The sequence below is a fragment of the Aquarana catesbeiana genome, unplaced genomic scaffold, assembly GCF_042186555.1.
Source record: "Aquarana catesbeiana isolate 2022-GZ unplaced genomic scaffold, ASM4218655v1 unanchor225, whole genome shotgun sequence".
NCBI lineage: Eukaryota > Metazoa > Chordata > Amphibia > Anura > Ranidae > Aquarana > Aquarana catesbeiana.
In genome coordinates, this window is record NW_027362652.1 from 2064513 (window position 1) to 2136601 (window position 72089).

Consider the following 72089-nt stretch of genomic DNA (forward strand, 5'->3'; position numbering starts at 1 on the left):
CACGATGACCGCCGGCCACAAGCGATCGTGGGCACGAGAGGCAGAATAGGGACGTGTGTGTGTAAACACACAAATCCCTGTTCTGTTAGGAGAGAGAGATCGTGATTTCCTAATAGCTAGGAATCACGATCAGTCACTTCCTCTAGTCTGTCCCCTCCCCCTACAGTTAGAACACAGTCAGGGGACACAGTTAACCCCTTGATTGCCCCCTAGTGTTAACCCCTTCCCTGCCAGTGACATTTATACAGTAATCAGTGCATTTATAGCACTGATCACTGTATAAATGACAATGGTCACAAAAATGTGTCAAAAATGTCCAATGTGTCCGCCATAACGTCGCAGTCCCGATAAAAATCGCAGATCGCCGCCATTACTAGTACTAAAATAATAATAAAAATGCCATAAATCCATCCCCTATTTTGTAGACGCTATAACTTTTGCGCAAACCAATCAATATACGCTTATTGCGTTTTTTTATTACCAAAAATATGTAGAAGAATACATATCGACCTAAACTGAGAAAAAATGTGCTTTTTTAAAAAAAAAAAAAATGGGGATAATTATTATAGCAAAAAGTACAAAATATTGTGGTTTTTTTTTTCAAAATTGTCGCTCTTTTTTTGTTTATAGCGCAAAAAAAAACAAAAAAAAAAACGCAGAGATGATCAAATACCACCAAAAATGTGTCAAAAGTGTCCAATATCGCAGTCCCGATAAAAAAAATCGCAGATCGCTGCCATTACTAGTAAAAATAAAAATAATAATAAAAATGGCATAAGTCTATCCCCTATTTTGCAGACGCTATAACTTTTGCACTCTTATTGAGATTTTTTTTTACCAAAAATATGTAAAGAATATATTGGCCTAAACTGAGTTTTTTTGGAAAAAATGTGGGATATTTATTATAGCAAAAAGTAAAAGATATTGTGTTTTTTTCAAAATTGTCTCTCTTCTTTTGTTTATAGTGCAAAAATAAAAATTGCAGAGGTGATCAAATACCACCAAAAGAAAGGTCTATTTGTGGGGAAAAAAAGGACGTCAATTTTGTTTGGGTACAACGTCGCACGACCGCGCAATTGTCAGTTAAATCTCAAAAAAAATGGCCTGGTCATTGAGCAGCCAAATCTTCCGGGGCTGAAGTGGTTAAAGGAATTGGATTTTGTTTAATGTTTCACTTAAGCATTAAAAACATTTTTTACTGCTCCTGGCCGTATGGAATTCTTTAAAAAGGAGAAATCCAGCCTTGAGTTCCCACCTCATCCCTTTAAACCCAAACACATATGAATTACACAGGTTCTGAGGCTAATTTAATGCAGACAAGGCAACAAGTGAGTTTAATTACCACCTTAATCAGCCACAGAACCTGTGTAATTATTATGTGTTTGGGTTTAAAGGGATGAGGTGTCAACCCTAGTCCAGCCTGAGCTTTTTAGGCTGGGCTTCTCCTCTGGGTCACAGGAGTGCAATTCGTTTTAAACTCCTGTGACCCGTTTTCAGCGGACAGCGGTCTGAAGTCCCATCAGTCCAGGCAGCGCCCCATCCCGACCTCCCAAGTCTGGATCCTCCAGCTGCCTTGATTGGTGGCAGTCTCAGCGAGCCGCTCCTCGCCCCTCCACAGCTCATCGCTCCGGTGAGCTTGGAGGAGGAGAGCAGGAGAGATGGTGACTGACAGTCAGCATCGCTCTGCTCGGGGAGGAGTGAGAACCAAGGCATCGGCGATGTTCGGTGGCTCGGTTCTCAGTGCAGAGACAGCGGGGGCACAGCTGCAGTATCGGTCTGATGCTCCATCCACCGAGGTAAGTATGAATCTAAAATAAAAAAAACATACTTCTCTTTTTAAAAATCTTTTTGCGTTGGTACATGATCCCCAGGGCAGTGCTCCCCTCCTCCCCCTGCTATGTTTTGACACCCCCTCGCCTATTAGCACAGTCCATGGGCATTTTAACTTAACAGATTTGGCTCCCATTGATTTCGATAGGGTTTGGGGTTGCCATCTGTACTTCTTTGAAGTTCACTGAACAACACTGGAACTGAACCCAGGAATGTTCATCTCATCTCCACTGAGAAGGTGACACATCTCTAACATAAAGAGAATGTTCCGGCCCTGTAAGTGGGGAAATGTTCTGCCCTTGAAGGGGTTAATCTAGGTTTCCCAACTATATATGTGTGTATCATCATCTGCTGGAGATAAAAGACATCACAGTGACTATGGAGGAAGAGGACGGACATGACAGGGGGGGGGGTTACTGGGTGTAAATAGAAAATAAGATCTTATTACCTCCTCTGCTGCCACTTCCAGCAATGTCTCCTCTCTACTTCCTCCCAACTCACCTCTCACCCAGAACTTCCTGTCTGTACCTGACATCACTTCCTGTCTGTATTCCATAGAGGCTTCCTTTCTGGGTAGAAGTGACATCACCACCTTGTGGAGCTCAGCAGAACTGCAGCCTCAAGAAACGTCTCATAGTGTTGTGATAATCAGAGGGGTAAACAGACTCCTGGCAATAAAACAGAAAATTTATATCAAATACCTACCGTAATTTTCCTTTCCTGATAGGCTCCATGGCAGCATACGTGTGGGTAGGCCCCGCCTCCATAACTACCCAATAGGACCCCTCTCCCATAAATCTTTGCTCTAGGCTGCTATCCATGTTCCGTAACTAGCCTACTCCAGACATTTGGGAGGGACTCCTGCTGCCATGGAGCCTATCAGGAAAGGAAAATTTCGGTAAGTATTTGATATAAATTTTCCATTTTCCTGACAGGCTCCATGGCAGCATACGTGTGGGAAATAACTCGCCAAACACACCCGGGTGGGCAAAAATGTTTGAGCAAAGAAACCAAATTTTATTTAACATTGTCAACCAACAATACTTGTAAACCAAAATTAATGGATGACAGAGCAGCAGGCTCAACACAGTAGCGAGAGACAAATGTGTTAATAGAAGACCAAGAAGCCGCTCTACAAATGATTTCAGGTGCGACATGCCGAGAAGCTGCCCAAGTGGTCGAGATACTGCAGGTCAAATGAGCCGTCACTGCCTCTGGAGGAGCCAAGCCCTTTGCCTTGTATGCCCTCTGAATGGTCTGCACAATCCAAGAAGAAATTGATCTGACTGAAGCTCGCATTCCCTTGTTTTTATCATGGAGAAGGACGAAAATAAATTCTGTTTGTCTGAACGGAGCCGTGACCTCCAGGTATTGTTTTAGAGTGTGGCCTACGTCAAGTGAATGAACATCCTGATTATCCGTTGTTTTAAAAGTAGGAAGTACAATCTCTTGGTTTTCATGAAAGACTGAGGTCACTTTAGGGTTTGACCCTAACATGGGAATCAACACTGCTCTGTCTGGAAAAAAGGTCAGAAAAGGCTCTTCTGAACCTAAATTTCAAATTTCTGACACTCTTTTGGCCGAAGTCACAGCTACTAAGAAAGTGGTCTTGAGCGTGAGGTCTCTCGTAGAAAGAGGTTTGTCAGGATCTGATCCGAGATTGGAGAGAAAATCCAAGACAATAGGGAGGTCCCATTTGGGGAACCTAGGTCTTTGAGGGCTAAGCCTGATAGCTCCTTTAAAGAACTGACGAACCAATGCATGACTTGCCCATGAGACTCCTGTGAAGGCCGAGATGGCTGAAACTTGAACTCTTAGTGAGCTGACTGCTAAGGACAGGTCAAGTCCTGATTGAAGAAAACTCAGTATGTCTTGTACTGCTGGAGAGTTACAAGGATTCGACCTGGAAGACATACGATCAGTGAATCTAGACCATATACGCTCATATACCCTATTAGTACATCCCTTTCTGGCACTGAGAAGAGTTGGAATAGCTTCTTCAGGACAACCTAGAGCTTTGAGCCTTCCCCCCTCAAGAACCACACCCTGAGGTGTAGGCAGGATGGACACGCGTGTAACGTCGTGCCTTGAGACTGTAGATCCGGCCTGAGAGGTAGGGGAACTGGGACTTGATAGCTGAGGATGTTGGGCCAGAAAGGAATCACTGCAATGATTTCCACCTTCTCTGTTCTGAGCCTCCGGAGAAATTGAAGAATCACCGGTATCGGAGGGAAGGCATAAGCCTTCTGAAACCTCCACTGATCTGAGCATCTATTCCATATGCCTGAGGGTCTCTGAATCTCGAATAATATCTGGGCATTTTGTGATTGCATGGGGAAGCAAACAGATTGACCTCTGGAAGTACTCCAGGGTCAGAAGCAACTCGAACACCTCTCTGTGGAGAGACCAGTCGTTGTTGTCCATTTGAACCCGCGAGAGGAAGTCCGCCTGTACATTCTGAATCCCCGGAATGTAAACTGCAGAGATGTTGGACAAATTCTTCTGAGCCCAGCACATTATTGGCTCTACTTCCTGTATCAGAGACCAGCTGCGAGTTCCACCTTGCTTCTTTATGTAAGCCACCACGGTTGTATTGTCCAACCTTATCATTACAGATGAATTCACTATTAAATGGCGAAATGACAGGAGTGCCTGAAAGGCGGCCCTCAGCTCCAGTATGTTGGAGACAATCCCCGGAGAAGGGGAATTCCATCTGCCCTGAGCCACTTCTGAAAGGCAGTGAGCGCCCCATCCCCAATTGCTGGCATCCAATGTTATTGTGACCCATGAGATGGGAATGATTGCGCAGATTTGAATGGAATGATTGCGCAGATTTTTCCTTTGAAGCCACCAAAGGAGAGACGTTCTCATGGTTGGAGTAAGGTTTATTCGCTGGATTTGGCTGGAAGGATCCCATTGTTGAAGGAACCCTTTTTGGAAGGGCCGTGTATGCCATTGGGCCCACTTCACTATAGGAATGGTGGCTGTCATTGTGCCAATTACTTTCAGGCATTGGAGAGCGGAGAGGTGAGATGACGCAAGGGCTGCGTGTATTCTGTCTCAAATCACTCCAATCTTCTCCTCTGGAAGGGAGATGGTGCCTTCCATTGTGTTGAAGTGAGCCTCTAGAAACACAAGGGATTGTGTTGGCTCTAGATGGCTCTTCTCTACATTCAGAAGCCACCCAAATTCTTGCAGGGTGGAAATGACTAAGCTCTTGTGCTTTAAAAGTTGATCTTTGTTTTGAGCTAGGAGAAGTAGGTCGTCTAGATAGTGGTGGAGACAAACCCCTTTGATGCGAAGCAGAGCTACAACAGATAATAGGACCTTGGAGAAGACCCGAGGTGACGTCATTAGACCGAAAGGTAGACACGTGAACTGCAGATGCTGATTGCCTACCGCAAAGCGGAGCAATTGTTGGAAATCAGTTGCCACCGGCACGTGAAAGTAAGCATCCTTTAGATCGATTGAAATCATCCAGTCTCCCAGATGTACTGACTGTTGAAGTGTGGGTAAGGATTCCATTTTGAACTTTTCCTTCCGGATAAAGGAATTGAGATGGGTTAAGTCTATTACTGGCCTCCATGTACCATTTTCCTTCTGTATCATAAACAGAGGTGAATACATGCCTTTGCCTCTTTCGTTTTCTTGAACAGAGATGGCTGCGCCTTGAACCAATAAACAGTTCACGTAGGTTAACAGGACCTGCTTTTTTTTCTTCTGAACCTGGAAGAGTTGTAGGAACAAATCTGAGTCTTGGGGCGTTGTTTTAGACCCACTTGTGACCGGAGGAGACCGTCTTGATGGTCCAGTAATCCCGGATTGAGGCCGCCCAGACATGCCTGAAGTGGCGAAGACGAGCCCCCACCTGGCATGCCTGAGCGGGTCCAATCTCAAAAGGACTTAGTGGAGTCCTGGTTGCCAGAGGAACCACCTTCTGTGGGTTTTCTGAAAGAGGACTGCCTAGATTTCCAGGACCTTGAAAACTCCCGACCCGGCCCTATAGCTGCGTGCTTCCCTAGCGCAATCAGAATTTTGTCTTCTAGGAAAAGAGCGTTTCTGATTTTGTAGGCGCCGATCTTGAGGGAGGAAACCAGACTTACTGCCCGTGGCCCGGGTTATGGCACTATCCAGCTTGTTGCCAAACAGTGAAGTTCCTTCAAAAGGAATTCGGCACCAAGCTTGCTTGGAAGCCGGATCCGCCAACCACGGATGGAGCCATAAGGCACGACGTGCTGAAACAGCCGCCAACATAACCAGACGGATGACATCAATAGAGGCCTCCCCAAGAAAGGCTGATGCCAGCCTGATCTCCTGGATAGGAGAATCTTTAGCTGTTTCAATAGAGATATCTCTTAGTAACTCATCCACATTATCAAGATTCTAAAGCTTTGGATACTGCAGCTATCGCAAGTACTGGCTTGCATGCCATTCCTGACGTCAGGTAAATCCTTTTTAGATCTGAATCAATTCGTCTTTCCAGAGGATCTTTAAAAGATACAGTATCTTCTAAGGCAAGAGTTACATATCTCACTAGTCTCATCAGTGCTGCATCCACCAAAGGAGCTGACTCAAGGTGTTTTACTTCCTCTTCATTAAAAAGGATACAGTTTCAAGACCTTTGATTGCATAGAACTCTTTTTGTCCATCTTGCTCCATTCATCAGGTATGATGTCGCCCAGTTCAGAGAGAAAAGGAAAATATTGTCGCTCCTTATTGAGCTGCTTAAAAAATGTCCTCTGTTTTGGGGGGGGGGAGTAACAGGGTCTTCCCACTTCAAAGCCGCTCTTACAGCTTTCACCAAAGAAGGGACCAAAGCGTATTCAAACCCCACACCAGGATCTTCCAGATCCAATTCGTTGTCTGAAATAGGAGCAGAATGGCGACTTGGTTGGGAAGACTCCCATGTCTCATGTACTGAACCTTCTACCACTGGAGGGCATAATGGGTCTGATGGGGAATCACGGGGCTGTTGGGCCTCTCTTTCCTGTAGTGATTCTTTCACAACCCGTCTCACCATAGATTCTAAACGCTGGTCTGCACCATCCCTCTCATCTGCAGCTTTAGAGAAGCAGTGATCACAGAGAGATTTGTCTACTGGAACAGGCATCCTGCACCCCCAGCATGATTTTTCTGATCTCTTGCTAGAGTGAGATGAAGGGGGTTGAGAAGGATTTTTACTGCGCTGTTCAGATCTGGAAGGAGATTTATGATGGCTAGACCTGGAGGAAGATTGGTGGTGTGATTTTGATGATCCACTTCCTTTATGGGAACTACGGTGTGGATCAGACCTAGAAGGGCTGTAAGGAAAGAAGCACAGAAAAGATAGAGACAGGAATCAGCTAGTGTCCTAGAATCCTACTCTCAATCCTTGTACAGGTAGAAAAGCATAACTGCAAACATACCTGCTACAAGCGGGCTGGCCACTAGGGGGCAGTGAGGAGTCCATGGTGTCAACACAATAGGAAACTGCAGAGACAGATTCACACATCAGCTGGCTGACAAAAGACCTCAACCCCCAGACAATAGAGCTTGTCTTACCTTGAACCGCCAAGATATTTGCCCCGGGAAGTCGCCGTATCCCCCACGAACATTCCCGGGGCTCTGTTAGCTTTCCACAGCTTTTAAAAGTTGCGCCCGTGACGTCATCGATGGCGTCAGACGTGAGACGCTCGCGCGAACCAAGCCTCGACTTCGTATCGGGTCCGCGCATGCGCAGAGCGCACGCCGATACCTGGAAGTAATATAGCGAGCGGCTGCTGGAATGCAGGAAGCGCCAGCACCAACTAGGACACCAGTGATGAGGGAGAAACCCAGGAAAAGGTACAAACAACACAAAAACACTGCTGCCATGTGTATACAAATGTAAAAACTTACCCCTCCACCTACGATCTTCTGGGCCAAGAAACCGCCATACACACACACACCGGATTTGGTAGCAGATAACGGTCGCCTGGAACATTAGGCAAACAGACCGTGCGCACATAAATGAACCAATTCCAAACTTCAGCGCTACTCTGCTATACACTCCATACCCTGCTTAACAGTCAGGGCCTAGCGGAGGAATACATTTGGCACACGGCTGATTCGATCGTAGGGAGGTTACCTTCAGGTAGGAGAATCAACACCTGGTCCTACGGAGGACAAAAAAGGAACATGGATAGCAGCCTAGAGCAAAGATTTATGGGAGAGGGGTCCTATTGGGTAGTTATGGAGGCGGGGTCTACCCACACGTATGCTGCCATGGAGCCTGTCAGGAAATCTAAATTTTGATTTATTTATCAGCAAACAGAAAAGTGACAGGCTTTGTCTTCAGATTCAGCTTAAACAAACCAGGTAAATCGTTATAACACAGTCTTATATGAATAACTTTCAGCATTCCAGCCACAGCGCACACAATATTTCACAGCAGTGTTAATTTAGTCAACGAAAACGTTTTTGGCAAAGTTTTCGTCAGCAGCATTTTTAGAGTGATGAAAACTAAATGAACAAGTACAGCACATTTTCGTCCACTGACGTAAACTATGATGCAAATCAAATCCGTTTTTTTATGGAGCTCCTTCTGCAATCCTCTCCCAGCAAGCAAGCGAGTTCAACTGTGTCCACCGTCCGTGACGACTGCCAGAGACCAGATAGAGCAGCACTGTGCATTACAGGACAGCCAGGCCTCCCGAATCCAGATGAGACTAGGTCTGTCCCTGTGTCCCACTCCCGATTCTGCCAGGTGCCCACGAGACAACCACCAGGCGCCCAGAGCAGAGCAGACTGAGTGTGTAGTACATTACAATTACAGCAGGCCTGAGGCCCCCCTCAGACCACCGTCTGTCCAGAGCACTGTGTGTGAATTGCAGGCCTCCTCTGGCAGTGGCAGTGGTATCCAGGGCACTGTGGATTACAGGCCATCCCTCAGACCACCATGCAGCACTGTTCAGCATTACAGGCCTCCTCTGACCACTGGCAGTGGCATCCAGGGCACTGTAAAATTACAATCCATCCCTCAGACCTGAGACTACATCCAGTACTGTGCAGCATTACAGGCCTCCTCTGACCACTGGCAGTGGCATCCAGGGCAATGTAATTCATTCCACCATCCAGAGCACTCTGCAGGATTACTGTTCTCCTCAGACCACCATCCAGAGCACTCTGCAGCATTAATAAATCACCAGGACCAGATGGCTTGCATCCGAGGGTACTTAGGGAACTAATTGCCAGAGCATTGTTCCTAATTTTTACTGATTGTCTACTGACTGGAATGGTACCAGGTGATTGGAGAAAAGCCAATGTAGCACCAATTTTTAAAAAGGGCCCAGACCAGTTAGCCTAACATCAATAGTATGCAAGCTCTTGGAGGGGATGATATAAGGGACTATATACAAGATTTTAGTAACGAGAACGGTATCATTAGCAGTAATCAGCTTGGATTCATGAAGAATCGTTCTTTCCAAACCAAACTATTAACCTTCTATGAGTAGGTGAGTTGCCATCTAGATAAAGGAAGGCCCGTAGATGTGGTGTATCTGGATTTTGCAAAAGCATTTGACACAGTTCCCCATAAAATTTTACTGTACAAAATAAGGTCAGTTGGCATGGACCATAGGGTGAGTACATGGATTGAAAACTGGCTACAAGGGCGAGTTCAGAGGGTGGTGATAAATGGGGAGTACTTAGAATGGTGAGAGGCAGGTTGTGGGGTCCCCTAGGGTTCTGTGCTGGGACCAATCCTATCCAATCCAGGGCTGGCTAGCAGTCTCCACTCTAATTCATCCCAAAGGTGTTCTATTAGGTTGAGGTCAGTCAAGTTCCCCCACCCCAAACTTGCTCATCCATGTCTTTATGGACCTTGCTTTGTGCACTGGTCCAAATCATTTGGTGGAGGGGGCATAATGGTGTGGGGTTGTTTTTCAGGGGTTGGGCTTGGTCTCTTAGTTCCAGTGAAGGGAACTCGTAGCCTCCCTGGCGGTTTTCCCGAGTGTGGCTCGGGGTTAAAATTCAGTACCATTAGTGGTAACCCCGAGCCACACTCGGGATCGCATTGCAGGATCCTGGGGCGGCGTTACTTACCTTGTCCCCGGGATCCTGCGATGTCACCCGCAGTGTCCGAGGGCTCTGTCCTCCTCCGAAGCCTCTCCGTGCCAGGCTCCGTTCCCTGCGAGCGGCGCGACGCACGGGGGCGGAGCCTGGCGGCAAATTTAAAAAAATTTCAAAAGCATAACACATACAGTACTGTAATCTTACAGATTACAGTACTGTATGAAATGATTTCACATCCCTTTTGTCCCCAGTGCTTTGTCCCATGATACATGATATACACTGTTCTTTCTGCCTGGAAACTGGAGATTTTCCATAGCAACCAAAAAGTGTCCCTTTACGTCAAAAGTGGCTTTAGACCAGCTAGAAAACAGCGATAGTAAATTAGAACACTTGCAGAATTGAGCGATAGTGAATTGTGGGGAAATTTATTTTATTACTATTTTTTTTTTTTTTTTTAATTATTTATTATATTATAATTTATGTTTTTGTGTTTCAAACTTTATCATACAAGGGATATCTACTAGACTCTGGTTTGGACAGATTTAAGTGTGTTATTGTTAAGATTTACAGACCTACAATATAAAACGCCAAATTTCCATGCAAAATAATGGTACCGCTTTCAGCACCTAAAATCCGAAATAATCATACCGCCAGGGAGGTTAAGGCATCAGCATACCAAGACATTTTGGACAATTTCATGCTCCCAACTTTGTGGGAACAGTTTGGGGATGGTCCCTTCCTGCTCCGAAACGACTGCGCACCAGTGCACAAAGCAAGGCTCATAAAGACATGGATGAGCGAGTTTGGAGTGCAGGAACTTGACTGGCCTGACCTCAACCTGATAGGACACATTTGGGATGAATTTGAGCAGAGACTGCGAGCCAGGCCTTCTTGTCCAACATCAGTGCCTGACCTCACAAATGAGCTTCTGGAAGAATGGTCAAACATTCCCATAGACACACTCCTAAACCTTTGTGGACATCCTTCCCAGAAGAGTTGAAGCTTTTATAGCTGCAAAGGGTGGGCCGATTAAATATTGAACCCTACGGACTAAGACTGTGATGCCATTAAAGTTCATGTATACTAATATTCCGCGCTTAGGACAGACACCAATACGAACTGCAGCCCCCCCAAAAAAAGGAAAACACCTAAGTGAAGTCCAAGTGCTATAAACTATGAAAGGGGGATTGGCGCTGTTCACTATTCAAATCATGATACCTTATCTCACTACAAAGTAATGTGTGTGTAACAAATCTGGGTGAAAAAAATTATATATATAGTGAAAAGAAGCTAAAAAATTAATTGCGTGTAATCACATAAACATTAAATATCAGATATCCAAATCACCCCAAAAAAATATATATAAAAAATGATGAAAATTACCATAAGTATGGCTGAAAACACTAGTAGACATAAGGACTATTCATAATAAAAATAAAAAATAAAAATGATTGCAGATGAAAAATGTATTAAAAGCACCCTAAAAAAACAGTAAATAGTAAACAATCCAAATTGTGTTATACAAATTTGTGTATATAAGATTTAAATCGTGATCGTACAAAAAGTGAAACACTGGTGAAAAAATATAAAATTCTGATAAAAAATGGTTTAAAAAATATGTGATGGTTATCCGTGCAAACAAAAACTACAAAAGTTAATACATATATCCAGAAATTGTCCTAAGTGTAAAAAAATCCTTGTGCAAAAAATCTGATGTGTATCCAAGCGATTCCGGATAGGTCTGCTGTGGTTGGTGTAAACCGTCTTATGTGGAACCCCCTCTTGTGCCCCCACTCACCGGAGCGCCCAACCCCTGCAGGTGTAATGGGCATATAAATGTAAATCCGGTGGCCAGAATTCCAAACGATCGTTGTCCCCCTCACCGACTCCTTCCCACTTGTGTCACCGCTGTATTCTTAATGGCATCCATCGGGAAATATCATATATATGGAGAAGAGAAGAGCCTCATAGCGTAAATCCAAAGAGTTTTTTATTTTGTTAATCCAGCTTACAATAAAAAGTTTTAATCAATAAAAACTGACACCGTTCTGCCGGCTAGCTCCACGCCAGAAGCCGCAGACAGTGATGTGGTAGCGGCGTGCGTTCTATGGCCCGTCTACCAAAAACCGGAAATCATCAGCATAGACTGAAGCTAGAGCGATGTATGCGTACCAAGTGACCACGCCTTACGCGTTTCGTCATCAAGACGTCATCTGAGGCGCGGCCATCTTGGTACACCATACGTCCTATATACTACAGGGAGGCGCCATGAAGTCCAATCAGAAAGCGCTCTGGAAACAAGCACGTCCACCCAGCAGGAAGTGAATGGATATGACTGCCAAAGTAAAATAACAAAAGCAGAAACAGAAAATGGAGGTCTGACACCCCCTAGTGGAAGTTTATAAAAATATAAAAAAATTTTATCAGTTAGTTTTAAGGCGCCTCCGTGTGTTAGAAATGGCAAACAATACAAGCATTAGTAGGTGTCTCCGCAGACAGGCAGCTTTATGCATATAAACTCTATGACAAAAAGGGAGGAAATAAAAACCAAAATAGAATAGAATACAAAAATACAATATTACTTAAAAAATTAAAATGGCATAAGCATTATAAATAAACACTAGACCAAATGCCGGAAAATGAAAAATAAAAATTAAAATTAAAAATTAAAATTACAGGCACCAATATCATGGATCAATGTAGATTCAATATAGAGGCCAAAAACCCAAACCTGACAATATAATGAGATCAATACCCACATATTAGCCATACCAAGGGATGATGAGATTGAGCCCCTAAACTGAGGTCTTATGATGTGAGAGAAAATGCATCCATACCACGTAGTGGTATACTGGATCAGAGAAAAACATGTATAATAAAGAAAAAAGTGTGTATAATAAAACAAGGTCTCCTAAAAATAAATAAAAAGTTTTTAAAATTCTAAAAACCAACCTAGAAATTGGAGGCCTGAGAGAGCTTAGGAGAACTGAAAGGAAAGAAAGTGTATGTCCTAGGACCACTATCATAATACTACATCATTCTGTTTGACTCTAAATGCAATGAGTCATACTCCCAAAAGGTAAAATGGATGGTAAAAAATTCATAATTTTCATAAGAATTCTCCTAGTACCCACTAAGAGAATGAAGGCATGGGTATATGTATCAACTGAAAAGAATATATATATGTATATGGGCTAGAGATATGTATGCTAAAAGTTGGATAAGAAGCAATTCAAATCAATATCCACGTTGAGTCCTCTGGGAATATCTAGACGATATATCCATCTGGTTTCGTTCTGGGATATCAGTATTTTCTTACTACCCCCCCTCCAATTATCCTTGACCGTATCTATACCATAGAAAACCAAACAAGATGGATCTCGATGATGAAATTCATCGAAGTGTCTTGAGAGATTATGCTTAGGAAACCCCTTTTTTATATTATTGATGTGCTCTCTAATGCGCACACGTAGGGGTCTAGTGGTCCTACCCACATATTGCATTCGGCATGGACATTCGATGACGTATGTCACATGGGTAGTGTTGCAGGTGATTAATTCTCGGATGTCAAACTCTATACCTCTCCTGGAATGGAAGGAGGATCTCTTCTTCGGTTGTTTTTTACTGACCCGGCACGCCAAACATTTTTGGCATCTGTAAAAACCTTTCATGCCTGAAAACAATTTAATATTTCTTGGGGGGTCGATTACGTTATGGACCAAGTGGTTTCTGAGGGTAGGTGCCCTCCTGTAAATAAAGCGCGGCTTTTTGGTAAGAATACTCCCCAAAGTTCTATCAGACTTTAGTATGGGCCAATACTTCCTCACTATGTGCTCTATACTCCTATATTGATTATTAAAACCAGTGATAAATGTTATATCCCCTGGAGACTTCTTATAGGTGTTGTTACTCTTTGTTGCTGATAAGGAATCCCGATCCAGATTTTGTATCTAATTTTCAGTTTCAGTAGAGTTTCGGTGCGATAATCTTTATCCACAAATTTATTAATCAGCATATCAGACTGTTCAAGGTAATCCTCAATATTCCGACAATTCCTCCTAATTCTCAACAACTGCCCTTTTGGGATGTTTTCTTTCCACTTAGGGTGGTGGCAGCTGGAGATGGGTATGTACCCGTTACGATCTGTGGTTTTGAAATATGTTTTCGTAAACAATTCATCACCCTCTTTAAAGATCTGCAGATCCAAATAATCTATCATATTATGATCCGATTTTCCAGTAAACGAGATACCATATATATACTGGTTCAATTCATCAAGGAATTTTTGGAATGAGTCAGAGTCACCTTCCCATAATATGATGACATCATCGATGTATCGACAGTAAAACTTAATTTCCGGTCTTCTAGTCCCATATGTGTAGCATTCTTCCATCATGTCCATAAATAAGTTCGCCACGCTTGGGGCGTACTTGGCCCCCATTGCTACGCCTTTCTTCTGAACATAGAATTCTTTCTTATATCCAAAATAATTGCTCTCCATTGCCAACTCCAGTCCTTCCAGGATAAATTTAATTTGTTCATGCCTTAGTTTGGATCTCTCATGTAGGGCCTTTTTAACTCCTTTTAATCCGTCCTTCTGGGAAATGCTCGTATACAAAGAGTTGACATCTATAGTGGCTAGTAGCCACTGACCACTCCCTGAAATAGTTCTAAGATAGTGCTGTCCCTAAGATAGGATTTCCCTTCCACCACTAGGGGTTTCAAAAATTGGTCGATATATTCCCCTAGTCTAGAGAATAGGGAGTCTACTCCACTTATAATAGGCCTCCCCGGCGGTTTGTTCAATCTTTAGGAACTAGATATTGTGCTTCTTTCTTATTAAGAATACCTGCTTCTACCCCTTTCTTTACAAATTTCTTCAGTCTCTTCTTATATTGTAACTTGGGGTTATGTTTCAGTTTATTGTAGGTGTTCTCAACTTTCAATAAGTTCTCCATCTCTTCCTCGTATACCTCCTTCTTCAAAATGACTAGCCCACCCCCTTTATCGGCGGGTCGTATCACCACTTGCTTCTTATTTGCAATTTCTTTAATAGTTTTCCAAACATATGTATTTTTTGATTTCTTTGTCTTCATTTTGTCCAAATCATTGTCTACCATACTATTAAAAGGCCATTTCCCTGCCTGAACCCGAATTTTATAGCCATACCAATTTTAAAAACAATTCCATTTTTAATCCTAAAGTTCCAGGGGATCAGTGCATAGGGGCGTTTAAACGTATGGTAGAGAATGATTTGGACAAAATGAAGACAAAGAAATCAAAAAATACATATGTTTGGAAAACTATTAAAGAAATTGGAAATAAGAAGCAAGTGGTGATACGACCCGCCGATAAAGGGGGTGGGCTAGTCATTTTGAAGAAGGAGGAATACGAGGAAGAGATGGAAAACTTATTGAAAGTTGAGAACACCTACAATAAACTGAAACATAACCCCAAGTTACAATATAAGAAGAGACTGAAGAAATTTGTAAAGAAAGGGGTAGAAGCAGGTATTCTTAATAAGAAAGAAGCACAATATCTAGTTCGTGAATCCACCAAAACCCCGGTCATATATCATCTGCCTAAGATACATAAAGGATTGAACAAACCGCCGGGGAGGCCTATTATAAGTGGAGTAGACTCCCTATTCTCTAGACTAGGGGAATATATCGACCAATTTTTGAAACCCCTAGTGGTGGAGGGGAAATCCTATCTTAGGGACAGCACTCAGTTGATTAACGAGTTGAGAACTATTTCAGGGAGTGGTCAGTGGCTACTAGCCACTATAGACGTCAACTCTTTGTATACGAGCATTTCCCAGAAGGACGGATTAAAAGGAGTTAAAAAGGCCCTACATGAGAGATCCAAACTAAGGCATGAACAAATTAAATTTATCCTGGAAGGACTGGAGTTGGCAATGGAGAGCAATTATTTCTGGTATAAGAAAGAATTCTATGTTCAGAAGAAAGGCGTAGCAATGGGGGCCAAGTACGCTACAAGTGTGGCGAACTTATTTATGGACATGATGGAAGAACGCTACACATATGGGACTAGAAGACCGGAAATTAAGTTTTACCGTCGATACATCGATGATGTCATCATATTATGGGAAGGTGACTCTGACTCATTCCAAAAATTCCTTGATGAATTAAACCAGAACATATATGGTATCTCGTTTACTGGAAAATCGGATCATAATATGATAGATTATTTGGATCTGCAGATCTTTAAAGAGGGTGATGAATTGTTTACGAAAACATATTTCAAAACCACAGATCATAACGGGTACATACAAATCTCCAGCTGCCAGCACCCTAAGTGCAAAGAAAACATCCCAAAAGGGCAGTTGTTGAGAATTAGGAGGAATTGTCGGAATATTGAGGATTACCTTGAACAGTCTGATATGCTGATTAATAAATTTGTGGATAAAGGTAGGTGATAGAACTTTGGGGAGTATTCTTACCAAAAAGCCACGCTTTATTTACAGGAGGGCACCTACCCTCAGAAACCACTTGGTCCATAACGTAATTGACCCCCCAAGAAATATTAAATTGTTTTCAGGCATGAAAGGTTTTTACAGATGCCAAAAATGTTTGGCGTGCCGGGTCAGTAAAAAACAACCGAAGAAGAGATCCTCCTTCCATTCCAGGAGAGGTATAGAGTTTGACATCCGAGAATTAATCACCTGCAACACTACCCATGTGACATACGTCATCGAATGTCCATGCCGAATGCAATATGTGGGTAGGACCACTAGACCCCTACGTGTGCGCATTAGAGAGCACATCAATAATATAAAAAAGGGGTTTCCTAAGCATAATCTCTCAAGACACTTCGATGAATTTCATCATCGAGATCCATCTTGTTTGGTTTTCTATGGTATAGATACGGTCAAGGATAATTGGAGGGGGGTAGTAAGAAAATACTGATATCCCAGAACGAAACCAGATGGATATACCGTCTAGATAGTCTGGTTCCCAGAGGACTCAACGTGGATATTGATTTGAATTGCTACTTATCCAACTTTCAGCATACATATCTCTAGTCCATATACATATATATATTCTTTTCAGTTGATACATATACCCATGCCTTCATTCTCTTAGTGGGTACTAGGAGAATTCTTATGAAAATTATGAATTTTTTACCATCCATTTTACCTTTTGGGAGTATGACTCATTGCATTTAGAGTCAAACAGAATGATGTAGTATTATGATAGTGGTCCTAGGACATACACTTTCTTTCCTTTCAGTTACATATAGCTACATAGTTACATAGTAGGTGAGGTTGAAAAAAGACACAAGTCCATCAAGTCCAACCTATGTGTGTGATTATGTGTCAGTATTTCATTACATATCCCTGTATGTTGGGGTCATTCGGGTGATTATCTAATAGTTTCTTGAAGCTATCAATGCTCCCCGCTGAGACCACCGCCTGTGGAAGGGAATTCCACATCCTTGCCGCTCTTACAGTAAAGAACCCTCTACGTAGTTTAAGGTTAAACCTCTTTTCTTCTAATTGTAATGAGTGGCCACGAGTCTTATTAAACTCTCTTCTGCGAAAAAGTTTTATCCCTATTGTGGGGTTACCAGTACAGTATTTGTAAATTGAAATCATATCCCCTCTCAAGCGTCTCTTCTCCAGAGAGAATAAGTTCAGTGCTCGCAACCTTTCCTCATAACTAAGATCCTCCAGACCCTTTATTAGCTTTGTTGCCCTTCTTTGTACTCGCTCCATTTCCAGTACATCCCTCTTGAGGACTGGTGCCCAGAACTGGACAGCATACTCCAGGTGCGGCCGGACCAGAGTCTTGTAGAGCGGGAGAATTATCGTTTTATCTCCGGAGTTGATCCCCCTTTTAATGCATGCCAATATTCTGTTTGCTTTATTAGCAGCAGCTTGGCATTGCATGCCATTGCTGAGCCTATCATCTACTAGGACCCCCAGGTCCTTTTCTATCCTAGATTCCCCCAGAGGTTCTCCCCCCCCCCAGTGTATAGATTGCATTCATATTTTTGCCACCCAAATGCATTATTTTACATTTTTCTACATTGAACCTCATTTGCCATGTAGTCGCCCACCCCATTAATTTGTTCAGGTCTTTTTGCAAGGTTTCCACATCCTGCGGAGAAGTTATTGCCCTGCTTAGCTTAGTATCGTCTGCAAATACAGAGATTGAACTGTTTATCCCATCCTCCAGGTCGTTTATAAACAAATTAAATAGGATTGGTCCCAGCACAGAACCCTGGGGAACCCCACTACCCACCCCTGACCATTCTGAGTACTCCCCATTTATCACCACCCTCTGAACACGCCCTTGTAGCCAGTTTTCAATCCATGTACTCACCCTATGGTCCATGCCAACGGACCTTATTTTGTACAGTAAACGTTTATGGGGAACTGTGTCAAATGCTTTTGCAAAATCCAGATACACCACGTCTACGGGCCTTCCTTTATCTAGATGGCAACTCACCTCCCCATAGAAGGTTAATAGATTGGTTTGGCAAGAACGATTCTTCATGAATCCATGCTGATTACTGCTAATGATATCGTTCTTATTACTAAAATCTTGTATATAGTCCCTTATCATCCCCTCCAAGAGTTTACATACTATTGATGTTAGGCTAACTGGTCTGTAATTCCCAGGGATGTTTTTTGGGCACTTTTTAAATATTCGTGCTACATTGGCTTTTCTCCAATCAGCTGGTACCATTCCAGTCAATAGACTGTCTGTAAAAATTAGGAACAACGGTCTGGCAATCACCTGACTGAGTTCCCTAAGTACCCTCGGATGCAAGCCATCTGGTCCCGGTGATTTATTAATGTTAAGTTTCTCAAGTCTAATTTTAATTCCGTCCTCTGTTAACCATGTAGGTGCTTCCTGTGTTGTGTCATGAGGATAAACACTGCAGTTTTGGTTACTGAAGCCCCCCGATTCACTCGTGAAGACCGAGGAGAAGAATAAATTCAATACCTTTGCCATCTCCCCATCCTTTGTAACCAGATGTCCTTTCTCATTCTTTATGGGGCCAATATGGTCTGTCCTCCCTTTTTCACTGTTTACATACTTAAAGAATTTCTTGGGATTTTTTTTGCTCTCCTCCGCTATGTGTCTTTCATGTTCTATCTTAGCCGTCCTAATTGCACCCTTACATTTCTTATTGCATTCTTTATAAAGTCTGAATGCTGAGGATGATCCCGCAACCTTGTATTTTTTGAAGGCCTTCTCCTTTGCTTTTATATGCATTTTTACATTGGAGTTAAGCCATCCAGGATTTTTGTTCGCTCTTTTAAATTTATTACCCAATGGGATACATTGGCTAATGCCCTTATTTAATATGCTCTTAAAGCAAACCCATCTCTCCTCCGTATTCTTTGTTCCTAATATTTTATCCCAATTTATGCCTTTTAGCAAGGTTTGTAGTTTAGAGAAGTTGGCTCTTTTGAAATTCAGTGTCTTTGTGTTCCCTTCATGTTTCCTATTTGTGTGATTTATACTGAAACTAATTGACCTGTGATCGCTGTTACCTAAATTGCCCCGTATTTCCACATCTGTGATCAGGTCTGTATTGTTGGTAATCAGTAGATCCAGTAATGTTTTATTTCTAGTTGGTGCGTCTACCATCTGACCCATAAAATTGTCCTGCAAGACATTAAGGAACTGGCGAGCCTTAAATGAATGCGCGGTTCCCTCCGCCCAGTCTATGTCTGGATAATTAAAATCCCCCATTATGATAACACTTCCCATCCTTGCTGCTAATCCAATTTGTGATAGGAGATCCGTCTCCACTTCCTCCCTCAGGTTAGGGGGCCTATAGCATACTCCCAGTATTATTTTCCCCTTAGCTTCATCCCTTTGGAGCTCTACCCATAAGGATTCCACCTCCTCACTAGCTCCCTCAGTGATGTCATCTCTCACATTCACTTGTACATTATTCTTGATATATAGGCATACCCCTCCCCCTTTTTTACCCTCTCTATCCTTGCGGTATAGGGTATACCCTTGAATGTTTGCCAGCCAATCATGAGAGCTGTTGAACCAGGTCTCTGAAATTCCCACAAAATCCAAATCCTCCTTGTACAACAGTATCTCTAGTTCACCCATCTAGTCCGCCATGCTCCTGGCATTGGTGAACATGCCACATAGTTTGGACCGGTCGCATATTGTCTTCGTATTGGGTGTTTCAAGATTGCAACTAGGACTTGCTACTATACTCACCTTGTGTTTTTGTGCTTTGGTTAACCTACCACTAATGCCCCCAATACTACCCTCTGGAATATCTTCCGCGCTGGCTATCACTGTCTCTGGACCCTCCCCCCCATCGCCTACTTTAAAAACCCCTCTAACTTTTTGGCCATCTTCATTCCCAGCAGATCTGCACCCTCCTCATTTAGGTGCAGTCCGTCCCTTCTATAGTACCGGTTACCGACTGAGAAGTTCTCCTAAGCTCTCTCAGGCCTCCAATTTCTAGGTTAGTTTTTAGAATTTTAAAAACTTTTTATTTATTTTTAGGAGACCTTGTTTTATTATACACACTTTTTTCTTTATTATACGTTTTTCTCTGATCCAGTATACCACTACGTGGTATGGATGCATTTTCTCTCACATCATAAGACCTCAGTTTAGGGGCTCAATCTCATCATCCCTTGGTATGGCTAATATGTGGGTATTGATCTCATTATATTGTCAGGTTTGGGTTTTTGGCCTCTATATTGAATCTACATTGATCCATGATATTGGTGCCTGTAATTTTAATTTTTAATTTTTATTTTTATTTTTAATTTTAATTTTTCGGCATTTGGTCTAGTGTTTATTTATAATACTTATGCCATTTTAATTTTTTAAGTAATATTGTATTTTTGTATTCTATTCTATTTTGGTTTTTATTTCCTCCCTTTTTGTCATAGAGTTTATATGCATAAAGCTGCCTGTCTGCGGAGACACCTACTAATGCTTGTATTGTTTGCCATTTCTAACACACGGAGGCGCCTTAAAACTAACTAATAAAATTTTTTTATATTTTTATAAACTTCCACTAGGGGGTGTCAGACCTCCATTTTCTGTTTTTGCTTTTGTTATTTTACTTTGGCAGTCATATCCATTCACTTCCTGCTGGATATATGTATTAACTTTTGTAGTTTTTGTTTGCACGGATAACCATCACATATTTTTTAAACCATTTTTTATCAGAATTTTATATTTTTTCACCAGTGTTTCACTTTTTGTACGATCACGATTTAAATCTTATATACACACATTTGTATAACACAATTTGGATTGTTTACTATTTACTGTTTTTTTAGGGTGCTTTAATACATTTTTCATCTGCAATAATTTTTATTTTTTATTTTTTATTTTTATTATGAAGAGTCCTTATGTCTACTAGTGTTTTCAGCCATACTTATGGTAATTTTCATCATTTTTAATATATATATTTTTTTGGGGTGATTTGGATATCTGATATTTAATGTTTATGTGATTACACGCAATTAATTTTTTAGCTTCTTTTCACTATATATATAATTTTTTTCACCCAGATTTGTTACACACACATTCCTTTGTAGTGAGATAAGGTATCATGATTTGAATAGTGAACAACACCAATCCCCCTTTCATAGATTAAAGTTCATGTGCGTGTAAAGACAGGCGTCCCAATACTTTTGGCAATATAGTGTAGTTAAGTCATCTACTAATTCTGTTGGGGTGGAGGTATAGATGGCTCCAATGTAGCAGGATCATATAGGAAAGTAAAAATGACACATAGCGTAATCCAGCTTTTAAAATGTTATTGTAGCCAAATGCCCCCATACAGAATATATGTACTAGCTTGTAAAAACAATAGAGCAATATGTATAAAAAACATAGTGTAGTCACCAGTCCCGCTGTATAGGAAGCCGCCTGTGTCTTACGAACAGTCGCACTGTTTCTTCCTAGTAGTTCCTAGCTGGTCATGACACACAACCGTCACTTCTGGTTATCGTGGAGATCACGCAACTGACGCGTTTCGTCAATTCCGACTTCAACTGAGGGCGTGATCTCACAACGGTTTGCTCCAGTCTAAAATAGGATGGAATCCATGACTCAGCCTGTTTACCCCTTATGTGCCAATTGTTCCTCCTCCTATGCACACAACATACTGTAGTCCGGCACAGAGTGAGGAAAAGATATAGGCACTAACAGCTAAGAAACTGAATACTAAAATGTTTTTATTATTAAAACAATACAATATAGAACAGCCACCTTCAATAAGTCTGCATGGACAAATAAATACGGTATGTGCGTAGCCAAATCAGTAATTTCCAAATACTCTATACATTTTTAAAACGCTGATCACTGTATAATTGTCAATGGTCCCAAAAATGTTTTAAAAGTGTCCAATATCGCAGTCCCGATAAAAATCGCAGATCTCCGCCATTACTAGTAAAAATAAAAATAGTAATAAAAATGCCATAAATCTATCCCCTCTTTTGTAGACGCTATAACTTTTGCGCAAACCAATCAATATACGCTTATTGCGATTTTTTTTTTACCAAAAATATGTAGAAGAATACATATCGACCTAAACTGAGGAAAAAATTATTTTTTTTGAAAAAGAATGTGGGATATTTATTATAGCAAAAAGTAAAAGATATTGTGTTTTTTTTTAAATTGTCGCTCTTGTTTTGTTTATGGCGCAAAAAATAAAAATTGCAGAGGTGATCAAATACCACCAAAAGAAAGCTCTATTTGTGAGGAAAAAAGGACATCAACTTTGTTTGGGTGCAGCATTGCATGACCGCGCAATTGTCAGTTAAAGCGACGCAGTGCTGAATCGCAAAAAAATGGCCTGGTTATTAAGCAGCCAAATCTTCCGTGGCTGAAGTGATTAAATTGACAGCAAAGGAGTATGAAATATTAACACCTGGTGAGTGTATACCCTAAGGGGAGTGAGACTAACGTGGTGGCGTTCTGGGTATGGGGTGCACGAGTGATAACAACTAGGATCATCGTAACGAGAGCTTCACCCATCTAAAGAAGTCATTTCACCTTTTTCTTATATGTTGAATCATATAAAAGCTTGTCACATGTGGATGGACTGACATGAGCGTTGCTATGGCATTTTAAGGACATAAGATGTATTGGACTTTTTAAATGTTATTAGTTTTACTTGGATATACAGTGGAACCTTGCATTACAAGCATAACCCGTTCCAGGAGAATGCTTGTAATCCAAAGCACTCCCATATCAAAGCGAGTTTCCCCATAGAAGTCAATGGAAACGAAGATAATTTGTTCTGCATTGACTTCTATTGCATGCAATACCGCATGTGGCCAGAGGTGGGGGGAGTGCCAGAGAGCCTCGGAAATACTCAGGGACAGCTCGGCTGAACTCAAAAACTCTCGGAAAGGCTCGGAAACACTCGGGAACGGGGTATTTCCAAGTGTTTCCAAGTATTTCCGAACGGCTCTCAACCGTTCCGAGTGTCACCGGCGCCCCTGCACCTCTGGCCAAATGCGGTACTGCACACCACATTAGCTTGAATTCTGGAAACAGAACAAGGGTGCACACACCGCTTCAGGCAAAAAATGGACACACCCAGTCCAAGGTGCTAATCCTGGCTCATCACCTTCTCAGCAATATCAAGAAGAGAAGAAAACCGAGGTTCTTTTTGTGTGAAACGCGTCAACTGATCATCACTGCAGTTTTGTGTGGCTCATAGCAATAAAGAAATTTCTACAGCATCCTTTGGATTCAAGTGTGTGATAATTCTTTTCTTCTCTTATTAGCTTGAATTTTGCTCGTTTTGCGAGACAACACTCGCAAACCGAGTCAGGATTTTTTCAAAAAAGTTGCTCGTCTTTCAAAATGCTTGTTAACCGCGTTACTCGTTAACCAAAGTTCCACTGTATTTTTTTTTTTATAGTAGCTGCTGAGACAACCAATATAAGATATTTGGTTTTATTTATCTTATTTAACATAGTGGCTAAGATTTAGTGCTATGTAGTTAATATCATCCCTTTGAAGAGTCCTTCTTTTGGCGCTGAGTGGTGTCAATAGGCCGTCACTGTACACCTTTTTTATTTCAATATAGTGTAGTTACATCAATTATTTACAGAAGTGTGCACTTAAGATATCTTTAAGTGTATGTTTCTGCCTCTAAACTGTTCTTTGAAGAAAGTGGTCTCGGCAGTTCCAGCCTGGACCTTTTCTGAGAGGCTGCACACTGACTGTGGGTCAGACGAAGGGCAGAGGGAAGCCAGTGGCTGGAAGAGTGGCTGGAAGAGACAAGAACCGCTCTATGGAACGCAACCCTATCTACTAACTCCTCATCTGTCGCCCTTCCCTGTGCCAAGCCTGTATGTAGGAGAAGGATGTAACTACCACTTATTAGTGGTTTACAGTCAGTGATGGCTCATTTGTGATGTGGAGTCCATCAGAATTGAATAGTCATGCACAATTGTCATTTTTTTTTTTTGACAGGTCATTCGGGATCATCTTTCATTATGACTGATGGGGATCTGCTTTACTGGTCAATGTGATTGAAGTTGGATCTACATTGTGGGACTTTTTTGTTAATAAAGGGCTTTGTGAAGTGTGTGTGTTTACATGTTGTTTTGTTTTTGGGGGCTTCCAGACTCCAATAAGCCCCCCAACCCACAGATCCCCACATCCACCAGCTTGGTGTGTGGGTAAGGGGACCTTGTCTTCATGGGAGGTGTTCCTCCCATATTGAGGGTATTGGCCTGGTGTGGTTTGTGGTGGCTGCACCCCTTTCCAGATAACAGTTTGGTATGGATTTTAAGGGGACCTCATGTCTTTTTTTTTTTTTTTGCTTAGGCAGTCTTGGTCCTCTCCTAGGAGGTATAGGATTAGATTCTTTGTCTCCCCATCCACCATGTTAATTGGGAGGAATCCTGCATGTGTGGATCAGATTTTTCAGTCTCCTGATCCAATCGTCCAATCCTGATCTGGATCTGAAAACCCAGGCAGCAGTTGGGGCAATAACTCCTCCAGAAACAAAGAAGTTATGGTGACAGCTGTGGTCCACTGCTTGTTCCCCTGTTGAGGGTTACCACAGAGCTCTTCCATTGTATCATTTCGGTCACTGTTATCTGACATGGATGATCCTGTTTAAAGAAGCCAAATGTTGTGTAGCTGTATCCGCAAAGGATCGGCCACAGTGATGTTTTTTTTTAAAAGGTGTTAATTTTTGATTTTATAACATAGAAAAAGCAATACAGAGAAGACAACAAAGAGGGACTGTAAGTACAATTGCAAAAGGTGTGTTCGGTGAAGCACCTACATAGTACAGGCCACAGTGATGTTTAATTGATCTTTACTGATTGTATGCAGGACAGAAACATACAAGATATAACCAGTATTAAACTGAGGGTTATAAGAGACGGCATCCATACATGGTAACAGGAATACCAGTGTCAAGACCTGGATCACCTGCTGGGTATATAACCCCTCCTCTAGCTTTCATCAGTGGAAAGAGAGGGGGGAATTGGGACTTTAAATGAGGCACATTAAAGTGCCTCCATCCCCAAATGCGAAAAGTAATAGAGAGTTTGGGACTTTGAGTGAGGTCATGGACAACGTGATGGTGACTAAAGTAGGAGTACAAGTTTATTGATCAAGTAAAATGCATAAAATCTATTCAAAACAGAACCACATAGAGAAAGACATAAATATCAATTCAAAAATCACAAACACATGTGTATGTGCATATGCGATCGGCATCAAGGATGCATAAAACTTGGTGCCACATAGTGGTCTCATTGAAAAATTAGTGCATCTACAAAGATTACATATATGTACAAATAACAATACCACAGCACAACGGAGGAAATCAATTATGTAGTGTAAAAACCATATGGAAAGATGAAGATAGTTCTAAAGATGTTGCACTGTGAACATATCTCTATATCCCAAATATCTGACGCGTTTCGTGTAAAACAAACTCATCAGGGGCCAGATGATCGGGATTTCTAGAAAATATAATAAAACATATAGTGAATCTAACTGATAGCTAATACTAACAGAGAGATGGGTGGGCCACCCTAAAGTACTTACATACGGTCAGTGCAATGAGACGTGGCAGGTACAGAGCCAAGACCAACAAGTATCTGTCCCGGGAGCTGAGGTGTCACGGAATGCGTGCTGGCTGGTCGGGTACACCGAGTCCCCCCCTGAAACGTGGGAACCTACGGGGCTGGTATGAATGAAGGAGGTACCAACAAAAAAGGGAGCGCCGGTGTGAACTGCCTGGGAGAAAAAATACATAAAGCAGTGTGTCAAAATTATGCTAGTAAAATAGACAAATAATGTCTATCTGATAGGAATGGTGAAATACGGGAGTCTGTGCAGGAGAGAAAAATATATAAATGAATAATGAAATATAACCACATCCAACCCATGGTGGACTGTGGTATATGAACAAGTAAAAAACATAAAATAGAGCAAAAAAAAAAAAAGACCATATAATGGCTTACATGCATCCCAGGCAGGAAAAAAGGCGCTGTGATAAAGTGTAATGATAAAACATCTCTGAGCAGAGGCACCCACGCTGTGTCAGGGGAGGCAAGATATACCCAACACAAACACACGTGCACACTGGCAGCGCACACCAGCGTCACCCGAGCACGGCAGGAAAAGGGGAGGGGCTCTGACACTGACGGTGAGCTCCGTCAGTCAGAAACGCCCATATTCCCCACCTGACTGGCTAGATGGAGGAACTCATGCACCACACCGTGACGCCAATCTTGGCGTCCCACGTGGGGCAGGGAGGGTAACGCCGATGCACTGTGGGCGCCCGCACAACCCCCCTAGAGCAACAAAGTGCACTCCCCCCCCGCACACTAAACGGGGCGGAGGGGAGGGGGAGGTGGGGGGGACACACAGAGCGCATCGCAGCTCCCGCGTGTCAGGTACAGAGACAGTCCTGGATGTGACCCAACCATGTCTCATCCCTGAAAGGGGTGACATACCAAACGGCTGTGCCGCCTGATCTGATGGCCAACTAAATTGTGTCCAGAGTCAGCAGGACCTGGACATGGTATATAGCCATCCAGGTCATAGAGACCTAACACATGGGCGGCAGGGGAACACTGCCAGAACCTATCCAAGGACCTCCATCCCTAGTGCATCTACAAAGATTACATATATGTACAAATAAATATACACAAATATACAATATGTACCTCCTTCATTCATACCAGCCCTGTGGGTTCCCACGTTTCAGGGGGGGACGCGGTGTACCCGACCAGCCAGCACGCATTCCGCGACACCTCAGCTCCCGGGACAGATACTTGTTGGTCTTGGCTCTGTACCTGCCACGTCTCATTGCACTGACCGTATTTAAGTACTTTAGGGTGGCCCACCCATCTCTCTCTGTTAGTATTAGCTATCAGTTAGATTCACTATATGTTCTAGCTTTCATCAGTGCTCCATTAACCAGGTACATTTGTGCCATGTACCTGGTTATTGATGCTGTGCTCCTGATCTTGATCCTGCTCCCTACCCTGATCCTGTTCCTATTCCAGTACCTGCATCCCGTACCTGATCTGGCCGGTACCTAATCTGGCCAGTACCATGCAACCACGTGCAGGACTTCAGCATCTGAAACAAAAAACAAAATACTTTTTAAACTTGCACAGTTCTATCACTGTCCACTCTTGCTTCAACTATTGTTCAGCCTGTTCCTGTGCCAGTTCCTGCCTCCATGCTTGCTACTCTGCTCCAGTCTACCTCGGATGATCTGGTGCCTGCTGCTCAGCTGGCCTCTGATGATCCGGTGCCCACTACCAAGACAGCCACTGATGATCCAGTTCCTGCTGCCCAGCCTGCCTCTCATGTTGCCGGTGCTCACTGCCCAGTTTACCTCTGATGATCTAGTGCCCGCTGCTCAGCCAGTCTCTGATAGTAAGGTTAGGCTCTCACCAGCTGTTGGGTCTGATACCTCTGGGTCTCCATATTTGCTGCATGTCAGGCATGGGTTGCCCATCTGATCCAAGATTCCTAAAGCTGCCTAACCTAAGTCCCTTTTGGAGTGTATTGTTTCAGTTGCACCAAAGCCCGGTGGTCCAGACATTACTTATGTAACCGGTAGCTGCATTTGCCAGAACAGACCTAGTATTAGTTATCCTCTGGGGAGTGGCAGGGTACCATCTGTATCTTGCCATGACTCAGATGCCATTGCTGGGACTTCAGATGCACTGGATGACCCCGGTTGGGTAAACAGCTCCCTGGAACAACCTAGGTTGAAGCTGGTGTGCAGGAAAAGTCCTAGGAACCAGCAGACTATGTGGCCATGATGAGACACCCTAGTGTTGGGGTTCCAGTGCTTTCAAATGACCCCAGTGCCAGTCCATGGTATACATTAAGGGACTAGAGGTGTCAAGGTTCGTATATAGCTAAGAATCCAATCAGCAGGGCACACAGTCAGTTGCCAGACCCCAGCATCAGGGCCACCCAGCCAGTTGCCAGACCCAGAAGAATGGGGAATCCTGCAGGTTATTGGCCTAAAGAAATATGACATGCCTTCAGGTAATGATGATGATGACCTTCTTTTAGGACTTATCCAGCACGAGGTTCTGTCATGTGGACTGTTATGATCAAGCCTGGGTAGAGCATCTGGAGGCCGATGCTTAAAGCGGAGCTCCATCCAAAAATGGAACTTCCGCTTTAAGTGATGGTGACCCCCTGACATGCCACATTTGGCATGTCAATTTTTGTGGGGGGAGCGGATACCCTCTTTTTAGAGGCACCCAGCTCCCACTTCCTCCACGGCGCCATAAGGAAGATCACCTCTACCCCCTCTCTCCCTGCAATCTTCTGGGACACGTCACAGGTCCCAGAAGATTGCCTGGCCATTCACAGCGTGCAGTGCGGCTCGCGCATGTGCAGTGCGTGCCCGGCTGTGAAGCCACAGCTGAGCACCCACTGTTACAATGCCGGCGCCGAAGAGAGGAGGGGGAAGAGGAGCGGAGATTTGTTCACTCACATCGCTGGACCTTGGGACAGGTGAGTGTCCGATTATTAAAAGTCAGCACTTTTTGTAGCTGCTTACTTTTAAATGGGTGGAACTCCGCTTTAAGGTTAGGTTCACTAGTTCTAGTGCACAAGCAGTCCCTAAGGAGCACTTTTTCTCATAGTCACCACTAGGTACCAGTAAATTTAGTGCCCAAAATGCCCAAAATGTCCCGAAAAAAGGCACACTAGTAAAGAGGCCTATAGGATTCTAAGCATGACAGATGAGAGTGAAGAAAAGTCCTCTCTGGCCCAGAATACGAACCTGTAGAAAGCAGCAGCACCCTGACAGGTAGCTTGGATGATGGTGAAGAGGTCCCAGCTAAAACCAGGTGTGGCCGACTCCATGTTGCTGATGTGGTAGAAACACATAGTTATATTCAGATATAGGTACTAGCACAGCACTACTTTTAATGCTCTAGCAAACATCTTTCTACTAATCCTGTTTTGACCCCCCTGAATAAGGGCGGTCACAGGATTTCCGGTAAGCCTCCATTACTTCTTCACCAGGTGGTGGGCAGCACTGGCGGTGGAATATTGACCCTGGGCCTCGCATTGAATACCAAACATATCATAATTTTTGGACTTTATTTCATTTTCACTTTGATCAAATTAATTAATTAATTTTTTAATAATTATTTATTTCCTTGCAAATATTTTAAGCACTTAATTGAAATACATTTGTTGATCTGTTATTGATTGGATGCTATTCACTGTTGTTTGTCATTGGATTTATTAATTTTTCACTGTTCACATAAATGTCATATGTCCAGCGCTGCACTTTCCATTTTATAACAACAATATATTGCCCGGACAACCCTTTACCTCTAAAAGCCAATATTGACTTAAACCTTTATCTTGAACTAAAGACTAGAGAAACAAGGGGGAGGGGGGGGGGGATAAAATAAAATAGCACTCCACAATCCTACCAGTCCAGTGATATATACATGAATAAGAAGGTCAAGGGTGAATCAGCCCAAAACACTCCACTACAGCTAGAGAGTAGAGGCTACAGTAATCACAATTTTGACTGGTATGGAGGTTCCAGTGGGGTGAACCACCTGAGATAATGTATCCAAGTAGCCCATATACTATAAAACCTATCATGGTAATCCTTACATGTCACCATCTATTCCTCGGCAGCCATTATATTATTCACTAAATTAATCCAATCTGCCCGAGCAGGAATTTGTGGTCTCTTCTAGTACACCAGAATTAACCGTCAAGCTGCATTGAGCAGATGAGGCAATAACGACTTGCGGTAGGAGTGTGTCTCTGGGAATGTTTGACCATTCTTCAAGAAGCGCATTTGTGAAGTCAGGCACTGATGTGGATAAGAAGGCCTGGCTTGCAGCCTTCACTCTAATTCATTCCAAAGGTGTTCTATCAGGATGAGAGATCAGAACTCTGTGCAGGCCAGTCAAGTTCCTCCACCCCAAACTCGCTCATCCATGTCTTTATGGACCTTGCTTAGTGCACTGGTCTAAATCATTTGGTGGAGGGGGGATTATGGTGTGGGGTTGTTTTTCAGGGGTTGGGCTTTGCCCCTTAGTTCAAGTGAAGGGAACTCTTAAGGTGTCAGCATACCAAGACATTTTGGACAATTTCATGCTCTGGGACTTGATGGGAACTTCCTTATGGGTCTCCCCGTGACGTCAGAGGGGGTTACGTAACGGGTGACCCCGCCCCCCTCTGACGTCGTGGGGAAACCCATAAGGAAGTTCCTGTCAAGTCCCCATGCATCAGAGGGGGCGGGGTCACTGGGTGGCCCCACCCTCCGTTATTTAAGAGGTGTCAGAAGACGAGAAGCGTCACACAGCGGGAGCCTCCCATCATGGATGCGGAGCGGCCTGAGAACGAAGAAGGGAAGAAGATGCCGCAGAGGAAGATGTCAGACAAGAACACCGAAGCAAGAAGCAGAGGATTGGAGGAAGAACCAGAGGAAGAAGAAGATGGAGGAAGAAACCGAAGGAAGATAGAAGAAAGATGGAAAGAAGAAGACTTTAAATAAAGGAATTGTCAAAAACTGTCTCGTCATTTTTAACATCTTTGACACTTTTTTTGTGAAATGGTAGGCTTACTTTTGTACCCCCTTACCATTTCACACAGGGGGGGGCCGGGATCTGGGGGTCCCCTTGTTAAAGAGTGCTTCCAGATTCCGATAAGCCCCCTGCCCGCAGACCCCCACAACCACCGGGCAAGGGTTGTGGGGATGAGGCTCTTGTCCCCATCAACATAGGGACAAGGTGCTTTGGGGGAGATCCCAAAGCACCCTCCCAATGTCGAGGGCATGTGGCCTGGTACGGTTCAGGAGGGGGGCGCTCTCTCGTCCCCCTCTTTTCCTGCGGCCTGCCAGGTTGCGTGCTCGGATAAGGGTCTGGTATGGATTTTTGGGGGAACCCCACAACATTTTTTTTTTTAATTTTGGTTCGGGGTTCCCCTGTGGGGAAATCCCATGCCGTTTTTATCAATGAACGTTTATGTGTATTGTCGGACCGACAATTCATTAATAGCCGCAAGTAGTTTTAAATGACTTTTTTTCCTTTGAAATGTCATTTTGCTGTCAGACTGTTTCAAACACGGGAAACATGCGCCCCTTTACAGGCATACTATAGACACCCCCCAGGCACGAAATTTAAAGGAATATTACACTTTTATTGTTTCACTTTAAGCATTATTAAAATCACTGCTCCTGAAAAAACGGCTGTTATTAAAACTTTATTTGCATTGATCCATGTCCCCTGGGGCAGGACCCAGGTCCCCAAACACTTTTTATGACAATACCATGGATATAAGCCTTTACAATTAGCACTTTTGATTTCTCCCATAGACTTTTAAAGGGTGTTCTGCGGCTTTCGAATTTGCTGCAAACACCCCAAATTGTTCGCTGTTTGGCGAACAGCCGATGTTCGAGACGAACATGAGTTCGACTCGAACTCGAAGCTCGTCCCTAATATCCTTCATACCCTTTATTAACTTTGTTGCCCTTCTTTGTACTCGCTCCATTTCCAGTACATCCTTCCTCAGGACTGGTGCCCAGAACTGGACAGCATACTCCAGGTGCGGCCGGCCCAGAGTCTTGCACAGTGGGAGAATTATTGTTTTATCTCTGGAATTAATCCCCTTTTTAATGCATGCCAATATTCTGTTTGCTTTGTTAGCAGCAGCTTGGCATTGCATGCCATTGCTGATCCTATCATCTACTAGGACCCCCAGGTCATTTTCTATCCTAGATTCCCCCAGAGGTTCTCCCCCCAGTGTATAGATTGCATTCATATTTTTGCCACCTAAATGCATTATTTTACATTTTTCTACATTGAACCTTATTTGCCATGTAGTTCCCCATCCCATTCATTTGTTCAGATCTTTTTGCAAAGTTTCCACATCCTGCGGAGACGTTATTGCCCTGCTTAGCTTGGTATCGTCCGCAAATACAGAGATTGAACTGTTTATCCCATCCTCCAGGTCGTTTATAAACAAATTAAATAGGATTGTTCCCAGAACAGAACCCTCTGGGACCCCACTACCCACCCCTGACCTTTCTGAGTACTCCCCATTTATCACCACTCTCTGAACTCACCTTGTAGCCAGTTTTCAATCCGTGAACTCACCCTATGGTACATGCCAATGGACCTTATTTTGTACAGTAAACGTTTATGGGGAACTGTGTCAAATGCTTTCGCAAAATCCAGATACCCCATGTCTACGGGCCTTCCTTTATCTAGATGGCAACTCACCTCCTCATAGAAGGTAAATAGATTGGTATTGGCAAGAACGATTCATCATGAATCCATGCTGATTACTCCTAATGATACCATTCTCATTACTAAAATCTTGTATATAGTTCCTTATCATCCCCTCCAAGAGTTTACATACTATTGATGTTAGGCTAACTGGTCTAAAATTCCCAGGGATGTGTTTTGGGCCCTTTTTAAATATTGGTGCTACATTGTTTTTCCTCCAATCAGCTGGTACCATTCCAGTCAGTAGACTGTCAGTAAAAATTAGGAACGATGGTCTGGCAATTACTTGACTGAGTTCCCTAAGTACCCTCGGGTGCAAGCCATCTGGTCCCGGTGATTTATTAATGTTAAATTTCCCAAGTCTAATTTTAATTCTGTCCTCTGTTAACCATGGAGGTGCTTCCTGTGTTGTGTCATGAGGATAAACACTGCAGTTTTGGTTACTGAAGCCCACAGATTCCCTCGTGAAGACTGAGGAGAAGAATAAATTAAATTTCTTCGCCATCTCCCCATCCTTTGTAACCAGATGTCCTTCCTCATTCTTTATGGGGCCAATATGGTCTGTCCTCTCTTTTTTACTGTTTACATACTTAAAGAATTTCTTGGGATTCTTTTTTGCTCTCCTCCGCTATGTGTCTTTCATATTCTATCTCAGCCGTCCTTATTGCACCCTTACATTTCTTGTTGCATTCTTTATAAAGTCTGAATGCTGATGATCCCTCAACCTTGTATTTTTTGAAGGCCTTCTCCTTTGCTTTTATATGCATTTTTACATTGGAGTTAAGCCATCCAGGACTTTTGTTCACTCTTTTAAATTTATTACCCAATGGGATGCATTGGATAATGCCCTTTTTTAATATGCTCTTAAGCAACCCCATCTCTCCTCCGTGTTCTTTGTTCCTAAGATTTTATCCCAATTTATGCCTTCTAGCAAGGTTCATAGTTTAGGGAAGTTGGCTCTTTTGAAATTCAGTGTCTTTGTATTCCCCTTATGTTTCCTATTTGTGTAATTTATCCTGAAGCCAATTGACCTGTGATCGCTGTTACCTAAATTGCCCCGTATTTCCACATCCATGATCCGGTCTGTATTGTTGGTAATCAGTAGATCCAGTAACGCTTTATTTCTAGTTGGTGCGTATACCATCTGATCCATAAAATTGTCCTGCAAGACATTTAGGAACTGGTGAGCCTTAGATGAATGCACGGTTCCCTCCACCCAGTCTATGTCTGGATAGTTAAAATCCCCCAATAAGATAGCACTTCCTATCCTTGCTGCAAATCCAAATTGTGATAGGAGTTCTGTCTCCCCTTCCTCCCTCAGGTTAGGGGGCCTATAGCATACTCCCAGTATTATTTTCCCCTCGTTTGGGGATGGCCCCTTCATGTTCCAACATGACTGCGCACCAGTGCACAAAGCAAGGTCCATAAAGACATGGATGAGAGAGTTTGGAGTGGAGTCCTGATCTCAACCCGATAGAACACCTTTGGGATGAATAATGCCGCGTACACACGATCGGACTTTCCGGCATACTTGGTCCGATCTTGTGTGGGCTCCAGCGGACTTCTTTTTCTCAAAAGTTTTACGGACTTAGATTTGAAACATGTTTCAAATCTGTCCAACGGACTCGAGTCCGGTCGAAAAGTCCGCTCGTCTGTATGCTAGTCCGAGGGACAAAAACCGACGCTAGGGCAGCTATTGACTACTGGCTATGAACTTCCTTGTTTTAGTCCGGTCGTACGTCATCACGTACGAATCCGTCAGACTTCGGTTTGATCGTGTGTAAGCAAGTCCGTTCATTCGGAAAGGCCGTCGTAAAGTCCGTCGAAAAGTCCGCCAGACAAAGTCTGCCGTAAAGTCCGCTCGTGTGTACGCGGCATTAGAGTGGAGACTGCGAGCCAGGCCTTCTTGTCCAACATCAGTGCCTGACCTTGTGGACAGCCTTCCCAGAAGAGTTGAAGCTGTTATAGCTGCAAAGGGTGGGCCAACTTAATATTAACCCTACGGACTGAGACTGGGATGCCTTTGAAGTTCATGTGCACGTAGAGGCAGGTGTCCCAATATTAATGACAATATAGTGTATATACCACAGTTTGTAGACTCTATAATTTTCACACAAGCCACTTAATAAGCACTTATTTTTTTTTTTACCAAAGACATATAGCAGAAGACATTTTGACCTACATTTAGGAAGAACTTTGATTTTATTGAATATGTTTTATAACAGAGAAAATAAAATATTGTTTTTTTTTTTCAAAATATATGATCTGTTTTTATTTATATAATAAAAAAAAAAAAAAAAAAAATCCAGTGGTGATCAAATGCCACCAAAAGAAAGCTCTATCTGTGTAAAAAAAATTATATAAATTTCATTTTAGTACATTGTTGCATGACCGTGCAATTGCCAGTTAAAGTAGCACAGTGCTGAATAGCAAAAAATGCCCTGGTCATGAAGGGGGTAAAACCATCCGGAGGTCAAGTGGTTAAATATGTATTTTCTCTATATGATACAGTGCTTTCAAATAGCTTATCTTCCTGATGAGAACATATCTGGGAGAAAGTTTCCGTGACACCACTATATGAGAACCTCTACGGTTTATTTCTGGAAAGTTCTGTTTGTATTACATATATTGACAGTGCCTCATTCATTTTATGAATGGAAGTTTTTATATTGATTCTTGTAATAAAACATTTGATTCTAAAGATTGTGGTATATGTTCTTTGGCAACATTAAATTCCCACTCCCCTATCCACTGTACTTTAAACCACTTCACGCAAATCGCCGTAGCCGTACGTCGGTACTTTGACGCTAAATACTGTTGTTTTTTTTTTTAATGACATTTACATTTTTTTTTCTTATTGCATTTTAGTCTTTTTGACCCCAGATCTCACATTTAAGAGGTCCTGTCATGCTTTTTTTTCTTTTACAAGGTTTGCATTCCTTGCAATAGGAATAAAAGTGACCCAATTTAAAAAAAGAGTGTAAAAATTATAAAATAAAAAGAACTGAAAAGAATAAAATTATTTTTTTTAAAGTGCCCCGTCCCGCCGAGCTCGCGCGCAGAAGCGAATGCATACGTAAGACGCGCCCGCATATGAACATGGTGTTCAAACCACACATGTGAGGTATCACTGCAATCGTCAGAGCGAGAGCAATAATTCTATCACTAGACCTCCTCTGTAACGCAAAACTGGTAACCTGTGGAAATTTTTAAATGTCGCCAATGGAGATTTTTAAGTGCCAACGTTTGTCGCCATTCCACGAGCGGGCGCAATTTTGAAGCATGAGATGTTGGGTATCAATTTACTCGGTGTAACATTATCTTTCACAATATAGAAAAAAAAATTGGGCTAACTTTACTGTTGTCTTATTTTTTTAACTCAAAAAAGTGTATTTTTTCCCAAAAAAAGTGCTTGTAAGACCGCTGCGCAAATATGATGTGACAAAGTATTGCAATGAAATGACTGCCATTTTATTCTCTATGGTGAAAAAAATATATATAATGTTTGGGGGTTCTAAGTAATTGCCTAGCAAAAAAATAAATAACAGATTTTAACTTGTAAACAAGTGTCAAAAAGAGGCTCGGTCCTTAAGTGGTTAAACAAAGGAATGTTTGCCTCATCTCTACACCCTACTGTGAGATCTCTGATGTAGAACAAGGTTTGATTTCTGTGTAAAACATTTCTCACACTTAGGGCAGGAATATGGCTTCTTCCCCATGTGAAGCCTCTGATGTATCTGAAGATTGCACTTTTGTAAAAAACATTTTCCACATTCAGGACAAGAATACGGCTTCTCGCCTATGTGAATCTTCTGATGCGTAAAAAGAGAGGAAGCCCATGAAAAACATTTCCTGCACTTAGGGCAAGAATATGGCTTCTCCCCTGTGTGAGATCTCTGGTGTAAAATAAGGTATGATTTCTGTGAAAAACATTTTCCACACTCAGGGCAAGGATACGGTTTCTCCCCTGTGTGAGATCTTTGATGTCTAACAAGTAATGATTTCAATAAAAAATATTTCCCACACTCAGAACAAGAATACGGCTTCTCACTTTTGTGACTCTTTTGATGCAAGGAAAGTGAAAACCGCCATAAAAAACATTTCCCGCACTCAGGGCAAGAATATCGCTTCTCCCCTGTATGAAATCTCTGATGTATAACAAGTAGTGATTTCTGGGAAAAACATTTTCCACATTCAGGGCAGGAATGTGGCTTCTCCCCTGTGTGAGATCTTTGATGTATAATAAGATGTGGTTTCTGTGAAAAACATTTCCCACACTCAGGGCAGGAATACGGCTTTTCCCCTGTATGAGATCTCTGATGTATAATAAACTGTGATTTCCATGTAAAACATTTCCCACATTTAGGGCAAGAATGTGGTTTCTCCCCTGTATGCAATCTCAGATGTCCTTCAAGGCCTGCTTTCTGGGAAAAACATTTCACACACTCGGAGCAGGAATACGGCTTCTCCCCAGTGTGAGATCTCTGATGTTTAACAAGCCTTGATTTATGTTTAAAACATTTCCCACATTCAGGGCAGGAATTTGGCTTCTCGCCTGTGTGAGATCTGTGATGTATGACAAGTTCTGACTTATAAAGGAAACATTTCCCGCACTCAGAACAAGAATAGGGCTTCCCCCCAGTGTGAGATCTCTGATGTCTAACAAGTTTTGATTTCTGTGGAAAACATTTCCCACATTCAGGGCAGGAAAATGGCTTCTCTCCCTTGTGCAATCTCTGATGTCCATCAAGGCTTGTTTTCTGTGTAAAACATTTCCCGCACTCAGGACAGGAATACGGCTTCTCCCCCGTGTGAGATCTCTGATGTCTAACAAGTTTTGATTTCTGCATAAAACATTTCCCACAGTCAGGGCAGGAATTTAGCTTCTTGCCTGTGTGAGATCTGCAATGTATGACAAGTTCTGATTTATAAAGGAAACTTTTCCCGCACTCAGAACAGGAATGATGCCTCCCACCTGAGTGCAATCTCTGATGTCCATCAAGGCTTGTTTTATGTGCAAAACATTTCCCGCACTCGGGACAGGAATACGGCTTCTCCCCCGTGTGAGATCTCTGATGTATAACAAGTTTTGATTTCTGTGCAAAACATTTCCCACATTCAGAGCAAGAATTTAGCTTCTTCTCTGTGTGTGATCTGCAATGTTTGACAAGTTCTGATTTATGAAGAAAACATTTCCCGCACTCAGAACAGGAATGAAGCTTCTCATCCGCGTGAGATCTCTGATGTACAGTAAGACTTAATTCAGAGAAAAAACTTTCCCCACATTCAGGAGAGGAACATTTCTCCTCCCCTTGAATTCCGGCACCATCTCTCACAGTATGAGATTGCTCAGAGTCAGAGGGATTTGATGGTCCATCCACACTGTGAAGTCCACTATTCATAGCTGAGCTCATTGTCTTTTCTCCTGTACAATCTCCTGGGATGTCCTCATCTTCTATTTTGCAGCTTAGAGATAAAGTCAGATGATCCTTTGAGGGTTTCTTGATGTCGTATCCTGGCAAAATATAAAAACATAATCAACAGTTGCGAGAGGGTTTATTCACCTAAATCATGCGTGTCCAACCTGTGGCCCTCAAGCTGTTGCATAACTCTAAGTCCCATGAGGCATTGCAAGCATGACTCTCAAAGGTAGAGGCATGATGAGACTTGCAGTTTCAAAACAGGTTGGACACAAATTACCTAAATCAAAATTCCATCTGGATCAGGTAGATTTGAGTGAGTAGATGTTCCAACCATCTGTGACTTCACCTCTTCAGTAAAAGGGGCTTTGTTCCTCCTCCCAGATCACTTCTACATTTACACAAACACATACAGCGCTGGTAAAAAATGTGCTATACCATGAATATCCTAAATATAAAGTGCTCTATGCAGTACTGATATGCTTAAATCCATAAATGACATGGGTAGTGGGTATTAATATACTGATATACTTAAATGCATAAATGACATGGGTAATGGATATTAATATACACTGGGTGCAATATACAAATCAACTACTAGTTCTCCATAACCTCATACAGTACATAAAGTGCAAATTACAATGGGTCCGCAATCGGTATTATCCAATTGCTAGTGAAATAGTAAATATATTTTAAGTGCTAACAAAGTAAATATAGTGCTAATAAATAGTCCCAAATAAATACCAGCTGGGCTACTAGACAGGGCTCTCATTAGCAGTCTCACTAGAAGCAGACAACATCTCTTTAGCATGCGCTGTCAATCAATCACCATAGATGTTGTGCAGTGATGTCTCTAATATGGGAGCCGATATAAAAGTTCATGCAGATAGGTCATATACTTGTGGATGTTGACCCCAAAAGGAAAAGAAAGGCAATATGGTGAAATAACGTAAAACTGGGAAATCACTTGCGCATCACAGCGCTACTCACAGAATCCCCGGTTGCAATCAGGCATATCAGAATACTTCCGCGATCGCCGCTTGCAGCGTGCGTTCCACGGAAACAGGAAATGAGTCACTGGTTAGGCGTGAGCCGGATGTTTCGTCTACGCGTTTCGCCCCTCCCCCAGGGCGTCATCAAAGACTTCTAGTGAGACTGCTAATGAGAGCCCTGTCTAGTAGCCCAGCTGGTATTTATTTGGGACTATTTATTAGCACTATATTTACTTTGTTAGCACTTAAAATATTTTTACTATTTCACTAGCAATTGGATAATACCGATTGCGGACCCATTGTAATTTGCACTTTATGTATGAGGTTATGGAGAACTAGTAGTTGATTTGTATATTGCACCCAGTGTATATTAATATCCATTACCCATGTCATTTATGGATTTAAGCATATCAGTATATTAATACCCACTACCCATTTCATTTATGGATTCAAGCATATCAGTATTGCATAGAGCGCTTTATATTTAGGATATTCATGGTATAGCACATTTTTTTACCAGCGCTGTATGTGTTTGTTTTATAATTTTCAAGTACTAGTACTTTTTTACAGCAGCGGTAACATATCTATTATTTTGTTTATTGTCGCTAGCGCTGCTCTATTCACATATTTTCTCTACATTTACACAGCCTTGTCAGAATAGCAGGAGCCAACGGGGACTGGGAAGTGCATGCTCTTCACACAACCACAAGCCTAGGCACTGGGTTAAAGAATCTCTGATAATCAAGAGGTTCCAAGTTCAGACTTGTAGAACCTTCAGCATAGAACAAGTGACCATAGGCCTAGGCTTCTGGTGCTAAGAACTGTGCTGCCCCACTTTTATATAATTTTCTGTGTTGTATTGAATCATCAGGTTATTTTTGTTTGGTAGTATGCTGACCTGATCTAAAGGTAGTTTTGGACCACTACAACTTGTTTACTATATGATTTTGGTTTCTCCTTGAATCCTCCCCTCGTGTTTAATGCTAGTTAGTTCAGTCCTAGCTAGATCAATCTAATTTATTTCATGATCCCCCAGTCAGTGTTAGTACTTTGTGGAGACAGGGATTGAGAAAGTCATTGTCTTCTTACCAGTCCTTTTTTTCCCTCAGTGAATAGGTACAGGTACTCCTCCCTTTCAGGTCACCCCTTGTCTCCGCCCCCTACCCACCCATAAGCACCATTCTTCGGTTCCACCCCCTACCCAACTCTCAGTAGTGCCCCTTTTACAAAACCAAAAATAATTTTTTGGTGCTAAGCAGATTGTATATAATTTGCAAATAAAAGGCAGTAAGGTAGGTCCCCTGCAGCCAGCAAAAAAGAGCCCCCCCCGAGCAAAAACAGATCCCTCCCAAAAACAGCAGACCCCCTCAGCAAAAATAGATCGCTCTAGCAACAATAGAACCCTCCCGGCAAATATAGCTCTCCCAGGAACAATAAATCCACCCTAGCAACAATAGATCTCCCAGTGGCCAGCAACAATAGACCCTTCCCTCAACAGTAGATCTCGGCAATCAACAATTGACCCCCAGCAACAAGAGATCCCCCACCGGCAGCAACAGATCCCCCAGCACCCAGCATCAATAGACCCTCCAGCACACCCAGAACTCCTTGTTTTACATTCAGTGGTGGAGATCCCGGAACTGTATTTCCCTGCGTTCTCACTGACAAAAAAAAAAACTCCTGCTTCTTACACTTCAAATAGCAGGAAAAACATCCTCTGTACTGCAATTAGCTGAAGTAAAATTGTGTTGGGCTCGGGGGGCGGCAGACGGACCTGACCACGGCACCACCCCACCCCTCGCTCCAGCCCGTACCGCATTTACACACAACCCCCTCCCCCTTGTCCGGCTCACTTAACCCTTCAGGTGTACATGTCTCAGTCACACAGATCCAATACCCAATGGGTGACAGCAGAATCGGGTGTCCAGGCACAGCCTCCGAGATCGTCCCCTCGGAGCAGCGCTGATTTGAGAGGAGGAGGAGGCGGCAGGGCTGAGAGCCCTGTGTTCCTGGAGATCGTCGACTGCATCACGGCGGCCATTGGGATTTCTTCTCCTTTATGGAAACAGTATTCTCTGATGGCAGTGGCCTTTTTCAGCAGGATAATGTGCCCTGCCACACTGCAAAAATGGTTCAAGAATGGTTTGAGGAACACAAATTTGCGGTGTTGCCTTGGCCACCAACCTCTAAATCCAATTGGGGCATTTGTGAAAAACAGCTCTGATCCATGGAGGCCCCATCACACAACTTACAGGACTTAAAAGATCTGCTACTGATGGCTTGGTGCCAGATACCACCGTATACCTTCAGAGGTCTAGTGGAGTCCATGGCTTGACGGGTCAGAGCTATTTTGGAGGCAAAGAGGGACCTACTTAATATTGAGTGGAAGGTCACAAAGTCATGGCTGATCAGTGTACAGTATGTCTGCTCAAAGAAGAGGGACTAACCTACGAAAGGCACACTCTACATAAATCATGTCTGAGTACATAAATTGTGTCTGCAGCAAATAGAAGGGGGTTTATCTGAGAGAAAAGAAAAAATAATGTGTAGGATTATATCAGTGACTATTATCAATTTATTATTGGCTGATAACCACTCATCTACCTCCCTACTCTGGACCAATCAGTGTGCAGTAACAGAGCAGAGATAACAGAAGAATATATTATGGCTCACCTGTGCTGATCTCTGTAGGAGTGTCCTCCTCTTTGAATGTCCTTGTCATTCCAGCCTCCTCCGTATATTGCTGATCATCCCTCACATACGTCTCTTCTACTTCACCCTCAACTTTCATGTTCATCAGATCTTCACCCTAAACCAACAGAATGGCAGAAAATATAATCTGTAAAATAGAAGTATTTATGATGTGAGATCACATATCATCCTGAAGAATCTACACATCGTCTCCACATGTCAGAGCCTTCAATCACATTATGTTCCCGTAGCACCCTCCTAGGTAGGTGCTAGGATTAGTGTATTATAGTTTTTGGTTGCGCTGCTTAACAGATAGATAGCTAGGTAAATTTATTCGCTGTCTTCTTAACAGAGATCGGTGATCGACTAGTGTAGTCTGCTCAGTATGCTCTGGTGCTGCTCATGCTGTCTTGAAGTTTCACACTGTCCTAGCAACTATGGAAAGTGCTGGATGGTAGGCAGAAACCATACAGATGGGAGTATAAATATTCATACAGCCCTGGCCAATTACAAGGAGAGGTGCCCCTAGGCATGCTGGGTGCCTGTATTTATGTTCAAGGATCACATGGGCTCTTGGTCATTCCTAGCAGAGGATTGCACCAGGCTGGGGGGGAGGGGCTGCCTCCCCTGGCTTTTGCGGCCATGTGGCCTTAGGTGGAAGACCTGAGGGCCTGAATTACTGACATGCAGCCTCAGGTGGATGACTTGAGGGCCTGAAGTCTGTGTGGCAACCCAGGTCCTACCATAGCTGACAGAGGGAGAATCTACAGTGCATCTGGCCTGGTATCACGGAGAGAGAAGGCTGCCGGTGGTTCCTTAGACTGATCCTTAGACAGTTATGCCCTCTTGTGCTCTAAGTCAGCTAAAGGCTCACACAAGGAAGAACGTTGGCTAGTGTTCTTAGAGCTTTGTCAAGAACTGTCCACTACTTTACAAAAGGGACATTGCTCTGTTCTGCAATCAGTGTGTTGCTGCTGTGAAGAAGTCTGTATCTGCCTTTGCAAGGACTTCAGTCAAGTTTCACTAGGAAAAGAATTTAGAGTCCACGGTGTGAATAGTTCAATTTTGAGTATCCTACTATATCCCTTACCCTATCCAAGTTCTCCAATAAAACAACAAAACAAACTCCCTAGACTAGTCATTGGAGACGAGTGGAAGTGTAGGTGTACACCTGGCTTTGTGAATCTACCTTGTGGCTGGCTGCGGGTCATTCCAGACCCTCAACTCCACCTACCTGATCATGTTGTGCGTAGGTGTGATCTGCCTGTGTGGAATCCCAGGAATACAGAGGACGGGAACATCTCTCTGGTGGGTTTATGTAGCTGGATGACTCCACCATGGTGTTCTGGTACAGATCTTCATGTCTTTTTAGAGACTCTGACTCTTCCATTACCCCATCATCATCATCCTCCTCTTTTATCTCTTCTTTAACATCAACCTCAGAATCTTTCATGTCTCCATTCTAAATGTAAAAAAAAAAAATTATACAAATTGTAACAATGCAGATAATGTACAGATCCTAATGATACTATCAGTGATTGTTCCTCATCTACCTGATCATTCTGTGCATAGTTGTGATCTTCCTGTGTGGAATCCCCACAATTCAGAGGACGGGGACATCTCTCTGGTGGGTTCTCATTACTGGATCTATCTGTAGAAAACACACACACTGACTGAATACATTGTTTCTATGTGTTTATCAGATATTGGAGGATCTAGGTCAGGGGTAGGCAACCTACGGCCCTCCAGTTGTTGCAGAACTACAAGTCCCATCATGCCTCTGGGAGTAATTGTAACTGCCAGCCTTGCAATACCTCATGGGAAATGTAGTTCCACAACAGCTGGAGGGCCAAAGGTTGCCTACCCCGGATCTAGGTGGATCCTCCATACTGCTCTCTCTTTTACAATAAAGTCTCCTTTTACCCGGTGATGTGAGGGGCGGCTGATTGTCCATCATGACGTCCTTGTAGAGATCCTTGTGTCCTTCTAAATACTCCCACTCCTCCATGGAGAAATAGACAGTGACATCCTGACACCTTATAGGAACCTGACACACACAATGATACAGTCACCATCCAGACACATCCCTTGTCTGTTACTGGATAATGTCCCAGAATTCCCAGCACCGCTCACCTCTCCTGTCAGCAGCTCCATCATCTTCTTGGTGACTTCTAGAATCTTCTCCATGTTGTGTCTCTCAGGTGTCAGGGAGTGAGGTGAAGGCACTGTGATGGTCATATGATCTCCAGACTTCACAGGACAAACACTCTATATTCAACAAACACAGTAATTCCATGTCACATTCCCAGAATCCTCCTCACCTCTCTGGTCAGGTTTGTGATTTATTAATAGAGATAAGAGTGATGTCATGTGATTTTCCAGAATCCTCACCTCTCCATTCAGCAGGTAGATGATCTCCAGGGTGAGGTTTAGTATCTTCTCAGTCATGTGACTTCGGTCCTCCTCCATCCTCATTGATGTGGTCATGTGATCTACGTAGGTTTCTCTGTAGAAAGAATTATCTGGATGGTATTGACCTTCCATGCAAGAGCTGATGCTGCTGGATTTTATTCTGACCAGAAGCAGGGACTATTAGGTAAGTGTTCCTGTGTTCTAATAGTTTAACAATGAACTGAACTAGTTTAACTGGTAAGGGACGTTGGTTACAAATGACAAGAAGAAGGCAACTGTACTAAATGCAATCTTCTCCTCAGTTTTTACAAAGTAAAAAGAGGGGTATAGTAAATGAGACTGTATCATTAGTAACGCATCACAGAAAGTAACCTTGTGGCTAACAGAAGCCGGTGTCCAAAAAAGACTAGAAAAGGTTAACACAAATAAATCATCAGGATGGCTTACACCCGAGGGTCCTCAAGGAACTCAGTCAGGTTATAGCCAGACCGCTATTCCTAATTTGTATGGACAGCATACTGACAGAAATGGTACCAGCTGATTGGCAAAAGGCCAGCGTGGTACCAATATTCAAAAAGGGGCAGAGATATATTTCTGGAAACTACAGGCCAGTCTAACATTGATAGTATGTAAACTATTGGGGGGGGGGGGGAGTTTAAGGGATTATATATCCAAGAATTTGCTCTTGAAAACAGTATCATTAGTAGTAATCAGCATGGGTTTACGATGCACTCCTAAACCCTGCGTATAATGCATTCCTGTACCCTGCACCCTGTAATTCTTACAAAAAAAAAAAATCGCTGATCGCCGCCATTACTAGTAAAAAAAAAAATTATTAATAAAAATGCCATAAAACTATCCCCTATTTAGCAAACACTATAACGTTTGTGCGAACCAATTAATAAACGCTTATTGCGATTTTTTTTTTACCAAAAATATGTAGAAGAATACGTATCGGTCTAAACTGAAGAAAAAAAATGGTTTTTTTATATATTTTTGGGGGATATTTATTATAGCAAAATGTAAAAAATAATGCGTTTTTTTCAAAATTGTCGCTCTTATTTTGTTTATAGCGCAAAAAATAAAAATCGCAGAGGCGATCAAATACCACCAAAAGAAAGCTCTATTTGTGGGAAAAAAAGGACGTCAATTTTGTTTGGGAGCCATGTCGCACGACCGCGCAATTGTCAGTTAAAGCGACGCAATGCCGAATCGCAAAAAACGCTCTGGTCAGGAAGGGGGTAAATCCTTCCGAGGCTAAAGTGGTTAATGAGGGTGGGGGTTATAAACCTCTTCACCCCATTATTGACTGATCTCAGACCCATCTTATATTAAAGGGAAGTTATTCTCCCCCTACCTGATTATTGGTGGATCTCAGAACTCTTTTATAGTGAGAGATGGTGTTATCCATCTTCTTCTCCAATTATTAACCAATCTCATGTCTCAGGCTAAATGACCCAGGGAGTGCTATATAGGCCTTCCAGGGACCAATATGGCTGTCCAAATCTCATGCTTTCCTTCCCAAGATGGCTGCCTGGAGCCCCAGTAGGGAACAATTTAGTCCTCTATGGGCTCTGGACAACCTGATGAGGCAACACAGCGTCCGCTTCAGGTCAGTAAACACAATTACAGCACTGCACCTGCCTATAGAGTTATCCACCTCCCCCCCATTATTGGTTGATCCGATTAACCAAGAGCTGGAAATCAAATATAGAAGCTGTACTTCTATTTTTTCTATATATCTGTACGAACCACTGATGTCACCGGAAATCCCCACCATCAGGGAAAGTAGTGACCTTACTGATCAGATATTACTGATCAGGGAACAAAACATCGAAATTTTGGGTCCATGGCCAGGAAACCCCCCAGACCTTAATTCCATTGAGAAATTTGGTCAATCCTCAAGAGGCAGGTGAACAAAAAAAACCCCACAGATTCTGACAAACTTCAAGCATTGATTATGCAAAAACAGGCAGCTATCCGTCAGGATGTAGCCCAGAAGTTGATTGACAGCATGCCAGGGGGAATTGCAGCGGTCTTGAAAAAGAAGGGTCAACACTGCAAATATTGACTCTGCATAAAATTGTCAATAATTGCTTGTAATTTTACTTCTGTATACCATAGTAACATCTAACAAAAAGATCTAAAAAAACACTGAAGCGGCAGACTTTGTGAAAATTAATATTCGCGTCATTCTCAAATCTTTTGGCCACGGCTGTAAAAAAAATACTCTGCACTTAGCCTACTACTTTTTGATTGATTTTTTTTTTTACTTTTGACCTAAGTCATATATTGGGCTATTGGCAGCAAGTGTTTAACCTATCAATATATACCCACTGTTCCTTGCCCATTCTCTGATTTACAAGTGCTGCCAGTGTATACTTTTTTGTCTGGATTTTTAGAGGGGCTCAAGCTTTTTTTTTTTTTGTGTGTGTGAGGTACCTCCTTAAAACCCACAGCAGACTCAAAGGGTCTGGTATAGATTTTGACAGGGGGAACTCTTTGCAAATTTTATGTTTATTTTGACAGATTTTGCTCCCATTGATATCAATAGGGTTTGGGTTTGGCATCTGAACATCTGCAAAGTTCACCAAACGGAACCCAGGACAGTTCATCTCATCTCTAGTTAGAAGGTGACACATCTCCACAATGAGGAAAAAGCTCTGGCTCTGTAAGTGGGGAAATATTCTGACCCTGAAGGGCTTAATCTAGGTTTCCACACTATATATGTGTGTATCATCATCTGCTGGAGATAAAAGATGTCACAGTGACTATGGAGGAAGAGGACGGACATGACGGGGGGGGGGTTACTGGGTATAAATAGAAAATAAGATCTTATTTCTGTGACCTCCTCCATGACCTTTCCCATCAAGACCAATAATACAAAGATCTGTCCCTCCCCTCACACCAGGGTGCTAGGTGTAATCCTAGACTCTGACCTGTGCTCTCAGCCCCAAATCCAATCACCGTCAAAAGATTATAGACTTCACCACCGTAACATCTCTAAAATCCGCCACTTTTAAGGGAGAAGTACAGCCTAAGCTTGTTTGGCTGTACTTCTTCTGTTGATCACAGGAGTGCAGTTCATTCTGCACACCTGTGACACGTTTTCAGCAGACAGCGGGCTGAAGCCAGCTGTCGGCTGACGTCACAGAGCCGTTGTTCTGTCGAGAAGTGCTCCCCCATCTAATAGTGCCCGGTATGCACGGTGCATACGCCGTACGGAACAGCACAACAGCTGATTTACCGATCAGCTGGGCTGACGTAACCAGGGAGCATGCGCACATCGTAGGAGGCGTCTCTCGATGGGAGATACCATTTCACAGGCAAAATTTAAACCTATACAAACAGTGGGGGAGACCGTAGTTCTCAGATTGTGCATCGCTGCTGCTGGAGGGCGGCTAGCGGTTGTGTTGAAGAGCTGGTTTTGTCTGTGTTACAACCCGCCCTTTCACACAGGCAAAACTGGCCGTTCAACAAAGCAAACCTGCCCTGCAACACAGACAGAACCGGACCATCAGCACACTGTAAAGCCACCCACAACAGTGAGCCACAATGTGAGAACTACGGTCTCCCCCCACTGTTTGTATAGGTTTCGATGGTGGCCGTGAAATGGTATCTCCCATCGAGAGATGCCTCCTACGATGTGCGCTTGCGCCCTGGTCACGTCACTCCAGCTGATTGGCAAATCAGCTGAAGTACGGCTCCATCCTGCGCATGTGCGGGCACTATTTGATGGGGGGGCACTTCTCAACAGAACACCGGTCCAAGCTTGGAAAAGATTTCAACTATATGGTCGGGATCCGCTCACATGCCTGGACCGGCACCTGGCCTCTCAGCAAGCCTGAGCCAACTGCTCCAACCCCTCCACAGCCTAGCGCTCCAGTGAGCGCGGAAGGGCAGAGCAGAGAGCTGGTGACTGACAGTCACCAGCTCTCTGCTCAGGGAGTGCTGAGAACTGATCGGCGATGTTAGATCGCTCGGTTCTCAGTGTTAGAGCTGGTAGGGGACAGATGCAGCATTGGACTTATACAGATAAGTATGATAACCAAAAAAAAAAAACATTCCCATACTATAAAACCACCAAACTACTTATTCACTCCCTTGTTATCTCTCGCCTTGACTATTGTAATTTTCTCCTCATAGGCCCACCACTACACAGGCCATCCCCTCTTTCATCTATCACGAATGCTGCTGCCAGGTTCATCCACCTTACCAGCCTCTCAATGTCCACCACTCCTTTCTGCCAAACCCTACACCCATTGCCCAATGAATAAAATTCAAAATACGAACAACATACAAAGCCACCCCCAACTCTGCCCCCAGCTCCATCACCAATCTTGTCTCCAAATATCACCCAAACCATCATCTCCGCTCCTCTAAAGACCTACTGCTCTCTACCTCCCTTGTTGCCTCCTCCCAATGCGGGTCTCTGGGGCTTTTCCAGAGCATCCCCCAACCTCTGGAACTCTCTACCTCAATCTGTCCGGCTATCTCCTACTCAGGCTGCTGTTAGGTGATACCTGAAAACTCAGCCTATCACACCTCCGCAGTTATAACCTTTCGTACCACTTGCCCCTCCCTATTAGATTATAAGCTCTTATGAAAAAGGCCCTCTTGTTTTTTATTGTATTGTAACTGTACTGTCTCCCTTTTATATGGTAAAGCACTGCGTAACCTGTTGGCGCTATATAAATACTGTATAATAAAAATAATAATACCTTTTCTGCTGCCAATTCCAGCAATGTCTCCTCTTTACTTCCTCCCAACTTTCCTCTCGCCTGGAACTTCCTGTTTATACCTGACATCCTATCTGAACCTGACATCACTTCCTGTCTGTATTCCATAGAGACTTCCTGTCTCAGTTTCCGTGAGATTACCACCCTGTGGATCTCAGAGGAACTGCAGCCCAGAGAAACGTTTCATACTGTGAAAACAACCTTGCATTGTGTATGTACCATTTATCCTAACGATGGATGCTAGAAAGATGAAGTTCGGGTTCACCACTACCATGGGTTTAAGCTAAATCCTGAGGGTTCAAGATTCATAAATCCCAATACATTTTTGCACAGATTTGCCTGGGACAATATTTTTAAACAATAATGTACTGCATAGGTTTTTAACAATAATCAGCGGGTTTAGAAGGGCCAGTAAAAGGTTCTGGATAGGCCAACCCTTTACTATATAAAGGAGGAGCATGGACAGCTACAGTGTGAGTAAATTGGAAGCTGTTGTGGAGAAAGCTGAAAAATATGTGAAAGGGCCATTTGGTGTACGTGTCCAAATATCAACAAATCACAATTTTTTCTGTGAACCCCATTAATACCTTCCTGTCCAGCCTATAGCAGAATGACAGCCAGGTGGGGGCTCTATTGTCCTGACTGGATGTCATAGGCCGTCCTTCAGAACAAGCCTTTGTGCATGCCCCCGAGGGTGCGCAGCGTGGCAATTGGTTGTGCAGTGTGTCGCCCGGACACACCGAATCGCCGATCATGGTAAAGAGCCTATGACGTAGGCTCTTTACCATGTGATCAAATGTGTCCAATCACAACACAAGGGGAGAGACTGTCAGTGCTCTCTGAAGACAGCAGTGGGCTTAGTCTTCATCCTTGCCCTGTGGAATCTCTATGGAAGTGTGTCAGTTGGGCAGGTCTGGGGCATAAAGTCAGTCAGGAGGACTGGGAGATAGATCAGCTAGGAGTGGCCGGTGACAGCCAAGTGGGCTAGCAGTTTCTGCAAGCAAGTGGAACTGGGATCAGTGGTCACAAGGGAAGCAGAAGGAGGAATGTCATGCTGTTTTTGCTCTCTGCACTACTTTGTCAAGGGATGGGCCTTTGCTTAGCTAACACAAAACTGTTGGCTCCCTCAAGAGTGAGCAGCAGGTGCTTTGCTGTTTGCACAGCAGGAAGGAAAAGTGGACCTTTTTGTAAATAGGGGGGAATTGTCCCTTTTTGTTCATAGTTCTGGACATTTTTCAAGTTGGGCATCCCATAATTACCTCCCCAATCCAAATTATCAACCCCTAAACCATCAAAAACAAGCCAAGGACTGGTACCTGCCTTAGAATGCATTAAGGAAATGCTGTGTGACTGGCTGTGCAGCAGTGGGGACCCGGGACACTAGCAACTGCTACGGGGTAGTGCTACATTATAGCAAAAGAGATAAACAAAAAACAACAACATGCAGTCCCACCAAAATTAATTTTAAACCTTATTTTTGGTGAGGTCTGTAAGAAAACACATTGGAGTCTACCCAAATTTCACACCAGATCCTTATCCCTTATAAGGGTCTAATCAGGATTTTAAGTGGGAACCCCACAAAAAAAAAACAATAAAAACACTGTGGGGTTCCCCAAATTCTTTACTAGACCTATAGCCAATTGCATCTGCCCTAAATATTGACATCATTTACATGAGGATTTGGGCCCTTAAGGTATCTTTATGTGTATGTGTCTGCTTCATGTTCTTTCACCTGAGTGAAGAAAGCAGTCTTGGCATGGCCTGGCATGGGCTCCACCCTGGACCTTTCCTAAGAGGCTGCACACTGATGGTGGGTCGGAAGAAGGGCAGAGTGGGGGCTGGAGGAGACAAGAACCCCTTTATGGAGTGTAATCCTCTCTACTACTGCCTCATCTGTCTACCTTCCCTGTCTGTGCTAGACCTGTGTGTGGGGAAGGATGCAACTGTCACTTGTTAACGGCTCACAGACTGTGAGGGCTCATTTGTGAGGTGGAATCCATCAGAATTAGACAGTCATGCGAGGTTGCAATTTTTTCTTTTGACAGGTCATCAGGATCATCATGCATTATGACCGATGAGGATCTGCCTTACTAGTTGCCGCGATTGACGATGGGTTTATATTGTGACGTTAGATAGACGTAGACATGACATAGATAGAGCTGGACAATCGATATTGGGCTTTGTAATGGCACGCAGAGCAGGACTATTTACGGTAGACAACAGAATGCTCTCCAGAGGGATATGAGTTTGAGGGCCCTGGATTGCTCTGGGAGAGCCTTACAGATGGCTTTGTGTTTGGCAATGAAGGGGAAGCTACCCATGAGGACCTGTGAGATTACAGAGAGGCTATGCTTGGTGGCAGGGGTCTCAGATCTTAAATCTGACCTTGAATATTTGCTAAGGAAAGAACAGCACCTGGAAAGGGCATACAGGCTGCTAGAACACAATCAGCAACATGCCCCAGAATTAGCAGTGGAAACTCTGGAGATTGCCGTCCCCAAATCTGAAGTGCTGACAACAGGACAGAGCTCTGCTAACCTCTTCCTATCATCGGTAACATCTTCTGGGTTCCACAGACAGGAGATAGTGAACCTCTATCCCCAGACACCAGTTCCAGATACTGGGGATTTAATAGACTTTTCTGCCGAGGGGGTACAACCCAGTGAGCCTCCAGCAGAAGAGCTGGCATCAGAGCATGGGAGTACGGTCTTCACCTGTGTACCCCAGGGGTGCTGGGCAGTTGGCCGAGATCCCCAACAGCATGACAGAGTGAGTCCAGCCACCCTGTCTTCTCTCCAGCAGCTGAAAGGACTCCAGGGAGAAGGGCCAGTCCACACGTCTTCCCAGCGACAGGTATGTTCTATGAGAGAGGCAGAGGTTGGCTGGGTGAGTAATGCTCTGTTCGGAACAAGTTGTTTGGGGTACTGTGTGGGTACAGGCATTGGGGCACTGGAACTACAAACTAACTTCGAAGTTAACCCATCTGAAGTCTCCTTCTGTGTTAGTCTCCTGCGGAAAGGGGAGATATGTGACGGGAATCACTTTTGGTGGGGGGGCCCGTGGAACCCAGCTTACCTTAGATGGGTCAGGAAACTCCTGGTTCAGCTCCCCAGCCCCCATTTATGTGTAAGTTACCCTGTGTCTATTAGGGGCACAGGGTGACCAAGAAGCCCAGTCTGGTCTGATCTAACCAGACTCAGTGCAACCACACTGAACTCAGCATTTCATTTTACCCCTGAACCAGCCAGATTGTCTACACCAGGGTTTCCCAACCTGTGGTATGCGTACCCCTGGGGGTACTTGCACCAAGGGCAGGGGTACGTCCAGTACTGTGTCTCCTGAGTCCCACCTACCACACACATACAGTCCCCGGCAGCTTGCTGTAGCATGGCACTGTGGTACCAATGGGGGAAGCAGTCCACCCCGTTCGCGTGGGGGGGGGGGTGTCAGGCCAGCGGCAGCTGCCAGGGTCCTGTAAATGTAATGGAGCCCATCGTGCTGCCCCCAAGATATTTCCCCACCCAGGGCTGACTGACCAGGGTCAGTAGGCGGCCCCAGGTCCTCCCCCTCTCCAGCATGCCTCGGATCTCCTGCCATGTGTGAAGAACCCATCCGGATGATGCCTGCTGCGGCTCCCTCTCCATTCTGCAATCCTGCACATAGCCAGCACACTGCAGACAGAAAAAAAGGCGAGTCCTGCCTGTCACTTTCACATTTCCCTGTCTGCTTAGGAACTACACATCATGCATGCCCACCTCTCAGTGCAGCCTCATCAGAGCTGCCTATCAGTTCCGCATATCACTGCCTCCTATCAGTGCCCATCAGTGTCGCCTATTAGTGCAGCCTCATCAGTGCCGCCTATCAGTGCCTTTCTCGAGATAGGGGTACTTAGGATTTATTTTAGACCTGCCGGGGTACTTCACCGTAAAATGTTGAGAAACACTGGTCTACACTATGTTTAGAACACTGATATTGGACATAGGAGTTCCCTCAAGTGTTCTTCCCACTGACAAAGTTGGCTGCATGCCCAGATTTTGTTTATAAGATTTGTTGAAATGTTTGAATGTACCTGTGCCTCATGTGATTGGATGCACAGTTTTCCTCCCAGAGATATATACTTGTGTCTGTTTTTCAATAAAGTCTTGTGCTTTTATTCACCCTACACTGAGTTACGGCTACTGACTGGGTGGGCTGAGGGATCTTGGATAGAGCTGGTACCAGGCAAGGGAAGCTTATAAAGCGGACATACTCCTCAGGAGTACAGGGGTCTGTCACATACATCATGGGACTTTTCTGTTAATAAAGCACTCCCACCACACCACAATCCACACCCCACAAAAAAAATCACCAAAAGAAAAAAAAAGCACTTGTTCAAAGATGTTTGTTTGTTTTTTTCTAAAGAGGGCTATCAGATTTCGATAAGCCCCCACCTGCAGATTCCCACATCTACCAGCCTGGGATCTGGATAAGAGACCCTTGTTCTACATGGGGACAGTGTGCTTTGCTAGGTGAGCCCCTGGGCAGGGTACCTTTCCCATATTGAGGAATTGTGGCCTGATATTGTTTGGAGGGGCTGCACATTTGCTGCACCACCCCTTTTGAGGCTCTGCCCCTGACCTTGATCCTTCTTTGGACCTTGATACTGCTCCCTACCCTGCATCCTGTACCCTACCTCATGTCTGATACCCTCGTTCCTGATTCCAGTTCTGTCCCCCTTCCTGATCCATCTCCCTGGTTGTTCCCTGCATCTCCTGCCTTACCCTGTTTAACTGTGTTTTCCCCTCCGCTGTATGTATTGTATTTTAGTTAGGTTGCTAGTTAGATATTCTGTCACTTGGATCACTTTTCACATATATTTTCCCTTTGGTCTTGTATTCTGTTTGCTGGTGTTGGATGGATTTTTGCTTCGTTTACCAATTGACTTCCGTAAGATTTACCCCCTTCATGACCAGACCATTTAACTTACTTTGTTACTTTAACTGACAGTTGCACAGTCATGCAACACTGTACCCACTGCCACTCATCCCACCCTCCCCCTCAACACTGCTACTTATCCAACTCTCCCTCCAGCACTAATGCGTGAGCAGTAGTGATGTGTAGTAATCTCTAGCAACCAGAGAGCAGTCATAATGTGCAGTAACCTCTAGCAACCAATCAGTGAGTGGTAGTGATGTGCAGTAACTTCTAGCAACCAATCAATGAGTTATAATGATGTGCAGTAGCCTATAGCAACCAATCAGCAATCAGAATTGATGTGTTGTAACCTCTAGCAACTAATCAATGAGTTGTAATGTGTGCTGTGACCTCTAGCAACTAATGAGTGAACGGTAATGATATGCTGTAACCTCTGGCAACCAATTGCAATCCTTTTTCAAACCATTTGGTTTGAGAAAGGAGCCAATAGGAGTTCTGAAACATGCTACCATTGCAACCAGCACCCCCCCCGGGTGTAATGTCATATCCTGCCCTGAGTTCCACTGTAGCTCTCCTCACATCCTGGAACACTGGATTTGATCTCCTCCCTGACAACAAGCTGTTTGCTGTCACAAGCGGCTTTTCCAGTGGATGGCTTCCATTCAATGTTGCATGGCTGCAGATAAACTCTTTGATTTTATATATCTGTAAGTTTGCATGGGGCTTTTAAATAGGAATAAACCCATTGATGCTGCACTTAGCTGGCGCCCCATGTGTTACTTTTATTTTTTTTAAAGAATTATACATTTTTAATATTTAGCTTTAACCACCTTAGTTCCGGAAGGTTTCACCTCTCTATGACCAGGCCATTTTTTGCGATACAGCACTGCATTACTTTAACTGACTATTGTGTAGTCGTGCGATGCTGTACCCAAATAAAATGTATGTTCTTTTTTTCCCCACAAATAGAGCTTTCTTTTGGTGGTATTTGATCACCTCTGCGATTTTTATTTTTTGTGCTATAAACAGAAAAAACAGTATTTTTTACTTTCTTTTGTTTTTTGAAGTTGTCGACACTCTCAGCTAGTACCACTTCCTCAGGGAGGGAGTTCCACATTTTACTGCTCTAACAGTAAGGAACCCATTCCTCAATCTAAGGTTAAACCTCCTTTCTTCTGACCTCAAATTATGGCTGCATGTCCTCCTCAGGGACCTTTGTTACTGGAGTCACCTTTGAATAACTGTAATCTATGTCATCAATCCTCATAGCGGAGGTCCTCCAGGTATCATCAGCAATCACCTAAATTGAGCTCTTGATGCTAACTTCTATATCATTAAAAAACAAATTGTAGAGCATTAGCCGAAAGTAGAGCTGCACGATTAATCGTATATAGGATTGCGATTTCGATTCACACACACCCCCCCCCCCGCGCGCGCTCTGCAAGCTGGATTAGCTCGATTTTCCGGATCTCCCAGTCGGAGGCACGGAACCAGCGTGGAACGCAAATGGCGCCGATATCGGAACTCACGTCAGCAACCGGAACTGACGTTAGTCAGCATAGAGCATAGTACCGGCCTGGACTGCGCAAGCAACACGCTGCTCGCTCCCAATGCTCGGGGCTGGTTATTTAATACAGCAAGGGGCGGATACTTTTCTCAAAGGGGCAGATGTATATATGGTTATAAAGACAGCAAGGGGCGGATGCTTTTCTCAAAGGGGCGGATGTATGGTTAACTATACATCCGCCCCTTTGAGAAAAGCATCCGCCCCTTTGAGAAAAGCATCCGCCCCTTGCTGTATTAAATGAATAACCAGCCCCGAGCATCGGGAGCGAGCGGCATGTTGATTGTGCATGCGCCGTCTACAGCTGATTTTTCTCTTTTAAATGTAACCATTTTAAAGAATCGTGAGAGAATCATGATCTGTATTCTAAGCAAAAGAATCGCGATTCTCATTTTTCCCAGAATCGTGCAGCTCTAGCCCAAAGACAGAACTCCAAGGCCCATCATCTAGAGAATGAGTAATTTATCACTACTCTCAGGACTCGTTTTTGTAACCAGTTTTAAATCCGTGTACATACAATTTAATTAACTCGAAAAGATTTTATTTTTTTATTAAAAGAAAAGTTTATGAGGTACAAAATCTAGATAAACTCTGTCCACTGGACTTCAACCATCCAATTTCTCACTTCCTTCTTCAAAGAATGATTTCTGGTTGGTCTAACAAGAACGGTCTTTCATAAATCTACATCTGATGTCACTTATTATTCTTTTATCACAGACAATTTCTGTATAGAGTCCCTTACCATTCCCTCAAATACCTTACATACTATTAGTGTTAGGCTGACTGGTCTGTAGTTTTCTTCTATACATCTCCATATCCCCTAGGGCAGTGCCAAGCTCCCCATGCCCTTTGACAATGTCTTGCCTTTTAGTATTAAAAATGGACTAAATTGATTTCAAAGATTCTGCAATAATTGACTTCAATAGGGTTCAGATTCAAAACTTAGGAGCAAGGAACCCAGGAATGTTCGACCACTCCCTGCACCCCTCTGTGAGATCTCTGATGTTTAACAAGGTCTGATCTCTGTGTAAAACTTTTTCCGCACTTGGAGCAGGAATATGGTTTCTCCCCAGTGTGAGATCTCTGATGTAAAACAAGTTTTGATTTCCATGCAAAACATTTGCCACACTCACAGCAGGAATACGGCTTCTCCACTGTGTGAGATCTCTGATGTATAGCAAGGTCTGATTTGAGTAGAAAACATTTACTGCACTCAGGGCAAAAATATGGCTTCTCCAATGTGTGCAATCTCTGATGTCTAACAAGAACTGACTTCAGTGAAAAACATTTCCTGCACTCAGGGCAGGAATACGGCTTCTCACCTGTGTGAGATCTCTGATGTCTAACAAGATTTGATTTCAGTGAAAAACATTTCCCGCACTCAGGACAGGAATACAGCTTCTCCCCTGTGTGAGATACCTGATGTCTATCAAGAAGTTTTTTCCATGTAAAACATTTCCCACATTCAGCACAGGAATACGGCTTCTCCCCTGTGTGAGATCTCTGATGAGTAAAAAGGTCTGATTTCTGTGCAAAACATTTCCCACACTCGAGGCAGGAATACGGCTTCTCCCCTGTGTAAATCCTCTGATGTACAACAAGGATTGATTTATGTAAAAAACATTTCCCGCATTCAGGGCAGAGATAGGGCCTCTCCCCTGTGTGAGATCTTTGATGTCTAACAAGATGTGATTTCCGTGTAAAACATTTCCCACATTCAGAGCAGGAGTTTTGTTTCTTGCCTTTGTGAGATTTGCAATGTATGACAAGTTCTGATTTATGAAGGAAACATTTCCCGCACTCAGAACAGGAATGAAGCTTCTCACCAATGTGAGATCTCTGATGTACAGTAAAACTTAATTCAGAGACAAAACTTTCCCCGCATCCAGGACAGGAACATTTCTCCTCCCCCTGAATTCTGGCACCATCCCTCACAGTACGAGGTTGCTCAGAGTCAGAAGGATTTGATGGTCTATCCACACTGTGAAATCCTTCATCCATAGCTGAGCCCATTTTCTTTTCTCCTGCATCTCTTGTGATGTCCCCATCTTCCATTTTACAACCTCGAGATAAAGTGAGACGATCTCTTGAGGGTTCCTTGATGACGTGTCCTGGACAAATATAAAAATACGATCAATAGATACAAGAATATCGGTTCACTTAAATCAAGATTCTATCTGGATCAGGTAGATTTCAGTATCTATGGATGTCCCAACTAGCTGCAACTTCCCCTCTTCAGTCTTTGGTCCTTTGTTCCTCCTCCCAGATCACTTCTACATTTACACAACCTTGTCAGAAGAGCAGGAACCAATGGGGACTGGGAGGTGCATGCTCTTTACACAACCTAGAGCCTAGGCACTGGGTCAAGAGATCTTTGATAAACAAGAGGTTTAACGTTCAGCCTTGAAGAACCTTTAGCATCAAACAAGTGACCACAGATAAAGGCATCTCTCTGGTGGGTTCTCATTACTGGATCCATCTGTAGGAAACACACACACTGACTGAATACATTGTTTCTATGTGTTTATCAGATGATGGGGGATCTAGGTGGACCCTCCGTACTGCTCTCTCCTTTACAATAAAGTCTCCTCTTACCCGGTGATGTGAGGGGAGGCTGATTGTCCATCATGATGTCCTTGTAGAGATCCTTGTGTCCTTCTAAATACTCCCACTCCTCCATGGAGAAATAGAGAGTGACATCCTGACACCTTATAGGAACCTGACACACACAATGATACAGTCACCATCCAGACACATCCCTTGTCTGTTAGTGGATAATGTCCCAGAATTCCTGGCACCGCTCACCTCTCCTGTCAGCAGCTCCATCATCTTCTTGGTGATTTCTAGAATCTTCTCCATGTTGTGTCTCTCAGGTCTCAGGGAGTGAGCTGGAGGCACCGTGATGGTCAGATGATCTCCAGATTTCAGAGGAGGAAATTGCTATTTAAAAAAATAGTAATATCATGTCACATTCCCAGAATCCTCCTCACCTCTCTGTTCAAGTCTGTGTTTTATTAATATCGATGAGAGTGATATCATGTGGTCTCTTAGAATCCTCACCTCTCCAGTCAGCAGGTAGATGATCTCCAGGGTGAGGTTTAGTATCTTCTCAGTCATGTGACTCCAGTCTTCCTTCATCCTCATTGAAGTGATCGTGTGATCTCTGTAGACAGATAGCAGAGAATTATCTGGACTCTATTGGCTGTATAATATTAGGATTGGGATATAAGGGGTTAATAGGCGAGTAGCCTTTAGGGGGAAGTGACACATATGTAGGGAGTTGCTTCCCTCTAGTGTCTCTGTATTTGTTGATAGCTGTTGCTTGGCAAATATCACAGCGACAATTGGTTATAGAAAGTTACTTTTAGTCCCCACTAGCTGGATCAGAAACCCCAGATTGGTAGACTGTGATATGTTATAAAGGTGAATTTCCAGGAAAAAGAAACAAAATGAGACCATATGGTCTTCTATGCAAGAGCTGCTGATGCTGTATTTTATCCAGACTAGAAGCACTGACTATTGGGCAAGTGTTTCTCTGTTCTAATACTTTAATTGTTGGAACTTACTTGTGTATCTGAAGTCTGGTGACAGAAGTGTCTGTGTGTAGTGGTCACCTTGCAGCATATTATGTAAATCATTTAGTAAAATAGAGTTTATATGCAGCCCCTGTTACCCTAGTTAACCATAGCCCCTTCTGGTCCGGGATTCTTTAGCTAGCTTTAGTTTGGGACTCAGTAAGCAGCATAGGATAGAGCCAAGTTAGACATCCGATGGCCTATATGTATCTAGGGGTTTGTTTGCAAGGCAGATTAGAAACTGTTAGGGGTTAAGAAGAAGAGTTAAATAACGGTTCATAAAATGCGATAAAATACCACATGCAGTAACAATTGTGCAAGTGTTCAATTCACTAAGAATTTTGAGTTAAATACCGAATGCTGTATTTGTTTGATTTAGCACTAATTAACCTGGTATTCAGGAGGGGGGGTGCTCGCTCGTCCCCTCAATTTCTGACCTGCTGGGCTGCATGCTCAGATAAGGGTCTGATATGGAATTTGGGGGGGGGACCCCACGCCGTTTTTTTCATCAGTTTTAATTGTCGGCTTTTTTTTTTTTTTTTTTTGTTAGATTCAGCTGTCAGCAGAGAACCCGCTGACAGCCAATGAATCATCGGTTGTTAAGGACGATGTGGCAACCAGCTATTTGTCAAAAAGCTTTTTTGACCAATACCGCATGTGATACCGCCTCCAAAACCCTGATGGCAAATATTGCATGCTTTTTTTACTCTCTGCTCCGTTTGTAAATTGGACTTAAGAGTTTTTAACCACTTCTGGACAAAGCCTATTTCTGGCACTTGTTGCTTACAAGTTAAAATCCATATTTTTTGCTAGAAAATTACTTAGAACCCCCAAACATTATATGTATTTTTTAGCAAAGACCCTACAGCAGAACATGGTGGTCGTTGCAATATTTTACGTCACACGGTATTTGCGCAGAGGTTTTTCAAATGTGTTTTTGGTGATAACGGCCGACCGACTCATTAGCTGCATTGGTTGTTATAATGAGATATATGACCACTAGCTCTAAAAAATGGTAGCAGGGCATCACCCCAGTATAACCACTTCAAGCAAATGATGTACAGGTACTTGATTTTGCGTGAAGTGGGTAAAGCAATATTTACCATCACATTTTTTTTTGGTAAACCCCACATAATCGTTATTTTTTTTTTTTTTTAATTGGCCTTCATTGTAACATGATACCCTTATTGCATGCGGTAAAGCTTAGTGAATTGACCCCATTGTCTGTAGGAAGCTGTATCTCAGGATGGTTGGGTGCCATTTGGAGCATCTCTGCATCTCCACCCACCCAGTGTTCAACTTTTCAAAACCAGAACAGATTTTGCATATGCAATATTCTACCAGGTACTTTTTCTGAATTACTATATACTGTATGTACAGTATATATAGCTGGCGGAGGCAGTGTGATATTTTGAGGCAATTTTCCGCTGGGAAAACCTTGGGTTCTGCCATTCATATGGATGTTACTTGACATGTACCACCTACCTAGTACACTGGTCAAGACATTGACCAAATATGGTCATATTTGGTCATTGGTGTCACCACCATCCTGGCTCCTTCACTTATATAGCTCCGGGAGCTGTCATTCAGCTAGGAGTACAGTCAGGATTGGACCTGTGTGGCAGGTTTTTTTTTCTTTTCTTTGCCGAGTCAGGGGGCAGCTGGCATCACATTTGATGACTGATTTACAATATTTTTACAAGGGCTTTTATATGTTTGGTGTCTTTATTTGTAGGTTACAATTTTTTTTTATTGTGAACGAGTAGGGGTTCTATGTACCTCTTACTCATTGATGTATGGTGGAGCAGTATCTGGGGGTCCCTTATTAAAGGAGGCTTCCAGATTTCAATAAGTCCCCCCCATCTGCAGACCCTCATAACTATTGGCCAGGGTTGTGGAGAAGAGGCACCCTCCATGTGGAGGGCATGTGACCTAGTATAATTAAGGTGGAAAGAATGGAGTCTCCACATATTCTCGCCAGCCAGGCTGCATGTTCAGATTAGGGGTCTGACATGGATTTTAACCACTTGCCGACCAGCTGCCGTCATTATACTGCGGCAGGTTGGCACAATCCCGCGAACCGTTGTGGCTGTACATCGGCTCCTTTTAAGAGGGATAGCAGGTGGGCATGCACCGCCGCACTGCGCGGGTACCAATGCTCGTGACCAGCGGTCGCGATGACCGCCGGCCACGAGCGATCGCAGGCATGAGAGGCAGAACAGGGACGTGTGTGTGTAAAAACACACATCCCAGTTCTGTGAGGAGAGGAGATGCAGACCGTGAGTTCCTAATAGCTAGGAACCACAATCTGTCATCTCCTATAGTCATTCCCCCTCCCCCTACAGTTAGAACACACAGTCACGGAACACACTTAACCCCTTGATCGCTCCCTAGTGTTATCCCTTCCCTGCCAGTGACATTTATACAGTAAATCTCGAGCTTACCGTTCTTACCAGAGCACCTGAGAAACGACAGTGTGGTCATCTGGTCTCAGAGGAGAACAAAGACCAGATTATTTCTGATCACCTCTATGGTCTTGGAGGACCGAAGCGACATGATGACATCACTTCCGGCCCAGAGTGGAAGTAAACAAACTTTTTTGTAAAGCAAAAGATCTTTTGCTTTAAAGATTTGGGGTTCTTTTTGACCCCAGATCTCTCCATAAAGAGGACCTGTCATCCTTATTTCGATTATAAAAAATGTAAACATCCTTGTAATAGCTATAAAAAAAAAATTAAAGTGCCAGTGTAAAAAAATAAGTAAATAAGAAAAAATAAATACAATTAAAGCGCCCCCATCCCTTCATGCAGAAGTGAACGCATATGTAAGTCACGCACGCACATGTTAAATGGACTGTAGTGCGTTTCTGCAAAAAGCACCAAAAAAAAAACCACATAGCTGTGATCCAGGCCTAAGACGTTTAGTAGCAGCAGCATGATTTTTATTTTGTATCACCTGTCATCGTGTGGTTAAAAAAAACTAAAATTAGCCCTTTATAGTACAAAAAGAGCAGATAATCGCTACTATAAGGGGTTCGTTTATACTGTGAAATAGTGAAAGTAATAATATATATTACTTATATCATTTATGTAATAATAAATACACCCAGAAGTAGGATATATGGGCATTATAACTAGGAGTCAGACATGAAGCTATATGAAGGGTGAAAGGGAGATAGAAATCTTTTATATTAACCACTTCAGCCCCGGAAGATTTGGCTGTTCAATGACCAGGCCATTTTTTGCGATTTGGCACTGCGCCGCTTTAACTGACAATTGCACGACAAACGTGCGACGTTGCACCAAAACAAAATTGATGTCCTTTTTTTCCCACAAATAGAGCTTTCTTTTGGTGTTATTTTATCATCTCTGCGGTTTTTATTTTTTGCGCTATAAACAAAAAAGAGCGACAATTTTGAAAAAAAAACACAATATTTTGTACTTTTTGGTATAATAAATATCCCCATTTTAAAAAAAAAAAAGCTATTTTTTTTCTCAGTTTAGGCCAATATGTATTCTACATATTTTTGGTAATAAAAAAATCACAATAAGTGTATATTGATTGGTTTGCGCAAAAGTTATAGCATCTACAAAATAGGGGATGGATTTATGCCATTTTATTATAATTTTTTTTTTTATTAGTAATGGCGGTGATCTGCGATTTTTATTTGGACTGGACACTCTATTTTCTGATATGTAAACAAATAATGCATTCTGTATGCAGGCCATCTAATCGTCTGACCAACTAATCGATATGTAGAGGACATGCTGCGTAAACCTTCTACCTGATGCCCGCCTGTCTCCTCACTATGCGGTGGCATGGGCACATAGGATCCCGCCTAAGCCTGGCCCCCTGGGTGCCCCCCCCCCCAAACATTCATTCTAAGGCTCCTTAACTTTCGGGAAAGGGATGAGATCCTCCACACTTCCAGATCAGTGGAGGAACTGAGACACCAAAACAACAAATTAATGATATTTCCCGATTACTCGGTAGAAATGCAAAAACTGAGGAAATGGCTTGATCACGTGAAGGCTGCAATGAGGGCACGCAACATTCAATATAGTGTCCTATTTCAAGCTCGCCTGAGGGTCCAAGATGGAGAGACAGTTCGCTTCTTCACCTCCCCCAGGGAGGCATCTGCATGGCTGGACTCGTTGCCCCATGAACGACAACCGAAAGCCTGATAAGTGAGTACCCTTTATTCATGACTGTAACACACGGGGCCCTGGGAGGTCACTTATCACGGTGAACTTTTCACTGACTAGTCCAATCCTTGATGTCTGATGGCGTATGTTGCACCCGTTGTGCCTGATCACGCTAAGACTGCCAGCACAGGACACCCAGGAACGCCCCGCGAAGGTTTGACAAGATGGTGCCGCTGGACAGGAGAACCAGGAGACCCTCATGGCCAAATGGCTGTATACTCCCTCTCCTGGGGATCTCGAGGGAACCTAATGGCTACATATTCCTATCGACGGTTTAATTGTTCTCCTTACTTTCCACTGAAGGGACAGATCCATTTAAACGTCCTATTTCCCCCCTGAACCTTTTCCCATCAGTTAAAGTTATGTTCCGGCGGATGCCTCAGATGCAGGGAGGCAGCTCGGCTCACTCCTTGACCCCGCAGAACTTCCGAGGGGTTGGGAGCACCTCTTGCACAGGACCCCCCCTTTGCAGCCGACGAGCTGATTTTTCTTTTTTGGGATGGAAACCTGCCTCAGTTCTAAGGGGTTGGGTGGGGTGGGGGGAGGGGAGGGGGGAGAGGTTGCCCCACAGGGGCTGGTTTGTGGTTTTTGGTTATTTTTTGGTTTAACAAAATGAAGCTGTTAATATGTTCTGTAATAGTATTACAAATGTCAGTACTATGCATCTGCTCTTATAGCCCTATACAAGTTGGTCTGGTAGTCTTAGGGGGAGGACTCCCCTCAAATCCAATTACTACATTTACAAGACGCACGTATGTCGTCCCTTAACATACTGTCATGGAACACCAGGGGCCTGAACTCCCCGGTTAAGAGGTCACTGGTGTTCCAATTTATCTAGGCACACAATCCACACATCTGTATTATCAAGGAAACCCACCTGGTGGGTAGCAAAACATTAGCCCTTAACAAACCATAGATCGGCTATCACTACCATTCCACATACTCGAACTTCTCACGGGGTGTTAGTATCCTGGTGCATAAATCCCTCCCCTTCAGACTACTAGACTTGGTCTTGGACTCAGAGGGCCGGTATGTAATAATCCATGCACAAATTCGCTCCATGAAATGGGTAATAGCGGGTGTCTATCTGCCCCCTCCAGTGTCACTTTCCCTTTTACACCAGATCACCTCTAAAATAGCGGCACTGGCCAATGACAATATGGCCATATTGGGAGACTTCAACATGGTTCCCGACCTGAATATGGATAGGATGTCCGCAAGTAGATATTCCCACTCAGGTCTTGTGGAATGGGTTGAGTTGTATGGCCTGGAGGATGTGTGGCGCTGGAGGAACCCTCACTCCAGGGCGTACACCTGTCACTCCGCATCTCATAGATCCTTCTCGAGGATAGCCTTAGCATATCTGAGCGGCCTGGCTCTGTCTAGGGTGGCGGACATCAAGATACTCCAAAGGGGTGTGTCTGATTACGCACCACTTCTCCTGACACTGGAACTCTCCTCGGCTCCAGAAAACCTCCTGTGGAGACTGCCTAGATTCTGGGTGTCTGATGAGGCAGTAGATGTACACTTCCAAGGGGCACTGCAGGAATACTGGGGAGTCAACCCTGGAGCGGCTAATGCACTGACGGTATGGGATGCTTTTAAAGCCTATGCTAGGGGAAGATATCAGTCTATCATAGCGAGGGTCCATAAGGAGAGAGAAGAGCTGACTTGGTTAGAGCAGAGAGGGAGGCTGACCTGCAGGAAGCACAATTTGTCAGATCCAGGAACCCCAGAGACTATAACGCACTCCAGTCTCTGACTGGAGAGGTTATGAGAATTCGCACCTCTCTCACTCAGAAACGACTATTAGCCCAAACACTATGAATATTTGAACAAGGAGAAAGGTCAGGGAAGCTGTTGGCCTGGCTGGCACGGGAGCAAGTTGGAGGGATGTGTGTGCCCTGTATACAGGGCCCGAATGGAGACCTACTGTACGCCCCTGACAAAATAAACAACTGCTTTGCCTCCTCCTATAGTAGCCTATACAGCGCTAGGGCTGCATTTACCCCTGACGAACTAACCTAGAACCGATCGACATTCCGGTCCTGACAGTAAAATACAGAGAGACACTGGATGCCCCTATAACCACAGACAAAATATTAAAAGCCCTTAAAACTCTCCAATCGGGTAAGTCCCCGGGCCCTGACGGCATACCAGTGGAATTTTATAAACAATATGCTGAAGAACTGAGGGGCAAACTGCACGCCATGTTATCATGATTCACAGAAGTGCGAGGAGCTCCCTGAGTGAGGCGGTGGTGGGGAATCCCAAACCCGGCAAGGATCCGTCCCTGTGTTCCTCATACCGTCCCATTTCACTGATTAATGTCGATCCAAAACTCTTAGCTAAAGTGTTAACCATGCGACTTAACACGGTCATAACTGCTCTGGTGCATCCAGACCAAACGGGATTTATGCCGGGGAGGGGGAACAGACATCAACATAAGAAGGCTTTTCACGCACATGGACAGGGCACAGCCGGAGTCGGCGGGGGTGGTGGCGTCACTTGACGCCGAAAAGGCCTTGACTTTTAAAGTTCAGATTTGGGCCAAAATTTATGTCATGGCTGAGGATGCTCTTTGCCAGCCCAACAGCGAGGGTCCGCACAAACGGCACTCTCCAACACCTTTGCCTTGGGTAGGGGCACTTGGCAGGGCTGCCCTCTATCGCCGGGACTATTTGCCCTGACAGTGGAACCTCTTGCCGTCGCTTTGAGGGCGGAGATAGGGGTGAGGGGCATAATGGTTGGGGAGATAGAAGAGAAAGTATCCCTATATGTTGACGACACTCTACTTTACCTTGCGGATGCCTCACAATCGTTGGAAAAAGCACTAGAACTATTTGAAGATTTTGGCAGATTCTCTGGCATCCGCATAAACTGGAGCAATTCAGTCCTGTTTCTGTTACATCCCTTGCTCCCCAGAACAGACACTGGTACCCCGCTTGAGTAGGTGAGGGAATTCACCTATCTGGGCATTAAAATCAGTAACACCACACACGAATACGTAGAAAAGAACGTGCAACCCCTTCTCTCCCACCTTATAGTCAAGTGCACAGCATGGCATTCCCTCCCGCTCACACCAGTGGGCAGAGTCAATCTTCTAAAAATGGTGTTCCTTCCTAAATTTTTCTACTTCTTTCGTAACACCCCCTCCCACATCAAGCCAGATCCTTCTTTAGGAGTTTAGAGGGGGTACTAACCACATTTATCTGGGCTGAGAAGCCACCCAGGGTGGCAAAGAAGATATTATATCTTCCCTTATCGGGAGGAGGTTTGGCTCTCCCAAACTTCTTACTATACTACTGGGCAGCTGTCCTGGTTACAGTACGCTGGTGGTTCTCACAACCCAGACAGAACCCACTGGTGAGACTCAAGGCGGCCATCCTGGGGTCATATGCGGCCCTGACCAACCTGGTGTATAGAGGACCTAAAGCACCCCATCCCTTGACAACCATCAAAGTGTGGCGGGAGGCTAGGGCCATTTACACGACACCGAATCAGGTATCTCCGCATACCCCGTTGTGTGGCAATCCCACCCTGCCCCACCTCTGGAGTATACCACACCCCTCACAATGGGCCAAACGGGGGATCACCACCCTTAACAATGTAATAGCAAATGGTACGATTATGCCCTTTTGCGATATGAAACGACTGTATTCTTTGCCCAGGTCTTTTGAATTTAACTACTGGCAGCTGAGGCATGCAATGAGGGCTCAATTTCCGGACAACTTGACTCTGGAACTGGACTCAATTGAACGACCTCAAGCACGATGGGGAACCCCCTCTCCACTCTATACTTATACCTGACGGTAGCCCACATCGTCAAACCCACCCTCTCAATGGAAAAATGAAGGGAGGACATCCCAGCTCTGGGGGAGGAGGAATGGGAGGACTGCATCTCCACATACATCCCAACCATGATAGCAGCCAAGGACAGGTTCATCCAACTCAAATTCATACATAGGACCTATTTTACCCCGCACAGACTGGCCAGAATGTATCCACATTTAGACCCGAACTGCCCCAGGTGTGGAACTGAGGAGGGGACATTCTGGCATATGGTCTGGGCCTGCCCCAGACTCAGAGCATACTGGGAAGGGGTGGTGGAAGTGCTTAGTGACATGGGGGGAACCAGGGTCCCAGTAGACCCCTTGGTGCTCCTACGGAGTTACTTAGGGGAGGTGTAGGGGGATAGATATACCAAGCTTTGCATTACATTCTCGCTGTTTTATGCCAGGAGGGAAATAATGTTGCACTGGAAGTCGGCTGAACCTCCCACCCTTGCAACTGGGACTCAGTGCTACCCTTATATAAGCTCACCTACGAGAGCAGGCAGTGCCCTGCTAAATTCGATAAGGTTTGGTCAGCATGGGTGGACGCTCGCGGATGAGGTGTCGGGGAGGAGGGGGACCAAGTGACGGATTCCCCCCCTGCTCGGCCTAGGGGCTACTGCTCCCTCCCCTGCACCGGACTCCGCTTGACCGTACAGAAGAAAGAGTGAGTTCATCTGGTTATATGCAACTGAAACACTGGCTAAGCGCCAGACAGTCTCTTCCGGGGAAGTGGCGGATCACCCTTTTGTATTTTGAGGGTGGGTATGGGAGGGGAACATGCTCAAACTCCACCGATTGAGAAGTGGTAGGAAGATGCCACAATGGACTTGCAAGAGGTTATATCTAAAATGAATATTCTAGACTGCCGATGTACTGAGAATCACTTGAATGTCAAGTGATGAACTTACTGTAATGCTGATTTGTTAATAAAAACTTTTCTGTGAAAAAAAAAAAAAAATTATGAGATCTGAGGTCTTTTTGACCCCAGATCTCATATTTAAGAGGTCCTGTCATGCTTTTTTTCTAATACAAGGGATGTTTACATTGCTTGTAATAGGAATAAAAGTGACACTTTTTTTAAAAAAAGAACAGTGTAAAAATAAATGTAAAATAAATAAGAAAAAAAACAAACATTTTTTTAACACGCCCCGTCCCGTCGAGCTCGCGCACAGAAGCGAACGCATCCGTGAGTAGCACTCGCATATGTAAACGGTGTTCAAAACAGACATGTGAGGTATCGCCGCGATCGTTAGAGCAGGAGCAATAATTCTAGCCCTAGACCTCCTCTGTAACTTAAAACATGCAACCTGTAGAATTTTTTAAACATCACCTATGGAGAATTTTAAGGGTAAAAGTTTGTCGCCATTCCGCGAGCGGGCGCAATTTTGAAGCGTGACATGTTGAGTATCAATTTACTCGGTGTAACATCATCTTTCACAATATAAAAAAAATTGGGCTATTTTTTAATTTTAAAACAATGTATTTTTTCCAAAAAAAGTGCACTTGTGTAAGACAACTGCGCAAATAAAGTGTGACAAAGTATTGCAACGAACGCCATTTTATTCTCTAGGGTGTTAGAAAAAATGTATATATATAATGTTTGGGGGTTCAAAGTAATTTTCTAGCAAAAAAACCTCTTTTAAACCAGTAAACACCAAATATCAAAACGAGGCTCTGTCCTTTAGTGGTTAAACTTTCAATAGAGACTAGCCCCAACTTGGTGGAGATATAAAAACCACCATCCTATATATAGAATATAAACATAAGGATCTGCTACAAAAGGTATACGTCTAGTGACTTTCCCCCATCTACATCCTTATATATGAATGTGACAAAGCTCGTGCCTTGAGACATACATTATCCCTTCAGGGACCCATGTTAATTTCCACGAATAACATGTTATATACACAACAGCTTTGTTATATGGAGACAGCGCTGATATTCCTACTGCGCAAGCCCCCATCCAAAAATGTCCTATAGTGCAGACAGTGCACGCACCCAGACACTTGGACTAGGAACCCACGATGCCTGTGCCGGTTCTTGTCAAGGAGTATGCCACTTCCATTCATGGCCTTTACCAGGCACAGAAGGAGAAAGGGAAACAAGCTATCACCTTCCGCTCCGGAGTGGTCTTGAAGGAAATCCTACTGGTTGCTCCCAGTGGAGCCAAGTAGGTAAAGGTGTGGGTGGAACAAAAAGAAAGCCAAAGAACAGATGCCTCCCTCACCCAGGTTACAGGTGATGCATCTCCTCCGTCGGTAGGAAACACGAAAAACTGACCAGTTCAGCAGAGGGACTGCCTTCTAAAGTGTATTGGTGATGTGTTTCCTGTTCCTGTTGGAGGAGGTGCTTCTCTCATGGGCTGTCCTGGAAGATGAAATAGTTGACGGTTAATCGATTAGTTGTTTCGGCCCTACATTTATTACTACTCTCTGGACCCATTTATTCAACCAGTTTCATATCCATGTAAATCCAATTTCATCAACACACTTTATTTTATAGAACAACAACATTTATGAGGTACAAAATCTATATATACTCCGTCCACCGGACTTCCACCATCCAATCTATCACTTCCTTCTTCAAAAGAATGACAACAGGTTGGTCTGAGAAGAACTGTCTTTCATAAATCTACTTTGGATGTCACTTATACTTTTACCACAAACAAATTTCTGTATAGAGTCCCTTCCATTCCCTCAAATACCTTACATACTATTAGTGTTAGGCTGACTGGTCTGTAGTTTCCTGGCATTCCCCAGGGCAGTGCCAAGCTCCCCATGCTCTTTTACAATATCTTGCCTTTTAGTCTTAAAAATGGACTGAAATAATTTTAAAGATTCTGCTCCAGTTGACTTCAGTGGGGTTCAGATTAGCATTCAAAAACAGGAGCAGTTCAGCGAACCTAACAGGAACTGGTAAATAATTGTGACTTTAATTCTTAATCCTTGGTCTCTCTCCCCTCCTGTATCATTAAATCATTAACTTACCCACTACCACTGAAGGTAGTAGGGTACATTGATAATTCCTACTGTCCCTGTCTCCCGCCAGGTCATGTCTATGTCATTGTTAGTCTCCATGTCTCTCTTTTGTCTATGTGGTTTATGTGCCGTTTAATGTCTGCACACATGTCGCCAAGTTAGGACCGGTATGACTTTGTGGAATCTTGGCGACTGTGTGAAGATATGAACGGGCGACTTATGTCATTTTGATATTATTTATTTTATATCAGGAGAGATAGTGTGGTAGAGACCTTATGATCTCAATGAAATGGATGATTAAGAGATGGAAAGCGAGTGACAGTGGCTAACACTAGTAGCAATTGGGATATCTGCTCAGCCTCAATGTGGATTATCTCACACAGAAAGTTGAATTTTGAGTTGCACATATTTTTGTTGAAATTTGAAGCAAAAGAAAATCCCCTAGTGGACTTTAAAGGCACTTTCAAAAAAACATTTGGAAAAATATATAAAGTAAATAACAGTTTATTTATTACAAAAAATCATCGAGTGAATATCACACAATCACATAATTAAAAACACGGAATGCAGTTCCATAGATACAAAACTAGTGATACCAATACATTAATACCCGACGCATTTCGGAGTTACTTATGCCTCCTTCTTCAGGGGTGATTGTAGGGTTTGCAATAGAATTATCTATATGGGAAATGGTATATATAACATAAACATAGTAAGTACACAATAGAAATCATGAACAGAAAACCTATGATTGCATAAATCTGTATAAATATATTTTTCTGTTTATACTTACAATGGTATCTATAGATATTGGTTTATGCATTCCAGAAAGGGTTTAAAAGAACATAAATGTACTGACACATACTGCCCGTCAGACGCATTCCCCGGTCATAGTGTGTAGAGCTTTAGTAGAGTATAGCAAAAATATTCATATAGCCACTGTCGAGGTGGAAATGGATAGGTATGAATATATGAAGTAATTTATTCTTCCTTCCAATGGAAAGAGAGGCCCATTAATCGAGGGCGTATAGCAGTTTAGATCTGAGATCACACTGGGGCCGAATGTGTGTCCTGTAAGTCATGAAAATATATATATAAATGTGCATGCATATGAACAGCCAGAGTAGTACATGGAAAGTCCAAAAAAGTGTATCCTACCTGGTCCGCCTATAGTATGGAGGACAGTGGCTGATGGTGGGTGTGGATCAGGTAAGGCCCAGATCACTGGAGAGTCAACATGGAAATAGAAAATATATCACTACCCTGATTGATAAAGAAAGAAAGGGGGAGGGGGGGGGGGGGGAGGAAGGAAAAGAAAAGAAACAGAGACAAGAGGAAAGGAGGGGCAAGGGAAGGGGGGGGAAAAGAAAAAACAGCGGGGGGGGGGGGAAGGGGGGGGGGGGGAAAGGGGGAAAGGGGGGAAGGGAAGGGGGGGGGAAAAGAGGAAGGGGAGAGGGGGGGGAAAAGAAGGGGGGGGGGGAAGGAGAGGGGGGGAGGGGGGGAGGGGGTTTTTTGGGAATGGGAAGTAGGAGAGGAAGAGGGGAAGAGGGAAAAACAAGGAGGGGGGGGGGGAAAAGAAAAACAGAAAGGGAAGGGAAATGGGGGGAAAAGGGGAAGAAAGGGAAAATGAAGGGGAGAGGAATAAAGAAAGAAAGTAGGCGAAGAAACCGAGAACAGGAGAAAAGTAAAGGACATCCAAGTAGCAGGAATGGCTTGTGATTTTAGTGGAGAAAAGACTGGATCGTTAAGTGTATTGTAAAGGAAGGAAGAACCATAGGACATAGCAGGTGACCGATGAAGTAAATAGAGCAAGACAGGTAACAGATAGGGTAATGGCTGGGGATGTCAATAAAGAGGTCTAAGTCCATAAGTATGTAATAAGTTACTAACCGTATAACACAGCAGCTCACACCAATAGCGTCCTGTCTGCAGCAGATGACGCTTGGTGTGAGCTAAAGCTGGACATATAAAGCCCTCCCCATCTATCAGCTGTTGATGAAAAGAGGCAACAGCTGATTATGGTGAGGGAGGGACGGACACACTCTAGCTGGCCCCCCGGGTGGAGTGCGCGCCGCCAGGCTCCCACAGCGCGTGCGTGCGCCGACGTCATGAGGCGTGGCCACGCCCACTGCACCCGCCGGCACGT

At 43.6% G+C, this 72089-nt stretch overlaps 3 protein-coding genes across 3 annotated transcripts in view; all 3 read right to left on the minus strand.

Moving 5' to 3' along the window:
* Positions 1-2401, minus strand: part of LOC141121544 (uncharacterized) — an 88328-nt gene extending 85927 nt beyond the window's left edge. Inside the window, exon 1 of the mRNA XM_073611168.1 lies at positions 2279-2401. Within this exon, the coding sequence (XP_073467269.1) occupies positions 2279-2386 (108 nt within the window). The 5' untranslated portion in view covers positions 2387-2401. The remainder of the gene's footprint in view (positions 1-2278) is intronic.
* Positions 2402-34490: 32089 nt separating this feature from the next.
* Positions 34491-48965, minus strand: LOC141121545 (uncharacterized). Its single transcript, XM_073611169.1, has 8 exons — positions 48854-48965; positions 44112-44226; positions 43854-43988; positions 43644-43767; positions 43274-43371; positions 42955-43182; positions 41703-41838; positions 34491-38132 (listed from the first exon to the last, which is right to left on the minus strand). The coding sequence occupies exons 2-8, from the start codon at positions 44205-44207 to the stop codon at positions 36241-36243; spliced, it is 2709 nt and encodes a 902-aa protein (XP_073467270.1). The 5' UTR covers positions 44208-44226; positions 48854-48965; the 3' UTR covers positions 34491-36240.
* Positions 48966-55969: 7004 nt separating this feature from the next.
* On the minus strand, positions 55970-57902 carry LOC141121562 (uncharacterized). Its single transcript, XM_073611195.1, has one exon. The coding sequence runs from the start codon at positions 57402-57404 to the stop codon at positions 56292-56294; it is 1113 nt and encodes a 370-aa protein (XP_073467296.1). The 5' UTR covers positions 57405-57902; the 3' UTR covers positions 55970-56291.
* Between the last annotated feature and the right edge of the window lie 14187 nt (positions 57903-72089).

Bases quoted from the DNA above. Each gene is read 5' to 3' on its own strand.
- LOC141121545 (XM_073611169.1), bottom strand. From the start codon at position 44,207: ATGACCACATCAATGAGGATGGAGGAGGACCGAAGTCACATGACTGAG. The intron at 43,989-44,111 runs GTGAGGATTCTG...TGTTGAATATAG, and splicing joins TCTACCTGCTGAATGGAGAG to AGTGTTTGTCCTGTGAAGTC. The intron at 41,839-42,954 runs GTAGGTGGAGTT...CTGTTGGTTTAG, and splicing joins CCTACGCACAACATGATCAG to GGTGAAGATCTGATGAACAT.
- LOC141121562 (XM_073611195.1), bottom strand. From the start codon at position 57,404: ATGGAAGATGGGGACATCACAAGAGATGCAGGAGAAAAGAAAATGGGC.